Genomic DNA, 68026 nt, shown 5'->3' on the forward strand with positions numbered 1-68026 from the left:
TTTCTCTGTGTTGGTTAATTAAGGTAGACTATGTGTGTCAGATAGAAACTGTTTCTCTGTGTTGGTTAATTAAGGTAGACTATGTGTGTCAGATAGAAACTGTTTCTCTGTGTTGGTTAATTAAGGTAGACTTTGTGTGTCAGATAGAAACTGTTTCTCTGTGTTGGTTAATTAAGGTAGACTTTGTGTGTCAGATAGAAACTGTTTCTCTGTGTTGGTTAATTAAGGTAGACTTTGTGTGTCAGATAGAAACTGTTTCTCTGTGTTGGTTAATTAAGGGTAACTTTGGTAGAAACTGTTTCTCTGTGTTGGTTAATTAAGGTAGAAACTGTTTCTCTGTGTTGGTTAATTAAGGTAGACTTTGTGTGTTAGATAGAAACGGTTTCTCTGTGTTGGTTAATTAAGGTAGACTATGTGTGTCAGGTAGAAACTGTTTCTCTGTGTTGGTTAATTAAGGTAGACTATGTGTGTCAGATAGAAACTGTTTCTCTGTGTTGGTTAATTAAGGTAGAAACTGTTTCTCTGTGTTGGTTAATTAAGGTAGACTTTTCTCTGTGTTAGATAGAAACCGTTTCTCTGTGTTGGTTAATTAAGGTAGACTATGTGTGTCAGATAGAAACTGTTTCTCTGTGTTGGTTAATTAAGGTAGACTATGTGTGTCAGATAGAAACTGTTTCTCTGTGTTGGTTAATTAAGGTAGACTATGTGTGTTAGATAGAAACGGTTTCTCTGTGTTGGTTAATTAAGGTAGAAACTGTTTCTCTGTGTTGGTTAATCAAGGTAGAAACTGTTTCTCTGTGTTGGTTAATTAAGGTAGACTATGTGTGTCAGATAGAAACGGTTTCTCTGTGTTGGTTAATTAAGGTAGACTATGGTTACTTTCTCTGGTGTCAGATAGAAACGGTTTCTCTGTGTTGGTTAATTAAGGTATACTATGTGTGTCAGATAGAAACTGTTTCTCTGTGTTGGTTAATTAAGGTAGACTTTCTCTGTGTTGTTAATTAAGGTATAACAGGTAGAAACTGTTTCTCTGTGTTGGTTAATTTAGGTAGAAACTGTTTCTCTGTGTTGGTTAATTAAGGTAGAAACTGTTTCTCTGTGTTGATTAATTAAGGTAGACTTTGTGTGTCAGATAGAAACTGTTTCTCTGTGTTGGTTAATTAAGGTAGACTTTGTGTGTCAGATAGAAACTGTTTCTCTGTGTTGGTTAATTAAGGTAGAAACTGTTTCTCTGTGTTGGTTAATTAAGGTAGACTTTGTGTGTTAGATAGAAACGGTTTCTCTGTGTTGGTTAATTAAGGTAGACTATGGGTGTCAGATAGAAACGGTTTCTCTGTGTTGGTTAATTAAGGTATACTATGTGTGTCAGATAGAAACTGTTTCTCTGTGTTGGTTAATTAAGGTAGACTATGTGTGTCAGGTAGAAACTGTTTCTCTGTGTTGGTTAATTTAGGTAGAAACTGTTTCTCTGTGTTGGTTAATTAAGGTAGAAACTGTTTCTCTGTGTTGGTTAATTAAGGTAGACTTTGTGTGTCAGATAGAAACCGTTTCTCTGTGTTGGTTAATTAAGGTAGAAACTGTTTCTCTGTGTTGGTTAATTAAGGTAGAAACTGTTTCTCTGTGTTGGTTAATTAAGGTAGAAACTGTTTCTCTGTGTTGGTTAATTAAGGTAGAAACTGTTTCTCTGTGTTGGTTAATCAAGGTAACATCTCTTAAACTCTGAACACTCTGATAGTTGAGAACCACAGCAGTTAATCCATTGTGACTGTCACAGAGACGACCATCCCTGTTACACTGTCCCAGGAAATACAAGTGGAGGGACTTACTCATTGGTGGTGGATGAGATGAGTCTCTCCCCTGTCACAATGTAACGTGTTGCTTTTATTACAGCACCTTCAGCACCTTCAATCATGTGCAAATATGGTACAATCCAGGTGAGCAAAGCTCTTAGAGACTTACCCAGAAAGACTCACAGCTCTTAGAGACTTACCCAGAAAGACTCACAGCTCTTAGAGACTTACCCAGAAAGACTCACAGCTCTTAGAGACTTACCCAGAAAGACTCACAGCTCTTAGAGACTTACCCAGAAAGACTCACAGCTCTTAGAGACTTACCCAGAAAGACTCACAGCTCTTAGAGACTTACCCAGAAAGACTCACAGCTCTTAGAGACTTACTTACCAGAAAGACTCACAGCTCTTAGAGACTTACCCAGAAAGACTCACAGCTCTTAGAGACTTACCCAGAAAGACTCTAATCTCTGCCGAATGTGATTCTAACATGTATTGAGGCTGGGTTTCTGTACAGCACTTTGTGACATCAGCTGATGTAAGAAGGGCTTTTTAAATCAACTTGATTGATTGATTATATATACATTTGATTATTGACTCAGAGGTGGGAAAACCTATGTAAATGAGATATTTCTGTATTTAGTTTCCAATAAATTTGATAAAGACATGTTCTCACTTAGTCATTATGGGTTACTGTGTGTAGATGGGTGGGCAGAAAAAATCAATGGAATCCATTTTGAATTCAGGCTGTAACCCAACAAAATGTGGAATAAGTGAAGGGGTGTGACTACTTTCTGAAGGCACTGCATCTGGCAAAACACTCACAATATAAATCCAATCAATTCTAATTGTAGAAGTGGTACCCCACCTAGCCCTGCACCCCCTGCCGTTACGCCCCTGTAGATAATAATATACGGGGGAAACAGAATAATAGTCATGCAGAATGATGCTGGAGCCTTTACCTGTTTCCAGGGTCTGGAGACGTCATGCTCCTGGTGACGTGACACATCTTTAAGGGGATGTACCTCCTGTCCCCCTGTAGGGACATGGTGGGGGTGATGGGGATGTCACAGTGGGGGCTACCCAGCCTCGGGGACTCGGGTGGGGGCGTCTCCCAGCCTATCTCTGACACAGGAGAACCCTTCTTCACATAGGGGCTGGCTTCTCTCATGTACTTCACTGGGAATATGAGAGAGGAGAATTATGGGTAAGCTTTTTCACAACCTGTCTTGAGGCTGGCTTCTCTCATGTACTTCACTGGACCAACAAGACAAAGGAATCATTTACTATGTTTTCATTGGTAGAGAGGTCATGCCTTTACTGCTGTTATGTTTGGTGAGGATAGTGCTAAGAGTCCTTGCCAACGTAACTTCAGTAGAGCTAGCTAGTGTCCTATAGAGGAGATTGACATGCAGACTCATAAAGTGACCCTGCTGTAACCCCACAATCTGTACCAGGCCGGTAGAGGTCCAAATATATTATACAGTTCTATTAGTGGTCCAAATATATTATACAGTTCTATTAGTGGTCTATTAGTGGTCCAGTTCTATTAGTGGTCCAGTTCTATTAGTGGTCCAGTTCTATTAGTAGTCCAGTTCTATTAGTGGTCCAGTTCTATTAGTAGTCCAGTTCTATTAGTGGTCCAGTTCTATTAGTGGTCCAGTTCTATTAGTGGTCCAGTTCTATTAGTGGTCCAGTTCTATTAGTGGTCCAGTTCTATTAGTGGTCCAGTTCTATTAGTAGTCCAGTTCTATTAGTGGTCCAGTTCTATTAGTGGTCCAGTTCTATTAGTAGTCCAGTTCTATTAGTGGTCCAGTTCTATTAGTGGTCCAGTTCTATTAGTGGTCCAGTTCTATTAGTGGTCCAGTTCTATTAGTGGTCCAGGTCTATTAGTGGTCCAGTTCTATTAGTGGTCCAGTTCTATTAGTGGTCCAGTTCTATTAGTGGTCCAGTTCTATTAGTGGTCCAGGTCTGTTAGTGGTCCAGTTCTATTAGTGGTCCAGTTCTATTAGTGGTCCAGTTCTATTAGTGGTCCAGTTCTATTAGTGGTCCAGGTCTGTTAGAAGTGTTAATCCATTCTACAACGTGTTCTGAACTCACATCTATGAGTCACAACACACATCATACCTTGTACCCAGTTTAACACTTTCTGTGAACTCAAAGATATTGCACCTCCATGGGAAAACGTTGGTTGGCATTGTTTGAGAGGATTAGATGGATCGCTCCAAACTATGGATGTGAACCTGGCCAACAGCTCAGAGATGAGAGTCATTGGAAGTATTCCACACCACACAAGAGGCCTAATCCGACCAAAGACCACAACTCTGGGACATGGGATTCATTAGTCATTTGGTGGCTACACAGTTTCATAGACACAATCTGTGAATCACGTTAAATCCACAGCATTGATCACGAGTCACAGTAGACATGAATAACATAGCTATTATTACCCTGCTATAAACAAAATGTATCAGACTGTATGGAGTTAGTTTAAATTACAGGGCCGTGTGAACAACACTGATGTCAACCATTTACTCCCTGCAGAAGGCAGGGATCTGCTTCCACCAACTGCATTACATCAATCTCTAAAGAGAAGTGGCAATATATTACAGAAATATATTAGCTTTTAACTGTTTATATTCCTAAACTATGGAGCTCTAAACGTATCAGCTGATGAACAGTTCTGGCATTCACTGTATTACATCCATCCAAGGGGAAGGTTTCAGAGGATAACATGACAAAGATGTACTGAAAAGGTGTACAAACATGACACAGGAGGTTGGTGAAACCTTAATTGGGGAGGACTGGGCTCGTGGTAATGACTGGAGTGGAATCAGTGGAATGGAATCAAATACATCAGACACATGGTTTCCATGGTTTCCATCCGTTTGATGCCATTCCATCAACTCCATTCCGGCTATTATTATGAGCTGTCCTCCCCTCAGAAACCTCCCCTGAAACACGAGTACAGGCCCTGTTCTTTAAGGAACGAAGAAAAGAAACCTCCCCTGAAACACGAGTACAGGCCCTGTTCTTTAAGGAACGACGTAAAGAAACCTCCCCTGGAACACGAGTACAGGCCCTGTTCTTTAAGGAACCAAGTAAAGAAACCTCCCCTGAAACATGAGTACAGGCCCTGTTCTTTAAGGAACCAAGTAAAGAAACCTCCCCTGGAACACGAGTACAGGCCCTGTTCTTTAAGGAAAGAAGTAAAGAAACCTCCACTGAAACACGAGTAACAGGCCCTGTTCTTTAAGGAACGAAGTAAAGAAACCTCCCCTGAAACATGAGTACAGGCCCTGTTCTTTAAGGAACGAAATAAAGAAACCTCCACTGAAACACGAGGAACAGGCCCTGTTCTTTAAGGAACGAAGTAAAGAAACCTCCCCTGAAACACGAGTACAGACCCTGTTCTTTAAGGAATGAAGTAAAGAAACCTCCACTGAAACACGAGTAACAGGCCCTGTTCTTTAAGGAACGAAGTAAAGAAACCTCCCCTGAAACACGAGTACAGACCCTGTTCTTTAAGGAACGAAGGAGAATAAGTAAAGAAAGGTATCAACGTCTAACAGAAGCGTAAGACTATCATTATGCAGAGAAGCTGACAGATCTGGCAAACAGATAGGGCCAGAAGCTAAACCTCTGCAAGGGCAGGTATGGAAGAAGTCTTAAAGGAATTCCTTGCTGAAGCCCTTTCATCTAATCCTCACGCTTATGTTGTAGTTGTGGTGTCATTAGTTCAGGCGCCAGCGGGATGCTTTCAGAGTGAGGTCATACACAGAACTCAGAGTATTCCTCTCTCGTTTACCTCTCTCTCTGTCACTAATCGCTCCTACCTACTGGTTCTGCTCTCTCCTGTCTACTGGTTCTGCTCTCTCCTATCTACTGGTTCTGCTCTCTCCTGTCTACTGGTTCTGCTCTCTCCTGTCTACTGGTTCTGCTCTCTCCTACCTACTGGTTCTGCTCTCTCCTTCCTACTGGTTCTGCTCTCTCCTGTCTACTGGTTCTGCACTCTACTGGTTCTGCTCTATCCTGTCTACTGGTTCTGCTCTCTCCTGTCTACTGGTTCTGCTCTCTCCTATCTACTGGTTCTGCTCTCTCCTGTCTACTGGTTCTGCTCTCTCCTATCTACTGGTTTAGCTCTCTCCTTCCTACTGGTTCTCTCTCCTATCTACTGGTCCTGCTCTCTCCTGTCTACTGGTTCTGCTCTCTCCTATCTACTGGTTCTGCTCTCTCCTATCTACTGGTCCTGCTCTCTCCTATCTACTGGTTCTGCGCTCTCCTATCTATGGGTTCTGCTCTCTCCTATCTACTGGTCCTGCTCTCCTGTCTACTGGTTCTGCTCTCTCCTATCTACTGGTTCTGCTCTCTCCTATCTACTGGTTCTGCTCTCTCCTTCTTACTGGTTCTGCTGTCTCCTATCTACTGGTTCTGCTCTCTCCTATCTACTGGTCCTGCTCTCTCCTTCCTACTGGTTCTGATCTCTCCTATCTACTGGTTCTGCTCTCTCCTTCCTACTGGTTCTGCTCTCTCCTATCTACTGGTTCTGCTCTCTCCTTCCTACTGGTTTAGCTCTCTCCTATCTACTGGTTCTGCTCTATTCTTCCTACTGGTTCTGCTCTCTCCTATCTACTGGTTCTGCTCTCTCCTTCCTACTGGTTCTGCTCTCTCCTTCCTACTGGTTCTGCTCTCTCCTATCTACTGGTTCTGCTCTCTCCTATCTGCTGGTTCTGCACTCTCCTTCCTACTGGTTCTGCTCTCTTCTGTCTACTGGTTCTGCTCTCTCCAATCTACTGGTTCTGCTCTCTCCTTCCTACTGGTTCTGCTCTCTCCTTCCTACTGGTTCTTCTCTCTCATATCTATTGGTTTAGCTCTCTCCTATCTACTGGTTCTGCTCTCTCCTATCTATGGGTTCTCTCTCCTTCCTACTGGTTCTGCTCTCTCCTATCTACTGGTTTAGCTCTCTCCTTCCTACTGGTTCTGCTCTCTCCTTCCTACTGGTTCTGCTCTCTCCTATCTACTGGTACTGCTCTCTCCTTCCTATTGGTTCTGCTCTCTCATCTATTGGTTTAGCTCTCTCCTATCTACTGGTTCTGCTCTCTCCTATCTACTGGTTCTGCTCTCTCCTATCTACGGGTTCTGCTCTCTCCTTCCTACTGGTTCTGCTCTCTCCTTCCTACTGGTTCTGCTCTCTCCTATCTACTGGTTCTGCTCTCTCCTATCTACGGGTTCTGCTCTCTCCTTCCTACTGGTTCTGCTCTCTCCTTCCTACTGGTTCTGCTCTCTCCTATCTACTGGTTCTGCTCTCTCCTTCCTACTGGTTCTGCTCTCTCCTTCCTACTGGTTCTGCTCTCGCCTATCTACTGGTTCTGCTCTCTCCTATCTACTGGTTCTGCGCTCTCCTATCTATGGGTTCTCTCTCCTATCTACTGGTTCTGCTCTCCTATCTACTGGTTTAGCTCTCTCCTTCCTACTGGTTCTGCTCTCTCCTATCTACTGGTTCTGCTCTCTCCTATCTACTGGTCCTGCTCTCTTCCTACTGGTTCTGCTCTCTCCTATCTACTGGTTCTGCTCTCTCCTTCCTACTGGTTCTGCTCTCTCCTATCTACTGGTTCTGCTCTCTCCTTCCTACTGGTTCTGCTCTCTCCTATCTACTGGTTCTGCTCTCTCCTATCTACTGGTCCTGCTCTCTCCTTCCTACTGGTTCTGCTCCTCCTTCTACTGGTTCTGCTCTCTCTCCTCTCTCCTATCTACTGGTTCTGCTCTCTCCTATCTACTGGTTCTGCTCTCCTCTACTGGTTCTGCTATCTACTGGTTCTGCTCTCTCCTTCCTACTGGTTCTGCTCTCTCTCTTCAGCTCCTATCTACTGGTTCTGCTCTCTCCTATCTACTGGTTCTGCTCTCTCCTATCTACTGGTTCTGCTCTCTCCTTCCTACTGGTTCTGCTCTCTCCTTCCTACTGGTTCTCCTATCTACTGGTTCTGCTCTCTCCTATCTACTGGTTCTGCTCTCTCCTTCCTATCTGCTCTACTGGTTCTGCTCTCTCCTATCCTACTGGTCTCCTATCTGGTTCTGCGCTCTCCCTCTACTGGTTCTCTCTCCTATCTACTGGTTCTGCTCTCTCCTATCTACTGGTTTAGCTCTCCTTCCTACTGGTTCTGCTGTCTCCTATCTACTGGTTCTGCTCTCTCCTATCTACTGGTCCTGCTCTCTCCTTCCTACTGGTTCTGCTCTCTCCTATCTACTGGTTCTGCTCTCTCCTTCCTACTGGTTTAGCTCTCTCCTATCTACTGGTTCTGCTCTCTCCTTCCTACTGGTTCTGCTCTCTCTCTATCTACTGGTTCTGCTCTCTCCTATCTACTGGTCCTGCTCTCTCCTGTCTACTGGTTCTGCTCTCTCCTATCTACTGGTTCTGCTCTCTCCTCCTATCTACTGGTTCTGCTCTGTCTACTCTGCTTCTCCTATCTGGTTCTGCTCTCTCCTATCTACTGGTTCTGCTCTCTCCTATCTACTGGTTCTGCTCTCTCCTTCTACTGGTTCTGCTCTCTGCTATCTACTGGTTCTGCTCTCCTATCTACTGGTTCTGCTCTCTCCTATCTACTGGTTCTCTCTCCTTCCTTCTTACTGGTTCTGCTCTCTCCTATCTACTGGTTCTGCTCTCTCCTATCTACTGGTTCTGCTCTCCTTCTACTGGTTCTGCTCTCTCCTATCTACTGGTTCTGCTCTCTCCTTCCTACTGGTTCTGCTCTCTCCTATCTACTCCTCCTCTACTGGTTCTGCTCTCTCCTATCTACTGGTTCTGCTCTCTCTCCTATCTACTGGTTCTGCTCTCTCCTATCCTGGTTCTGCTCTCCCTTCTGGTTCTCTCTCTCTATCTACTGGTTCTGCTCTCTCCTATCTACTGGTTCTGCTCTCTCCTTCCTACTGGTTCTGCTCTCTCTATCTACTGGTTCTGCTCTCTCCTATCCTACTGGTTCTGCTCTCTCCTATCTACTGGTTCTGCTCTCTCCTATCTACTGGTTCTGCTCTCTCCTTCCTACTGGTTCTGCTCTCTCCTATCTACTGGTTCTGCTCTCTCCTATCTACTGGTTCTGCTCTCTCCTTCTACTGGTTCTGCTCTCTCCTATCTACTGGTTCTGCTCTCTCCTATCTACTGGTTCTGCTCTCTCCTTCTTACTGGTTCTGCTCTCCTATCTACTGGTTCTGCTCTCTCCTATCTACTGGTTCTGCTCTCTCCTTCCTACTGGTTCTGCTCTCTCCTATCTACTGGTTCTGCTCTCTCTCCTTCCTACTGGTTCTGCTCTCTCCTATCTACTGGTTCTGCTCTCTCTCCTATCTACTGGTTCTGCTCTCTACTGGTTCTTCCTATCTACTGGTTCCTGCTCTCTCCTATCTACTGGTTCTGCTCTCTCCTTCCTACTGGTTCTGCTCTCTCCTCCTATCTACTGGTTCTGCTCTCTCCTTCTACTGGTTCTGCTCTCTCCTTCCTACTGGTTCTGCTCTCTCCTATCTACTGGTTCTGCTCTCTCCTTCTACTGGTTCTGCTCTCTCTCTGTCTACTGGTTCTGCTCTCTCTACTGGTTCTGCTCTACTGGTTCTGCTCTCTCCTATCTACTGGTTCTGCTCTCTCCTTCCTACTGGTTCTGCTCTCTCCTATCTACTGGTTCTGCTCTCTCCTATCTACTGGTTCTGCTCTCTCCTATCTACTGGTCCTGCTCTCTCCTATCTACTGGTTCTGCTCTCCTATCTACTGGTTCTATCTACTGCTCTCTCCTATCTACTGGTTCTGCTCTCTCCTTCCTACTGGTTCTGCTCTCTCCCTATCTACTGGTTCTGCTCTCTCCTATCTACTGGTCCTGCTCTCTCCTTCTACTGGTTCTGCTCTCTCCTATCTACTGGTTCTGCTCTCTCCTATCTACTGGTTCTGCTCTCTCCTGGTTCTGCTCTCTCCTTCTTACTGGTTCTGCTCTCTCCTATCTACTGGTTCTGCTCTCTCCTATCTACTGGTTCTGCTCTCTCCTTCTACTGGTTCTGCTCTTCCTATCTACTGGTTCTGCTCTCTCCTATCTACTGGTTCTGCTCTCTCCTGTCTACTGGTTCTGCTCTCTCTATCTACTGGTTCTGCTCTCTCCTTCTACTGGTTCTGCTCTCTCCTCCTACTCTGCTTCTTACTGGTTCTGCTCTCTCCTATCTACTGGTTCTGCTCTCTCCTATCTATAGGTTCTCTCTCTCCTATCTACTGGTTCTGCTCCTCCTTCCTACTGGTTCTGCTCTCCTATCTACTGGTTCTGCTCTCTCCTATCTACTGGTTCTGCTCTCTCCTATCTACTGGTTTAGCTCTCTCCTATCTACTGGTTCTGCTCTCTCCTATCTACTGGTTCTGCTCTCTCCTATCTACTGGTTTAGCTCTCTCCTTCCTACTGGTTCTCTCTCTCCTTCCTACTGGTTCTGCTCTCTCCTTCTACTGGTTCTGCTCTCTCCTTCTACTGGTTCTGCTCTCTCCCCTACTGGTTCTGCTCTCTCCTTCCTACTGGTTCTGCTCTCTCCTATCTACTGGTTCTGCTCTCTCCTATCTACTGGTCCTGCTCTCTCCTTCCTACTGGTTCTGCTCTCTCCTTCTACTGGTTCTGCTCTCTCCTATCTACTGGTTCTGCTCTCTCCTTCTTACTGGTTCTGCTCTCTCCTATCTACTGGTTCTGCTCTCTCCTATCTACTGGTTCTGCTCTCTCCTATCTACTGGTTCTGCTCTCTCCCTTCCTACTGGTTCTGCTCTCTATCTATTGGTTCTCCTATCTACTGGTTCTCTCTCCTATCTACTGGTTCTGCTCTCTCCTATCTACTGGTTCTGCTCTCTCCTATCTACTGGTTTGCTCTCTCCTTCCTACTGGTTCTGCTCTCTCCTATCTACTGGTTCTGCTCTCTCCTATCTACTGGTTCTGCTCTCTCCTTCCTGCTCTCTCCTTCCTACTGGTTCTGCTCTCTCCTATCTACTGGTTCTGCTCTCTCCTTCTACTGGTTCTGCTCTCTCCTTCCTACTGGTTCTGCTCTCTCCTATCTACTGGTTCTGCTCTCTCCTATCTACTGGTTCTGCTCTCTCCTTCCTACTGGTTCTGCTCTCTCCTATCTACTGGTTCTGCTCTCTCCTCCTATCTACTGGTTCTGCTCTCCTATCTATGCTTCTACTCTCTCCTGTCTACTGGTTCTGCTCTCTCCTTCCTACTGGTTCTGCTCTCTCCTATCTACTGGTTCTGCTCTCTCCTATCTTCTTACTGGTTCTGCTCTCTCCTTCTACTGGTTCTGCTCTCTCCTATCTACTGGTTCTGCTCTCTCCTATCTACTGGTTCTGCTCTCTGCTCTCTCCTTCCTACTGGTTCTGCTCTCTCCTATCTACTGGTTCTGCTCTCTCCTGGTTCTGCTCTCTACTGGTTCTGCTCTCTCCTGGTCTGCACTGGTTCTGCTCTCTCCTATCTACTGGTTCTGCTCTCTCCTTCCTACTGGTTCTGCTCTCTCCTATCTACTGGTTCTGCTCTCTCCTCTACTGGTTCTGTTCTCTCCTATCTACTGGTTCTGCTCTCTCCTATCTACTGGTTCTGCTCTCTCCTTCCTACTGGTTCTGCTCTCTCCTTCTACTGGTTCTGCTCTCTCCTATCTACTGGTTCTGCTCTCTCCTATCTACTGGTTCTGCTCTCTCTCCTATCTACTGGTTCTGCTCTCTCCTTCCTACTGGTTCTGCTCTCTCCTACTACTGGTTCTGCTGTCTCCTATCTACTGGTTCTGCTCTCTCCTATCTACTGGTTCTGCTCTCTCCTCCTCTGGTTCTGCTCTCTCCTTCTACTGGTTCTGCTCTCTCCTTCCTACTGGTTCTGCTCTCTCCCTCTACTGGTTCTGCTCTCTCCTATCTACTGGTCCTGCTCTCTCCTTCTACTGGTTCTGCTCTCTCCTATCTACTGGTTCTGCTCTCTCCTTCCTACTGGTTCTGCTGTCTCCTATCTACTGGTTCTGCTCTCTCCTATCTACTGGTTCTGCTCTCTCCTTCCTACTGGTTCTGCTCTCTCCTATCTACTGGTTCTGCTCTCTCCTATCTACTGGTTCTGCTCTCTCTATCTACTGGTTCTGCTCTCTCCTTCCTACTGGTTCTGCTCTCTCCTATCTACTGGTTCTGCTCTCTCCTTCTACTGGTTTGCTCTCTCCTATCTACTGGTTCTGCTCTCTCTCCTTCCTACTGGTTCTGCTCTCTCCTTCCTACTGGTTCTGCTCTCTCCTATCTACTGGTTCTGCTCTCTCCTTCCTACTGGTTCTGCTCTCTCCTATCTACTGGTTCTGCTCTCTCCTATCTACTGGTTCTGCTCTCTCCTATCTACTGGTTCTGCTCTCTCCTATCTACTGGTTCTGCTCTCTCCTATCTACTGGTTCTGCTCTCTCCTTCTTACTGGTTCTATCTACTGGTTCTGCTCTCTCCTATGTACTGGTTCTGCTCTCTCCTATCTACTGGTTCTGCTCTCTCCTTCCTACTGGTTCTGCTCTCTCCTTCCTACTGGTTCTGCTCTCGCCTATCTACTGGTTCTGCTCTCTCCTATCTACTGGTTCTCGCTCTCCTATCTATGGGTTCTCTCTCCTATCTACTGGTTCTGCTCTCTCCTATCTACTGGTTTAGCTCTCTCCTTCCTACTGGTTCTGCTGTCTCCTATCTATCTACTGGTTCTGCTCTCTCCTATCTACTGGTTCTGCTCTCTCCTATCTACTGGTTCTGCTCTCTCCTTCCTACTGGTTCTGCTCTCTCCTATCTACTGGTTCTGCTCTCTCCTTCCTACTGGTTTAGCTCTCTCCTATCTACTGGTTCTGCTCTCTCCTTCCTACTGGTTCTGCTCTCTCCTATCTACTGGTTCTGCTCTCTCCTATCTACTGGTTCTGCTCTCCTTCTTACTGGTTCTGCTCTCTCCTATCTACTGGTTCTGCTCTCTCCTATCTACTGGTTCTGCTCTCTCTTCCTATGTTCTGCACTCTCCTTCCTACTGGTTCTGCTCTCTCCTTCTACTGGTTCTGCTCTCTCCTTCCTACTGGTTCTGCTCTCTCCTTCCTACTGGTTCTGCGCTCTCCTATCTACTGGTTCTGCTCTTCCTATCTACTGGTTCTGCTCTCTCCTTCTACTGGTTCTGCTCTCTCCTATCTACTGGTTCTCTCTCTCCTATCTACTGGTTCTGCTCTCTCCTTCCCTACTGGTTCTGCTGGTTCCTATCTACTGGTTCTGCTCTCCTTCTACTGGTTCTGCTGCTCTTCTGCTCTACTGGTTCTGCTCTCTCCTATCTACTGGTTCTGCTCTCTCCTTCCTACTGGTTCTGCTCTCTCCTTCCTACTGGTTCTGCTCTCTCCTTCCTACTGGTTCTGCTCTCTCCTATCTACTGGTTCTGCTAGCTCTCTCCTTCCTACTGGTTCTGCTCTCCCTTCCTACTGGTTCTCTCCTATCTACTGGTTCTGCTCTCTCCTATCTACTGGTTCTACTGGGTTCTGCTCTCTCCTATCTACTGGTTCTGCTCTCTCCTATCTACTGGTTCTGCTCTCTCCTTCCTACTGGTTCTGCTCTCTCCTATCTACTGGTTCTGCTCTCTCCTTCCTACTGGTTTAGCTCTCTCTCCTATCTACTGGTTCTGCTCTCTCCTATCTACTGGTTCTGCTCTCCTTCCTACTGGTTCTGCTCTCTCCTATCTACTGGTTCTGCTCTCTCCTATCTACTGGTTCTGCTCTCTCCTTCCTACTGGTTTCTGCCTATCTACTGGTTTAGCTCCTTCCTACTGGTTCTGCTCTCTCCTTCCTGGTTCTACTGGTTCTGCTCTCTCCTTCCTACTGGTTCTGCTCTCTCCTTCCTACTGGTTCTGCTCTCTCCTATCTACTGGTTCTGCTCTCTCCTATCTACTGGTTCTGCTCTCTCCTATCTACTGGTTCTGCTCTCTCTTCCTATCTCTGGTTCTGCTCTCTCCTTCTACTGGTTCTGCTCTCTCCTATCTGCTCTATCTACTGGTTCTGCTCTCCTATTACTGGTTCTGCTCTCCCTATCTACTGGTTCTGCTCTCTCCTTCCTACTGGTTCTGCTCTCTCCTATCTACTGGTTCTGGTTCTGCTCTCTCCTATCTACTGGTTCTGCTCTCTCCTATCTACTGGTTCTGCTCTCTCCTATCTACTGGTTCTGCTCTCTCCTTCTACTGGTTCTGCTGTCTCCTATCTACTGGTTCTGGTTCTCTCCTATCTACTGCTCTCTCCTTCCTACTGGTTCTGCTGCTCCTATCCTACTGGTTCTGCTCTCTCCTATCTACTGGTTCTGCTCTCTCCTCTACTGGTTCTGCTTCCTACTACTGGTTCTGCTCTCTCCTATCTACTGGTTCTGCTCTTCCTTCCTACTGGTTCTGCTCTCTGCTGTCTCCTATCTACTGGTTCTGCTCTCTCCTATCTACTGGTTCTGCTCTCCTTCCTACTGGTTCTCTCTCCTTCCTACTGGTTCTGCTCTCTCCTTCCCTACTGGTTCTGTTCCTATCTACTGGTTCTGCTCTCTCCTATCTACTGGTTCTAGCTCTCTCTTCCTACTGGTTCTGCTGTCTCCTATCTACTGGTTCTGCTCTCTCCTATCTACTGGTTCTGCTCTCTCCTTCCTATCTACTGGTTCTGCTCTCTCCTATCTACTGGTTCTGCTTCTCTCCTTCCTACTGGTTCTGTCTCCCATATCTACTGGTTCTCTCTCCTATCTACTGGTTCTGCTCTCTCCTTCCTACTGGTTCTGCTCTCTCCTATCTACTGGTTCTGCTCTCTCCTATCTACTGGTTCTGCTCTCTCCTTCCTACTGGTTCTGCTCTCTCCTTCTACTGGTTCTCTCCTATCTTACTGCTCTCTCTATCTACTGGTTCTGCTCTCTCCTTCCTACTGGTTCTGCTCTCTCCTATCTACTGGTTCTGCTCTCTCCTATCTACTGGTTCTGCTCTCTCCTTCCTATCTGGTTCTCTCTCCTATCTATGCTGTCTCTACTGGTTCTGCTCTCCTACTGGTTCTGCTCTCTCTCCTATCTACTGGTTCTGCTCTCTCCTATCTACTGGTTCTGCTCTCTCCTTCTACTGGTTCTGCTCTCTCCTATCTACTGGTTCTGCCTTCCTACTCTCCTACTTTCTGCCTTCCTATCTACTGGTTCTGCTCTCTCCCTTCTACTGGTTCTGCTCTCTCCTATCTACTGGTTCTGCTCTCTCCTTCCTACTGGTTCTGCTCTCTCCTTCCTACTGGTTCTGCTCTCCTCCTTCCTACTGGTTCTGCTATCTACTGGTTCTGCGCTCCTATCTCCTTCCTACTGGTTCTGCTCTCTCATATCTACTGGTTTAGCTCTCTCCTTCCTATCTACTGGTTCTGCTCTCTCCTTCCTACTGGTTCTGCTTCTGCTCTCTCCTTCTATCTATCTACTGGTTCTGCTCTCTCCTTCCTACTGGTTCTGCTCTCTCCTATCTACTGGTTCTGCTCTCTCCTATCTACTGGTTCTGCTCTCTCTCCTATCTACTGGTTCTGCTCTCTCCTATCTACTGGTTCTGCTGCTCTCCTTCCTGCTCTACTGGTTCTGCTCTCTCCTCTCTGGTTCTGCTCTCTCCTACTGATCTTCCTACTGGTTCTGCTCTCTCCTATCCTACTGGTTCTGCTCTCTCCTATCTACTGGTTCTGCTCTCTCCTATCTACTGGTTCTGCTCTCTCCTTCCTACTGGTTCTGCTCTCTCTCTGTCTACTGGTTCTGCTCTCTCCTATCTACTGGTTCTGCTCTCTCCTATCTACTGGTTCTGCTCTCTCCTATCTACTGGTTCTGCTCTCTCCTATCTATCTGGTTCTGCTCTCTCCTTCCTACTGGTTCTGCTCTCTCCTATCTACTGGTTCTGCTCTCTCCTATCTACTGGTTCTGCTCTCTCCTTCTACTGGTTCCTGCTCTCTCCTTCCTACTGGTTCTGCTCTCTCCTATCTACTGGTTCTGCTCTCTCCTATCTACTGGTTTGCTCTCTCCTATCTACTGGTTCTGCTCTCTCCTTCTACTGGTTCTGCTCTCTCCTATCTACTGGTTCTGCTCTCTCCTTCTACTGGTTCTGCTCTCTCCTATCTACTGGCTCTCTCCTTCCTCTGCTTCTCTCCTTCTACTGGTTCTGCTCTCTCCTATCTACTGGTTTTGCTCTCTCCTTCCTACTGGTTCTGCTCTCTCCTATCTACTGGTTCTGCTCTCTCCTTCCTACTGGTTCTGCTCTCTCCTTCCTACTGGTTCTGCTCTCTCCTATCTACTGGTTCTGCTCTCTCCTATCTACTGGTTCTGCTCTCTCCTATCTACTGGTTCTGCTCTCTCCTATCTACTGGTTCTGCTCTCTCCTTCCTACTGGTTCTGCTCTCTCCTTCCTACTGGTTCTGCTCTCTTCCTACTGGTTCTGCTCTCCTATCTACTACTGGTTCTGCTTCTCTTTCCTATCTACTGGTTCTGCTCTCTCCTTCTACTGGTTCTGCTCTCTCCTTCCTACTGGTTCTGCTCTCTCCTTCCTACTATCTACTGGTTCTGCTCTCTCCTCTCTACTGGTTCTGCTCTCTCCTTCTACTGGTTCTGCTCTCTCCTATCTACTGGTTCTGCTCTCTCCTATCTACTGGTTCTGCTCTCTCCTTCCTACTGGTTCTGCTCTCTCCTATCTACTGGTTCTGCTCTCTCCTATCTACTGGTTCTCTGCTTCCTATCTACTGGTTCTGCTCTCTCCTTCCTACTGGTTTCTGCTCTCTCCTTCCTACTGGTTCTGCTCTCGCTCTACTGGTTCTGCTTCTCCTATCTGTGGTTCTGCTCTCTCCTTCCTACTGGTTCTGCTCTCTCCTATCTACTGGTTCTGCTCTCTCCTATCTACTGGTTTGCTCTCTCCTTCCTACTGGTTCTGCTGTTTGCTCTCTCCTTCTACTGGTTCTGCTGTCTCCTATCTACTGGTTCTGCTCCTATCTACTGGTTCTGCTCTCTCCTATCTACTGGTTCTGCTCTTCCTACTGGTTCTGCTCTCCATCTCTATATCTACTGGTTCTGCTCTCTCCTTCCTACTGGTTTGCTCTCTCCTATCTACTGGTTCTGCTCTCTCCTTCCTACTGGTTCTGCTCTCTCCTATCTACTGGTTCTGCTCTCTCCTATCTACTGGTTCTGCTCTCTCCTTCCTACTGGTTCTGCTCTCTCCTATCTACTGGTTCTGCTCTCTCCTATCTGCTGGTTCTGCTCTCTCCTACTGGTTCTGCTCTCCTACTGGGTTCTGCTCCATATCTACTGGTTCTGCTCTCTCCTATCCTACTGGTTCTGCTCTCTCTTCCTACTCTTCCTTCTACTGGTTCTGCTCTCTCCTATCTACTGGTTCTGCTCTCTCCTTCTATTGGTTCTGTTTACTGGTTCTGCTCTCTCCTTCCTACTGGTTCTGCTCTCTCCTATCTACTGGTTCTGCTCTCTCCTTCCTACTGGTTCTGCTCTCTCCTATCTACTGGTTCTGCTCTCTCCTATCTACTGGTTCTGCTCTCTCCTGTCCTACTGGTTCTGCTCTCTCCTATCTACTGGTTCTGCTGTCTCTCCTATCTACTGGTTCTGCTCTCTCCTATCTGCTGGTTCTGCCTCCTTCCTACTGGTTCTGCTCTCGCCTATCTACTGGTTCTGCTTCTCCTATCTGTTCTCTCTCCTATCTACTGGTTCTGCTCTCTCTCCTATCTACTGGTTTAGCTTCTCTCTCCTTCCTACTGGTTCTGCTCTCTCCTATCTACTGGTTTGCTCTCTCCTTCCTACTGGTTCTGCTGTCTCTCCTATCTACTGGTTCTGCTCTCTCCTTCCTACTGGTCCTGCTCTCTCCTTCCTACTGGTTCTGCTCTCTCCTCTCTACTGGTTCTCTCTCCTATCTACTGGTTCTGCTCTCTCCTTCCTACTGGTTCTGCTCTCTCCTTCCTACTGGTTCTGCCCTCTCCTTCCTACTGGTTCTGCTCTCTCCTATCTGGTTCTGCTCTCTACTGGTTCTTCCCTATCTGGTTCTGCTCTCTCCTATCTACTGGTTCTGCTCTCTCTCTTCTATCTACTGGTTCTGCTCTCTCCTCTACTCTACTGGTTCTGCTCTCTCCTTCCTACTGGTTCTGCTCTCTCCTATCTGCTCTCTCCTTCCTACTGGTTCTGCTCTCTCCTATCTACTGGTCCTGCTCTCTCCTTCCTACTGGTTCTGCTCTCTCCTATCTACTGGTTCTGCTCTCTTCCTATGCTCTCTCTCCTTCCTATGGTTTCTGCTCTCTCCTTCCTACTGGTTCTGCTCCTCCTTCCTACTGGTTCTGCTCTCTCTATCTACTGGTCCTGCTATCTACTGGTTCTGCTCTCTCCTATCTACTGGTTCTGCTCTCTGGTTCTGCTCTCTCCTCTACTGGTTCTGCTCTCTCCTATCTACTTTCTGCTCTCTCCTATCTACTGGTTCTGCTGTCTCCCTTCCTACTGGTTCTGCTCTCTCCTATCTACTGGTTCTGCTCTCTCCTATCTACTGGTTCTGCTCTCCTCCTTCTGCTCTCTCCTTCCTACTGGTTCTGCTCTCTCCTTCCTACTGGTTCTGCTCTCTCTACTGGTTCTGCTCTCTCCTATCTGGTTCTGGTTCTGCTCTCTCTCTGGTCCTGCTCTCTCCTATCTACTGGTTCTGCTCTCTATGGGTTCTCTTCTTACTGGTTCTGCTCTCTCCTATCTACTGGTTTAGCTCTCTCCTTCCTACTGGGTTCTGCTGCTCTCCTATCTACTGGTTCTGCTCTCTCCTATCTACTGGTCCTGCTCTCTCCTTCTACTGGTTCTGCTCTCTCCTCCTCCTACTGGTTCTGCTCTCTCCTATCTACTGGTTCTGCTCTCTCCTATCTACTGGTTCTGCCTGTCTACTGGTTCTGCTCTCTATCTACTGGTTCTGCTCTCTCCTATCTACTGGTTCTGCTCTCTCCTATCTACTGGTTCTGCTCTCTCTCTATCTACTGGTTCTGCTCTCTCCTATCTACTGGTTCTCTCCTCTACTGGTTCTGCTTCTCTACTGGTTCTGCTGGTTCTGCTCTCTCTCTACTGGTTCTCCCTACTGGTTCTGCTCTCCAATCTACTGGTTCTGCTCTCCTACTGGTTCTGCTCTCTCCTTCCTACTGGTTCTTCTCTCTCATATCTATTGGTTTAGCTCTCTCCTATCTACTGGTTCTGCTCTCTCCTTCCTACTGGTTCTTCTCTCTCACTGGTTTAGCTCTCTCCTATCTACTGGTTCTGCTCTCTCCTATCTACTGGTTCTGCTCTCTCCTATCTACTGGTCCTGCTCTCTCCTGTCTACTGGTTCTGCTCTCTCCTATCTACTGGTTCTGCTCTCTCCTTCTACTACTGGTTCTGCTGTCTCCTATCTACTGGTTCTGCTCTCTCCTATGTACTGGTTCTGCTCTCTCCTATCTACTGGTTCTGCTCTCTCCTTCCTACTGGTTCTGCTCTCTCCTTCCTACTGGTTCTGCTCTCGCCTATCTACTGGTTCTGCTCTCTCCTATCTACTGGTTCTGCGCTCTCCTATCTATGGGTTCTCTCTCCTATCTACTGGTTCTGCTCTCTCCTATCTACTGGTTCTCCTTCCTACTGGTTCTGCTGTCTCCTATCTACTGGTTCTGCTCTCTCTATCTACTGGTCCTGCTCTCTCCTTCCTACTGGTTCTGCTCTCTCCTATCTACTGGTTCTGCTCTCTCCTTCCTACTGGTTTAGGGTTCTGCTCTCTGGTTCTCCTTCCTATCTACTGGTTCTGCTCTCTCCTATCTACTGGTACTGGTTCTGCTCTCTCCTATCTACTGGTTCTGCTCTCTCCTTCCTACTGGTTCTGCTCTCTCTCTGGTTCTGCTGTCTCCTATCTACTGGTTCTGCTCTCTCCTATCTACTGGTTCTGCTCTCTCCTATCTACTGGTTCTGCTCTCTCCTTCCTACTGGTTCTGGTTCTGCTCTCCTATCTACTGGTTCTGCTCTCTCCTATCTACGGGTTCTGCTCTCTCCTCCTACTGGTTCTGCTCTCTCCTTCCTACTGGTTCTGTCTCTCCTATCTACTGGTACTGCTCTCTCCTTCCTATTGGTTCTGCACTGGTTCTGCTCTCTTCTGTCTACTGGTTCTGCTCTCTCCTATCTACTGGTCCTGCCTCTCCTATCTGGTTCTGCGCTCTCCTATCTATGGGTTCTCTCTATCTACTGGTTCTGCTCTCTCCTATCTACTGGTTTAGCTCTCTCCTTCCTACTGGTTCTGCTGTCTCCTATCTACTGGTTCTGCTCTCTCCTATCTACTGGTCCTGCTCTCTCCTTCCTACTGGTTCTGCTCTCTCCTATCTACTGGTTCTGCTCTCTCCTTCCTACTGGTTCTGCTCTCTCCTATCTACTGGTTCTGCTCTCTCCTTCCTACTGGTTCTGCTCTCTCCTTCCTACTGGTTCTGCTCTCTCCTATCTACTGGTTCTGCTCTCTCCTATCTACTGGTTCTGCTCTCTCCTATCTACTGGTTCCTCTCTCTATCTGCTGGTTCTGCACTCTCCTTCCTACTGGTTCTGCACTCTCCAATCTACTGGTTCTGCTCTCTCCTTCCTACTGGTTCTGCTCTCTCCTTCCTACTGGTTCTTCTCTCTCTATCTATTGGTTTAGCTGCTCTCTCTCCTTCCTACTGGTTCTGCTCTACTGGTTCTGCTCTCCTATCTACTGGTCCTGCTCTCTCCTGTCTACTGGTTCTGCTCTCTCCTATCTACTGGTTCTGCTCTCTCCTATCTACTGGTTCTGCTCTCCTTCTTACTGGTTCTGCTGTCTCTATCTACTGGTTCTGCTCTCTCCTATGTACTGGTTCTGCTCTCTCCTATCTACTGGTTCTGCTCTCTCCTTCCTACTGGTTCTGCTCTCTCCTTCCTACTGGTTCTGCTCTCGCCTATCTACTGGTTCTGCTCTCTCCTATCTACTGGTTCTGCGCTCTCTCTATGGGTTCTCTCCTCCTATCTACTGGTTCTGCTCTCCTATCTACTGGTTTTGGCTCTCTCCTTCCTACTGGTTCTGCTCTCTCCTTCCTACTGGTTCTTCTCTCTCTATTGGTTTAGCTCTCTCCTATCTGGTTCTGCTCTCTCCTTCCTACTGGTTCTGCTCTCTCCTATCTACTGGTTCTGCTCTCTCCTATCTACTGGTCCTGCTCTCTCCTGTCTACTGGTTCTGCTCTCTCCTATCTACTGGTTCTGCTCTCTCCTATCTACTGGTTCTGCTCACTCCTTCTTACTGGTTCTGCTGTCTCCTATCTACTGGTTCTGCTCTCTCCTATGTACTGGTTCTGCTCTCTCCTATCTACTGGTTCTGCTCTCTCCTTCCTACTGGTTCTGCTCTCTCCTTCCTACTGGTTCTGCTCTCGCCTATCTACTGGTTCTGCTCTCTCCTATCTACTGGTTCTGCGCTCTCCTATCTATGGGTTCTCTCTCCTATCTACTGGTTCTGCTCTCTCCTATCTACTGGTTTAGCTCTCTCCTTCCTACTGGTCCTGCTCTCTCCTTCCTACTGGTTCTGCTCTCTCCTATCTACTGGTTCTGCTCTCTCCTTCCTACTGGTTCTTCTCTCTCATATCTATTGGTTTAGCTCTCTCCTATCTACTGGTTCTGCTCTCTCCTATCTACTAGTTCTCTCTCCTATCTACTAGTTTGCTCTCTCCTTCCTACTGGTTCTGCTCTCTCTTCCTACTGGTTCTGCTCTCTCCTATCTACTGGTACTGCTCTCTCCTTCCTATTGGTTCTGCTCTCTCATCTATTGGTTTAGCTCTCTCCTATCTACTGGTTCTGCTCTCTCCTATCTACTGGTTCTGCTCTCTCTCCTATCTCACGGTTCTGCTCTCTCCTTCCTACTGGTTCTGCTCTCTCCTTCCTACTGGTTCTGCTCTCTCCTATCTACTGGTACTGCTCTCTCCTTCCTATTGGTTCTGCACTCTCCTTCCTACTGGTTCTGCTCTCTTCTGTCTACTGGTTCTGCTCTCTCCTATCTACTGGTCCTGCTCTCTCCTATCTACTGGTTCTGCGCTCTCCTATCTATGGGTTCTCTCTCCTATCTACTGGTTCTGCTCTCTCCTATCTACTGGTTTAGCTCTCTCCTTCCTACTGGTTCTGCTGTCTCCTATCTACTGGTTCTGCTCTCTCCTATCTACTGGTCCTGCTCTCTCCTTCCTACTGGTTCTGCTCTCTCCTATCTACTGGTTCTGCTCTCTCCTTCCTACTGGTTTAGCTCTCTCCTATCTACTGGTTCTGCTCTCTCCTTCCTACTGGTTCTGCTCTCTCCTATCTACTGGTTCTGCTCTCTCCTATCTACTGGTCCTGCTCTCTCCTGTCTACTGGTTCTGCTCTCTCCTTCTTACTGGTTCTGCTGTCTCCTATCTACTGGTTCTGCTCTCTCCTATGTACTGGTTCTGCTCTCTCCTATCTACTGGTTCTGCTCTCTCCTTCCTACTGGTTCTGCTCTCTCCTTCCTACTGGTTCTTCTCTCTCATATCTATTGGTTTAGCTCTCTCCTATCTACTGGTTCTGCTCTCTCCTTCCTACTGGTTCTGCTCTCTCCTATCTACTGGTTCTGCTCTCTCCTATCTACTGGTCCTGCTCTCTCCTGTCTACTGGTTCTGCTCTCTCCTATCTACTGGTTCTGCTCTCTCCTATCTACTGGTTCTGCTCACTCCTTCTTACTGGTTCTGCTGTCTCCTATCTACTGGTTCTGCTCTCTCCTATGTACTGGTTCTGCTCTCTCCTATCTACTGGTTCTGCTCTCTCCTTCCTACTGGTTCTGCTCTCTCCTTCCTACTGGTTCTGCTCTCGCCTATCTACTGGTTCTGCTCTCTCCTATCTACTGGTTCTGCGCTCTCCTATCTATGGGTTCTCTCTCCTATCTACTGGTTCTGCTCTCTCCTATCTACTGGTTTAGCTCTCTCCTTCCTACTGGTTCTGCTGTCTCCTATCTACTGGTTCTGCTCTCTCCTATCTACTGGTCCTGCTCTCTCCTTCCTACTGGTTCTGCTCTCTCCTATCTACTGGTTCTGCTCTCTCCTTCCTACTGGTTTAGCTCTCTCCTATCTACTGGTTCTGCTCTCTCCTTCCTACTGGTTCTGCTCTCTCCTATCTACTGGTTCTGCTCTCTCCTATCTACTGGTCCTGCTCTCTCCTGTCTACTGGTTCTGCTCTCTCCTTCTTACTGGTTCTGCTGTCTCCTATCTACTGGTTCTGCTCTCTCCTATGTACTGGTTCTGCTCTCTCCTATCTACTGGTTCTGCTCTCTCCTTCCTACTGGTTCTGCTCTCTCCTTCCTACTGGTTCTGCTCTCGCCTATCTACTGGTTCTGCTCTCTCCTATCTACTGGTTCTGCGCTCTCCTATCTATGGGTTCTCTCTCCTATCTACTGGTTCTGCTCTCTCCTATCTACTGGTTTAGCTCTCTCCTTCCTACTGGTTCTGCTGTCTCCTATCTACTGGTTCTGCTCTCTCCTATCTACTGGTCCTGCTCTCTCCTTCCTACTGGTTCTGCTCTCTCCTATCTACTGGTTCTGCTCTCTCCTTCCTACTGGTTTAGCTCTCTCCTATCTACTGGTTCTGCTCTCTCCTTCCTACTGGTTCTGCTCTCTCCTATCTACTGGTTCTGCTCTCTCCTATCTACTGGTCCTGCTCTCTCCTGTCTACTGGTTCTGCTCTCTCCTATCTACTGGTTCTGCTCTCTCCTATCTACTGGTTCTGCTCACTCCTTCTTACTGGTTCTGCTGTCTCCTATCTACTGGTTCTGCTCTCTCCTATGTACTGGTTCTGCTCTCTCCTATCTACTGGTTCTGCTCTCTCCTTCCTACTGGTTCTGCTCTCTCCTTCCTACTGGTTCTGCTCTCGCCTATCTACTGGTTCTGCTCTCTCCTATCTACTGGTTCTGCGCTCTCCTATCTATGGGTTCTCTCTCCTATCTACTGGTTCTGCTCTCTCCTATCTACTGGTTTAGCTCTCTCCTTCCTACTGGTTCTGCTGTCTCCTATCTACTGGTTCTGCTCTCTCCTATCTACTGGTCCTGCTCTCTCCTTCCTACTGGTTCTGCTCTCTCCTATCTACTGGTTCTGCTCTCTCCTTCCTACTGGTTTAGCTCTCTCCTATCTACTGGTTCTGCTCTCTCCTTCCTACTGGTTCTGCTCTCTCCTATCTACTGGTTCTGCTCTCTCCTTCCTACTGGTTCTGCTCTCTCCTTCCTACTGGTTCTGCTCTCTCCTATCTACTGGTTCTGCTCTCTCCTATCTGCTGGTTCTGCACTCTCCTTCCTACTGGTTCTGCTCTCTTCTGTCTACTGGTTCTGCTCTCTCCAATCTACTGGTTCTGCTCTCTCCTTCCTACTGGTTCTGCTCTCTCCTTCCTACTGGTTCTCTCTCCTATCTACTGGTTCTGCTCTCTCCTATCTGCTGGTTCTGCACTCTCCTTCCTACTGGTTCTGCTCTCTTCTGTCTACTGGTTCTGCTCTCTCCAATCTACTGGTTCTGCTCTCTCCTTCCTACTGGTTCTGCTCTCTCCTTCCTACTGGTTCTGCTCTCTCCTTCCTACTGGTTCTGCTCTCACCGTCCTACTGCTTATGCTCTCTCCTTCCTACTGGTTCAGCTCTCTCCTATCTACTGGTTCTGCTCTCTCCTATCTACTGGTACTGCTCTCTCCTTCCTATTGGTTCTGCTTTCTCATATATATTGGTTTAGCTCTCTCCTATCTACTGGTTCTGCCCTCTCCTTCCTACTGGTTCTGCTCTCTCCTATCTACTGGTTCTGCTCTCACCTTCCTACTGGTTCTCTCACCTATCTACTGGTTCTGCTCTCTCCTATCTACTGGTTCTGCTCTCACCTTCCTATTGGTTCTGCTCTCTCCTATCTACTGGTTTAGCTCTCTCCCATCTACTGGTTCTCTCTCCTTCCTACTGTTTCTGCTCTCTCCTTCCTACGGGTTCTGCTCTCTCCTTCCTACGGGTTCTGCTCTCTCCTTCCTACTGGTTCTGCTCTCTCCTTCCTACTGGTTCTGCTCTCTCCTATCTACTGGTACTGCTCTCTCCTTCCTACTGGTTCTGCTGTCTCCTATCTACTGGTTTAGCTCTCTCCTATCTACTGGTTCTCTCTCCTTCCTACTGGTTCTGCTCTCTCCTTCCTATGGTTTCTGCTCTCTCCTTCCTACTGGTTCTGCTCTCTCCTTCCTACTGGTTCTGCTGTCTCCTATCTACTGGTTTAGCGCTCTCCTATCTACTGGTTCTGCTCTCTCCTATCTACTGGTTCTGCTCTCTCCTATCTACTGGTTCTGCTCTCTCCTTCTTACTGGTTCTGCTGTCTCCTATCTACTGGTTCTGCTCTCTCCTACCTACTGGTTCTGCTCTCTCCTTCCTACTGGTTCTGCTCTCTCCTATCTACTGGTTCTGCTCTCTCCTATCTACTGGTTCTGCTCTCTCCTATCTACTGGTTCTGCTCTCTCCTTCCTACTGGTTCTGCTCTCTCCTTCCTACTGGTTCTGCTCTCGCCTATCTACTGGTTCTGCTCTCTCCTATCTGCTGGTTCTGCACTCTCCTTCCTACTGGTTCTGCTCTCTCCTATCTACTGGTCCTGCTCTCTCCTATCTACTGGTTCTGCGCTCTCCTATCTATGGGTTCTCTCTCCTATCTACTGGTTCTGCTCTCTCCTATCTACTGGTTTAGCTCTCTCCTTCCTACTGGTTCTGCTGTCTCCTATCTACTGGTTCTGCTCTCTCCTATCTACTGGTTCTGCTCTCTCCTATCTACTGGTCCTGCTCTCTCCTTCCTACTGGTTCTGCTCTCTCCTTCCTACTGGTTTAGCTCTCTCCTATCTACTGGTTCTGCTCTCTCCTTCCTACTGGTTCTGCTCTCTCCTATCTACTGGTTCTGCTCTCTCCTTCCTACTGGTTCTGCTCTCTCCTATCTACTGGTTCTGCTCTCGCCTATCTGCTGGTTCTGCACTCTCCTTCCTACTGGTTCTGCTCTCTTCTGTCTACTGGTTCTGCTCTCTCCTTCCTACTGGTTCTGCTCTCTCCTTCCTACTGGTTCTTCTCTCTCATATCTATTGGTTTAGCTCTCTCCTATCTACTGGTTCTGCTCTCTCCTTCCTACTGGTTCTGCTCTCTCCTATCTACTGGTTCTGCTCTCACCTTCCTACTGGTTCTGCTCTCTCCTTCCTACTGGTTCTCTCTCCTATCTACTGGTTCTGCTCTCTCCTATCTATGGGTTCTCTCTCCTATCTACTAGTTCTGCTCTCTCCTATCTACTGGTTTAGCTCTCTCCTTCCTACTGGTTCTGCTCTCTCCTTCCTACTGGTTCTGCTCTCTCCTATCTACTGATACTGCTCTCTCCTTCCTATTGGTTCTGCTCTCTCCTATCTACTGGTTCTGCTCTCTCCTATCTACTGGTTCTGCTCTCTCCTATCTACAGGTTCTGCTCTCTCCTTCCTACTGGTTCTGCTCTCTCCTTCCTACTGGTTCTGCTCTCTCCTATCTACTGGTACTGCTCTCTCCTTCCTATTGGTTCTGCTCTCTCATCTATTGGTTTAGCTCTCTCCTATCTACTGGTTCTGCTCTCTCCTATCTACTGGTTCTGCTCTCACCGTCCTACTGCTTATGCTCTCTCCTTCCTACTGGTTCAGCTCTCTCCTATCTACTGGTTCTGCTCTCTCCTATCTACTGGTACTGCTCTCTCCTTCCTATTGGTTCTGCTCTCTTCTGTCTACTGGTTCTGCTCTATCCTTCCTACTGGTTCTGCTCTCTCCTTCCTACTGGTTCTTCTCTCTCATATCTATTGGTTTAGCTCTCTCCTATCTACTGGTTCTGCTCTCTCCTATCTATGGGTTCTCTCTCCTATCTACTAGTTCTGCTCTCTCCTATCTACTGGTTTAGCTCTCTCCTTCCTACTGGTTCTGCTCTCTCCTTCCTACTGGTTCTGCTCTCTCCTATCTACTGGTACTGCTCTCTCCTTCCTATTGGTTCTGCTCTCTCATCTATTGGTTTAGCTCTCTCCTATCTACTGGTTCTGCTCTCTCCTATCTACTGGTTCTGCTCTCTCCTATCTACGGGTTCTGCTCTCTCCTTCCTACTGGTTCTGCTCTCTCCTTCCTACTGGTTCTGCTCTCTCCTATCTACTGGTACTGCTCTCTCCTTCCTATTGGTTCTGGACTCTCCTTCCTACTGGTTCTGCTCTCTTCTGTCTACTGGTTCTGCTCTCTCCTATCTACTGGTCCTGCTCTCTCCTATCTACTGGTTCTGCGCTCTCCTATCTATGGGTTCTCTCTCCTATCTACTGGTTCTGCTCTCTCCTATCTACTGGTTTAGCTCTCTCCTTCCTACTGGTTCTGCTGTCTCCTATCTACTGGTTCTGCTCTCTCCTATCTACTGGTCCTGCTCTCTCCTTCCTACTGGTTCTGCTCTCTCCTATCTACTGGTTCTGATCTCTCCTTCCTACTGGTTCTGCTCTCTCCTATCTACTGGTTCTGCTCTCTCCTTCCTACTGGTTCTGCTCTCTCCTTCCTACTGGTTCTGCTCTCTCCTATCTACTGGTTCTGCTCTCTCCTATCTACTGGTTCTGCTCTCTCCTATCTACTGGTTCTGCTCTCTCCTATCTGCTGGTTCTGCACTCTCCTTCCTACTGGTTCTGCTCTCTCCAATCTACTGGTTCTGCTCTCTCCTTCCTACTGGTTCTGCTCTCTCCTTCCTACTGGTTCTTCTCTCTCATATCTATTGGTTTAGCTCTCTCCTATCTACTGGTTCTGCTCTCTCCTTCCTACTGGTTCTGCTCTCTCCTATCTACTGGTTCTGCTCTCTCCTATCTACTGGTCCTGCTCTCTCCTGTCTACTGGTTCTGCTCTCTCCTATCTACTGGTTCTGCTCTCTCCTTCCTACTGGTTCTGCTGTCTCCTATCTACTGGTTTAGCGCTCTCCTATCTACTGGTTTAGCTCTCTCCTATCTACTGGTTCTCTCTCCTTCCTACTGGTTCTGCTCTCTCCTTCCTATGGTTTCTGCTCTCTCCTTCCTACTGGTTCTGCTCTCTCCTTCCTACTGGTTCTGCTGTCTCCTATCTACTGGTTTAGCGCTCTCCTATCTACTGGTTCTGCTCTCTCCTATCTACTGGTTCTGCTCTCTCCTATCTACTGGTTCTGCTCTCTCCTTCTTACTGGTTCTGCTGTCTCCTATCTACTGGTTCTGCTCTCTCCTACCTACTGGTTCTGCTCTCTCCTTCCTACTGGTTCTGCTCTCTCCTATCTACTGGTTCTGCTCTCTCCTATCTACTGGTTCTGCTCTCTCCTATCTACTGGTTCTGCTCTCTCCTTCCTACTGGTTCTGCTCTCTCCTTCCTACTGGTTCTGCTCTCGCCTATCTACTGGTTCTGCTCTCTCCTATCTGCTGGTTCTGCACTCTCCTTCCTACTGTTCTGCTCTCTCCTATCTACTGGTCCTGCTCTCTCCTATCTACTGGTTCTGCGCTCTCCTATCTATGGGTTCTCTCTCCTATCTACTGGTTCTGCTCTCTCCTATCTACTGGTTTAGCTCTCTCCTTCCTACTGGTTCTGCTGTCTCCTATCTACTGGTTCTGCTCTCTCCTATCTACTGGTTCTGCTCTCTCCTATCTACTGGTCCTGCTCTCTCCTTCCTACTGGTTCTGCTCTCTCCTTCCTACTGGTTTAGCTCTCTCCTATCTACTGGTTCTGCTCTCTCCTTCCTACTGGTTCTGCTCTCTCCTATCTACTGGTTCTGCTCTCTCCTTCCTACTGGTTCTGCTCTCTCCTATCTACTGGTTCTGCTCTCGCCTATCTGCTGGTTCTGCACTCTCCTTCCTACTGGTTCTGCTCTCTTCTGTCTACTGGTTCTGCTCTCTCCTTCCTACTGGTTCTGCTCTCTCCTTCCTACTGGTTCTTCTCTCTCATATCTATTGGTTTAGCTCTCTCCTATCTACTGGTTCTGCTCTCTCCTTCCTACTGGTTCTGCTCTCTCCTATCTACTGGTTCTGCTCTCACCTTCCTACTGGTTCTGCTCTCTCCTTCCTACTGGTTCTCTCTCCTATCTACTGGTTCTGCTCTCTCCTATCTATGGGTTCTCTCTCCTATCTACTAGTTCTGCTCTCTCCTATCTACTGGTTTAGCTCTCTCCTTCCTACTGGTTCTGCTCTCTCCTTCCTACTGGTTCTGCTCTCTCCTATCTACTGATACTGCTCTCTCCTTCCTATTGGTTCTGCTCTCTCCTATCTACTGGTTCTGCTCTCTCCTATCTACTGGTTCTGCTCTCTCCTATCTACAGGTTCTGCTCTCTCCTTCCTACTGGTTCTGCTCTCTCCTTCCTACTGGTTCTGCTCTCTCCTTCCTACTGGTTCTGCTCTCTCCTATCTACTGGTTCTGCTCTCTCCTATCTACTGGTTCTGCTCTCTCCTATCTACTGGTTCTGCTCTCTCCTTCCTACTGGTTCTGCTCTCTCCTTCCTACTGGTTCTGCTCTCGCCTATCTACTGGTTCTGCTCTCTCCTATCTGCTGGTTCTGCACTCTCCTTCCTACTGTTCTGCTCTCTCCTATCTACTGGTCCTGCTCTCTCCTATCTACTGGTTCTGCGCTCTCCTATCTATGGGTTCTCTCTCCTATCTACTGGTTCTGCTCTCTCCTATCTACTGGTTTAGCTCTCTCCTTCCTACTGGTTCTGCTGTCTCCTATCTACTGGTTCTGCTCTCTCCTATCTACTGGTTCTGCTCTCTCCTATCTACTGGTCCTGCTCTCTCCTTCCTACTGGTTCTGCTCTCTCCTTCCTACTGGTTTAGCTCTCTCCTATCTACTGGTTCTGCTCTCTCCTTCCTACTGGTTCTGCTCTCTCCTATCTACTGGTTCTGCTCTCTCCTTCCTACTGGTTCTGCTCTCTCCTATCTACTGGTTCTGCTCTCGCCTATCTGCTGGTTCTGCACTCTCCTTCCTACTGGTTCTGCTCTCTTCTGTCTACTGGTTCTGCTCTCTCCTTCCTACTGGTTCTGCTCTCTCCTTCCTACTGGTTCTTCTCTCTCATATCTATTGGTTTAGCTCTCTCCTATCTACTGGTTCTGCTCTCTCCTTCCTACTGGTTCTGCTCTCTCCTATCTACTGGTTCTGCTCTCACCTTCCTACTGGTTCTGCTCTCTCCTTCCTACTGGTTCTCTCTCCTATCTACTGGTTCTGCTCTCTCCTATCTATGGGTTCTCTCTCCTATCTACTAGTTCTGCTCTCTCCTATCTACTGGTTTAGCTCTCTCCTTCCTACTGGTTCTGCTCTCTCCTTCCTACTGGTTCTGCTCTCTCCTATCTACTGATACTGCTCTCTCCTTCCTATTGGTTCTGCTCTCTCCTATCTACTGGTTCTGCTCTCTCCTATCTACTGGTTCTGCTCTCTCCTATCTACAGGTTCTGCTCTCTCCTTCCTACTGGTTCTGCTCTCTCCTTCCTACTGGTTCTGCTCTCTCCTATCTACTGGTACTGCTCTCTCCTTCCTATTGGTTCTGCTCTCTCATCTATTGGTTTAGCTCTCTCCTATCTACTGGTTCTGCTCTCTCCTATCTACTGGTTCTGCTCTCACCGTCCTACTGCTTATGCTCTCTCCTTCCTACTGGTTCAGCTCTCTCCTATCTACTGGTTCTGCTCTCTCCTATCTACTGGTACTGCTCTCTCCTTCCTATTGGTTCTGCTCTCTTCTGTCTACTGGTTCTGCTCTATCCTTCCTACTGGTTCTGCTCTCTCCTTCCTACTGGTTCTTCTCTCTCATATCTATTGGTTTAGCTCTCTCCTATCTACTGGTTCTGCTCTCTCCTATCTATGGGTTCTCTCTCCTATCTACTAGTTCTGCTCTCTCCTATCTACTGGTTTAGCTCTCTCCTTCCTACTGGTTCTGCTCTCTCCTTCCTACTGGTTCTGCTCTCTCCTATCTACTGGTACTGCTCTCTCCTTCCTATTGGTTCTGCTCTCTCATCTATTGGTTTAGCTCTCTCCTATCTACTGGTTCTGCTCTCTCCTATCTACTGGTTCTGCTCTCTCCTATCTACGGGTTCTGCTCTCTCCTTCCTACTGGTTCTGCTCTCTCCTTCCTACTGGTTCTGCTCTCTCCTATCTACTGGTACTGCTCTCTCCTTCCTATTGGTTCTGCACTCTCCTTCCTACTGGTTCTGCTCTCTTCTGTCTACTGGTTCTGCTCTCTCCTATCTACTGGTCCTGCTCTCTCCTATCTACTGGTTCTGCGCTCTCCTATCTATGGGTTCTCTCTCCTATCTACTGGTTCTGCTCTCTCCTATCTACTGGTTTAGCTCTCTCCTTCCTACTGGTTCTGCTGTCTCCTATCTACTGGTTCTGCTCTCTCCTATCTACTGGTCCTGCTCTCTCCTTCCTACTGGTTCTGCTCTCTCCTATCTACTGGTTCTGCTCTCTCCTTCCTACTGGTTCTGCTCTCTCCTATCTACTGGTTCTGCTCTCTCCTTCCTACTGGTTCTGCTCTCTCCTTCCTACTGGTTCTGCTCTCTCCTATCTACTGGTTCTGCTCTCTCCTATCTACTGGTTCTGCTCTCTCCTATCTACTGGTTCTGCTCTCTCCTATCTGCTGGTTCTGCACTCTCCTTCCTACTGGTTCTGCTCTCTCCAATCTACTGGTTCTGCTCTCTCCTTCCTACTGGTTCTGCTCTCTCCTTCCTACTGGTTCTTCTCTCTCATATCTATTGGTTTAGCTCTCTCCTATCTACTGGTTCTGCTCCCTCCTTCCTACTGGTTCTGCTCTCTCCTATCTACTGGTTCTGCTCTCTCCTATCTACTGGTCCTGCTCTCTCCTGTCTACTGGTTCTGCTCTCTCCTATCTACTGGTTCTGCTCTCTCCTATCTACTGGTTCTGCTCACTCCTTCTTACTGGTTCTGCTGTCTCCTATCTACTGGTTCTGCTCTCTCCTATGTACTGGTTCTGCTCTCTCCTTCCTACTGGTTCTGCTCTCTCCTTCCTACTGGTTCTGCTCTCGCCTATCTACTGGTTCTGCTCTCTCCTATCTGCTGGTTCTGCACTCTCTTTCCTACTGGTTCTGCTCTCTCCTATCTACTTGTCCTGCTCTCTCCTATCTACTGGTTCTGCGCTCTCCTATCTATGGGTTCTCTCTCCTATCTACTGGTTCTGCTCTCTCCTATCTACTGGTTTAGCTCTCTCCTTCCTACTGGTTCTGCTGTCTCCTATCTACTGGTTCTGCTCTCTCCTATCTACTGGTCCTGCTCTCTCCTTCCTACTGGTTCTGCTCTCTCCTATCTACTGGTTCTGCTCTCTCCTTCCTACTGGTTTAGCTCTCTCCTATCTACTGGTTCTGCTCTCTCCTTCCTACTGGTTCTGCTGTCTCCTATCTACTGGTTCTGCTCTCTCCTATCTACTGGTCCTGCTCTCTCCTTCCTACTGGTTCTGCTCTCTCCTATCTACTGGTTCTGCTCTCTCCTTCCTACTGGTTCTGCTCTCTCCTATCTACTGGTTCTGCTCTCTCCTTCCTACTGGTTCTGCTCTCTCCTTCCTACTGGTTCTGCTCTCTCCTTCCTACTGGTTCTGCACTCTCCTTCCTACTGGTTCTGCTCTCTTCTGTCTACTGGTTCTGATCTCTCCAATCTACTGGTTCTGCTCTCTCCTTCCTACTGGTTCTGCTCTCTCCTTCCTACTGGTTCTCTCTCCTATCTACTGGTTCTGCTCTCTCCTATCTGCTGGTTCTGCACTCTCCTTCCTACTGGTTCTGCTCTCTTCTGTCTACTGGTTCTGCTCTCTCCAATCTACTGGTTCTGCTCTCTCCTTCCTACTGGTTCTGCTCTCTCCTTCCTACTGGTTCTGCTCTCACCGTCCTACTGCTTATGCTCTCTCCTTCCTACTGGTTCAGCTCTCTCCTATCTACTGGTTCTGCTCTCTCCTATCTACTGGTACTGCTCTCTCCTTCCTATTGGTTCTGCTTTCTCATATATATTGGTTTAGCTCTCTCCTATCTACTGGTTCTGCCCTCTCCTTCCTACTGGTTCTGCTCTCTCCTATCTACTGGTTCTGCTCTCACCTTCCTACTGGTTCTCTCACCTATCTACTGGTTCTGCTCTCTCCTATCTACTGGTTCTGCTCTCACCTTCCTATTGGTTCTGCTCTCTCCTATCTACTGGTTTAGCTCTCTCCCATCTACTGGTTCTCTCTCCTTCCTACTGTTTCTGCTCTCTCCTTCCTACGGGTTCTGCTCTCTCCTTCCTACGGGTTCTGCTCGCTCCTTCCTACTGGTTCTGCTCTCTCCTATCTACTGGTACTGCTCTCTCCTTCCTACTGGTTCTGCTGTCTCCTATCTACTGGTTTAGCGCTCTCCTATCTACTGGTTTAGCTCTCTCCTATCTACTGGTTCTCTCTCCTTCCTACTGGTTCTGCTCTCTCCTTCCTATGGTTTCTGCTCTCTCCTTCCTACTGGTTCTGCTCTCTCCTTCCTACTGGTTCTGCTGTCTCCTATCTACTGGTTTAGCGCTCTCCTATCTACTGGTTCTGCTCTCTCCTATCTACTGGTTCTGCTCTCTCCTATCTACTGGTTCTGCTCTCTCCTTCCTACTGGTTCTGCTGTCTCCTATCTACTGGTTCTGCTCTCTCCTATCTACTGGTCCTGCTCTCTCCTTCCTACTGGTTCTGCTCTCTCCTATCTACTGGTTCTGCTCTCTCCTTCCTACTGGTTTAGCTCTCTCCTATCTACTGGTTCTGCTCTCTCCTTCCTACTGGTTCTGCTCTCTCCTATCTACTGGTTCTGCTCTCTCCTTCCTACTGGTTCTGCTCTCTCCTTCCTACTGGTTCTGCTCTCTCCTATCTACTGGTTCTGCTCTCGCCTATCTGCTGGTTCTGCACTCTCCTTCCTACTGGTTCTGCTCTCTTCTGTCTACTGGTTCTGCTCTCTCCTTCCTACTGGTTCTGCTCTCTCCTTCCTACTGGTTCTTCTCTCTCATATCTATTGGTTTAGCTCTCTCCTATCTACTGGTTCTGCTCTCTCCTTCCTACTGGTTCTGCTCTCTCCTATCTACTGGTTCTGCTCTCACCTTCCTACTGGTTCTGCTCTCTCCTTCCTACTGGTTCTCTCTCCTATCTACTGGTTCTGCTCTCTCCTATCTATGGGTTCTCTCTCCTATCTACTAGTTCTGCTCTCTCCTATCTACTGGTTTAGCTCTCTCCTTCCTACTGGTTCTGCTCTCTCCTTCCTACTGGTTCTGCTCTCTCCTATCTACTGATACTGCTCTCTCCTTCCTATTGGTTCTGCTCTCTCCTATCTACTGGTTCTGCTCTCTCCTATCTACTGGTTCTGCTCTCTCCTATCTACGGGTTCTGCTCTCTCCTTCCTACTGGTTCTGCTCTCTCCTTCCTACTGGTTCTGCTCTCTCCTATCTACTGGTACTGCTCTCTCCTTCCTATTGGTTCTGCTCTCTCATCTATTGGTTTAGCTCTCTCCTATCTACTGGTTCTGCTCTCTCCTATCTACTGGTTCTGCTCTCACCGTCCTACTGCTTATGCTCTCTCCTTCCTACTGGTTCAGCTCTCTCTATCTACTGGTTCTGCTCTCTCCTATCTACTGGTACTGCTCTCTCCTTCCTATTGGTTCTGCTCTCTTCTGTCTACTGGTTCTGCTCTCTCCTTCCTACTGGTTCTGCTCTCTCCTTCCTACTGGTTCTTCTCTCTCATATCTATTGGTTTAGCTCTCTCCTATCTACTGGTTCTGCTCTCTCCTTCCTACTGGTTCTGCTCTCTCCTATCTACTGGTTCTGCTCTCACCTTCCTACTGGTTCTGCTCTCTCCTTCCTACTGGTTCTCTCTCCTATCTACTGGTTCTGCTCTCTCCTATCTATGGGTTCTCTCTCCTATCTACTAGTTCTGCTCTCTCCTATCTACTGGTTTAGCTCTCTCCTTCCTACTGGTTCTGCTCTCTCCTTCCTACTGGTTCTGCTCTCTCTATCTACTGATACTGCTCTCTCCTTCCTATTGGTTCTGCTCTCTCCTATCTACTGGTTCTGCTCTCTCCTATCTACTGGTTCTGCTCTCTCCTATCTACGGGTTCTGCTCTCTCCTTCCTACTGGTTCTGCTCTCTCCTTCCTACTGGTTCTGCTCTCTCCTATCTACTGGTACTGCTCTCTCCTTCCTATTGGTTCTGCTCTCTCATCTATTGGTTTAGCTCTCTCCTATCTACTGGTTCTGCTCTCTCCTATCTACTGGTTCTGCTCTCACCGTCCTACTGCTTATGCTCTCTCCTTCCTACTGGTTCAGCTCTCTCCTATCTACTGGTTCTGCTCTCTCCTATCTACTGGTACTGCTCTCTCCTTCCTATTGGTTCTGCTCTCTTCTGTCTACTGGTTCTGCTCTCTCCTTCCTACTGGTTCTGCTCTCTCCTTCCTACTGGTTCTTCTCTCTCATATCTATTGGTTTAGCTCTCTCCTATCTACTGGTTCTGCTCTCTCCTTCCTACTGGTTCTGCTCTCTCCTATCTACTGGTTCTGCTCTCACCTTCCTACTGGTTCTGCTCTCTCCTTCCTACTGGTTCTCTCTCCTATCTACTGGTTCTGCTCTCTCCTATCTATGGGTTCTCTCTCCTATCTACTAGTTCTGCTCTCTCCTATCTACTGGTTTAGCTCTCTCCTTCCTACTGGTTCTGCTCTCTCCTTCCTACTGGTTCTGCTCTCTCCTATCTACTGATACTGCTCTCTCCTTCCTATTGGTTCTGCTCTCTCCTATCTACTGGTTCTGCTCTCTCCTATCTACTGGTTCTGCTCTCTCCTATCTACGGGTTCTGCTCTCTCCTTCCTACTGGTTCTGCTCTCTCCTTCCTACTGGTTCTGCTCTCTCCTATCTACTGGTACTGCTCTCTCCTTCCTATTGGTTCTGCTCTCTCATCTATTGGTTTAGCTCTCTCCTATCTACTGGTTCTGCTCTCTCCTATCTACTGGTTCTGCTCTCACCGTCCTACTGCTTATGCTCTCTCCTTCCTACTGGTTCAGCTCTCTCCTATCTACTGGTTCTGCTCTCTCCTATCTACTGGTACTGCTCTCTCCTTCCTATTGGTTCTGCTCTCTCATATATATTGGTTTAGCTCTCTCCTATCTACTGGTTCTGCCCTCTCCTTCCTACTGGTTCTGCTCTCTCCTATCTACTGGTACTGCTCTCTCCTTCCTATTGGTTCTGCTCTCTCATCTATTGGTTTAGCTCTCTCCTATCTACTGGTTCTGCTCTCTCCTATCTACTGGTTCTGCTCTCACCGTCCTACTGCTTATGCTCTCTCCTTCCTACTGGTTCAGCTCTCTCCTATCTACTGGTTCTGCTCTCTCCTATCTACTGGTACTGCTCTCTCCTTCTTATTGGTTCTGCTCTCTCATATATATTGGTTTAGCTCTCTCCTATCTACTGGTTCTGCCCTCTCCTTCCTACTGGTTCTGCTCTCTCCTATCTACTGGTTCTGCTCTCACCTTCCTACTGGTTCTCTCACCTATCTACTGGTTCTGCTCTCTCCTATCTACTGGTTCTGCTCTCACCTTCCTATTGGTTCTGCTCTCTCCTATCTACTGGTTTAGCTCTCTCCCATCTACTGGTTCTCTCTCCTTCCTACTGGTTCTGCTCTCTCCTTCCTACGGGTTCTGCTCTCTCCTTCCTACTGGTTCTGCTCTCTCCTTCCTACTGGTTCTGCTCTCTCCTATTCATTGATTCTGCTCTCTCATATCTACTGGTTCTGCTCTCTCCTTCCTACTGGTTCTGCTCTCTCCTTCCTACTGGTTCTGCTCTCTCCTATCTACTGGTTCTGTTCTCTCCTTCCTACTGGTTCTGCTCTCTGCTCTCTCCTATCTACTGGTTCTGCTCTCTCCTGTCTACTGGTTCTGCTCTCTCCCATCTACTGGTTCTGCTCTCTCCTTCCTACGGGTTCTGCTCTCTCCTTCCTACGGGTTCTGCTCTCTCCTTCCTACTGGTTCTGCTCTCTCCTTCCTACTGGTTCTGCTCTCTCCTATCTACTGGTACTGCTCTCTTCTTCCTACTGGTTCTGCTGTCTCCTATCTACTGGTTTAGCGCTCTCCTATCTACTGGTTTAGCTCTCTCCTATCTACTGGTTCTCTCTCCTTCCTACTGGTTCTGCTCTCTCCTTCCTATGGTTTCTGCTCTCTTCTTCCTACTGGTTCTGCTCTCTCCTTCCTACTGGTTCTGCTGTCTCCTATCTACTGGTTTAGCGCTCTCCTATCTACTGGTTCTGCTCTCTCCTATCTACTGGTTCTACTCTCTCCTATCTACTGGTTCTGCTCTCTCCTATCTACTGGTTCTGCTCTCTCCTTCCTACTGGTTCTGCTCTCTCCTATTTACTGATTCTGCTCTCTCATATCTACTGGTTTAGCTCTCTCCTATCTACTGGTTCTGCTCTCTCCTTCCTACTGGTTCTGCTCTCTGCTTCCTACTGGTTCTCTCTCCTATTTACTGGTTCTGCTCTCTCCTATCTACTGGTTCTGCTCTCTCCTTCCTACTGGTTCTCTCTCCTATCTACTGGTTTAGCTCTCTCCTATCTACTGGTTCTGCTCTCTCCTATCTACTGGTACTGCTCTCTCCTTCCTATTGGTTCTGCTCTCTCATCTATTGGTTTAGCTCTCTCCTATCTACTGGTTCTGCTCTCTCCTATCTACTGGTTCTGCTCTCACCGTCCTACTGCTTATGCTCTCTCCTTCCTACTGGTTCAGCTCTCTCCTATCTACTGGTTCTGCTCTCTCCTATCTACTGGTACTGCTCTCTCCTTCCTATTGGTTCTGCTCTCTCATATATATTGGTTTAGCTCTCTCCTATCTACTGGTTCTGCCCTCTCCTTCCTACTGGTTCTGCTCTCTCCTATCTACTGGTTCTGCTCTCACCTTCCTACTGGTTCTCTCACCTATCTACTGGTTCTGCTCTCTCCTATCTACTGGTTCTGCTCTCACCTTCCTATTGGTTCTGCTCTCTCTTATCTACTGGTTTAGCTCTCTCCCATCTACTGGTTCTCTCTCCTTCCTACTGGTTCTGCTCTCTCCTTCCTACGGGTTCTGCTCTCTCCTTCCTACTGGTTCTGCTCTCTCCTTCCTACTGGTTCTGCTCTCTCCTATCTACTGGTACTGCTCTCTCCTTCCTACTGGTTCTGCTGTCTCCTATCTACTGGTTTAGCGCTCTCCTATCTACTGGTTTAGCTCTCTCCTATCTACTGGTTCTCTCTCCTTCCTACTGGTTCTGCTCTCTCCTTCCTATGGTTTCTGCTCTCTCCTTCCTACTGGTTCTGCTCTCTCCTTCCTACTGGTTCTGCTGTCTCCTATCTACTGGTTCTGCTCTCTCCTATCTACTGGTTCTGCTCTCTCCTATCTACTGGTTCTGCTCTCTCCTTCCTACTGGTTCTGCTCTCTCCTATTTACTGATTCTGCTCTCTCATATCTACTGGTTTAGCTCTCTCCTATCTACTGGTTCTGCTCTCTCCTTCCTACTGGTTCTGCTCTCTGCTTCCTACTGGTTCTCTCTCCTATTTACTGGTTCTGCTCTCTCCTATCTACTGGTTCTGCTTTCTCATATCTACTGGTTCTGCTCTCTCCTTCCTACTGGTCCTCTCTCCTATCTACTGGTTTAGCTCTCTCCTATCTACTGGTTCTGCTCTCTCATATCTACTGGTGCTGCTCTCTCCTTCCTACTGGTTCTGCTCTCTCCTATTCATTGATTCTGCTCTCTCATATCTACTGGTTCTGCTCTCTCCTTCCTACTGGTTCTGCTCTCTCCTTCCTACTGGTTCTGCTCTCTCCTATCTACTGGTTCTGTTCTCTCCTTCCTACTGGTTCTGCTCTCTGCTCTCTCCTATCTACTGGTTCTGCTCTCTCCTGTCTACTGGTTCTGCTCTCTCCCATCTACTGGTTCTGCTCTCTCCTTCCTACGGGTTCTGCTCTCTCCTTCCTACGGGTTCTGCTCTCTCCTTCCTACTGGTTCTGCTCTCTCCTTCCTACTGGTTCTGCTCTCTCCTATCTACTGGTACTGCTCTCTCCTTCCTACTGGTTCTGCTGTCTCCTATCTACTGGTTTAGCGCTCTCCTATCTACTGGTTTAGCGCTCTCCTATCTACTGGTTTAGCTCTCTCCTATCTACTGGTTCTCTCTCCTTCCTACTGGTTCTGCTCTCTCCTTCCTATGGTTTCTGCTCTCTCCTTCCTACTGGTTCTGCTCTCTCCTTCCTACTGGTTCTGCTGTCTCCTATCTACTGGTTTAGCGCTCTCCTATCTACTGGTTCTGCTCTCTCCTATCTACTGGTTCTGCTCTCTCCTATCTACTGGTTCTGCTCTCTCCTATCTACTGGTTCTGCTCTCTCCTTCCTACTGGTTCTGCTCTCTCCTATTTACTGATTCTGCTCTCTCATATCTACTGGTTTAGCTCTCTCCTATCTACTGGTTCTGCTCTCTCCTTCCTACTGGTTCTGCTCTCTGCTTCCTACTGGTTCTCTCTCCTATTTACTGGTTCTGCTCTCTCCTATCTACTGGTTCTGCGTTCTCATATCTACTGGTTCTGCTCTCTCCTTCCTACTGGTTCTCTCTCCTATCTACTGGTTTTCTCTCCTATCTACTGGTTTAGCTCTCTCCTATCTACTGGTTCTGCTCTCTCATATCTACTGGTGCTGCTCTCTCCTTCCTACTGGTTCTGCTCTCTCCTATTCATTGATTCTGCTCTCTCATATCTACTGGTTCTGCTCTCTCCTTCCTACTGGTTCTGCTCTCTCCTTCCTACTGGTTCTGCTCTCTCCTATCTACTGGTTCTGTTCTCTCCTTCCTACTGGTTCTGCTCTCTCCTTCCTACTGGTTCTCTCTCCTATCTACTGGTTTAGCTCTTGTCTCTACTGTCACTAACATTACAGTGGAGGCTGCTTCTCCACTACTACTTAAAGCTGAAGATAACAGTGTGTGTACCTGTGTGTTCTCAACTCTGTTCCAAAATAAAATGTTCCATTTTAGTAGAGGGGAAAATAAAAGTAGGCGGGGGTTCATTATGTTTATTGCTATGCCTAGGAGTCTGTACTTCCTGCCTAGGAGTCTGTACTTCCTGCCTAGGAGTCTGTACTTCCTGTGGGGATTGTTCGTCACGCCCTGGCCATAGAGAAGCTTTTTATTCTCTATTTTGGTTAGGCCAGGGTGTGACTAGGGTGGGCATTCTATGTTATTTTTTCTATGTTTTTGTATGTCGTTGTTTTTGGCCGGGTATTGGTTCTCAATCAGGGACAGCTGTCTGTCGTTGTCTCTGATTGAGAACCATACTTAGGCAGCCTGTTCCCACCTGTGTTTGTGGGTAGTTGTTTTCTGTTTTGTGTATTTGCACCTTGCAGAACTGTTCGTTTGTTGTTTTTGTTCAAGTGTTTGGTATTTATTAATCATATTATCAATAGTTACCACGCTGCACCTTGGTCCTCTTCTCCTCCCGACCACATTCCTTACATCGTTTTTGCTACAAAAGACATGAGCTCAAACTGAATCTGAAAAATGTACTTACAAGATTTCCTTTTTTGATATTGAATGTATTCTCAAAATATAGCAGGAGAGAATAATGACTGCAATAAAAATAGAAATAACATCTAAAAATGTATCATGGTTTGGTCGTGTTCTTACTCATCGACCACATTGTCCTGTTAATGCACGTGGTTTGGGCAGTACGTCTCTACTCCATCCTGCTTGTTCGTAGAAAAACGGTCCGAATGAGCTTTCTGAATGAATCAACGTCACCATAGAAACCCAGCTGGTAGAAACCCCAAGTCAACCTAATGGTTGGGTGCAAGTCATTTCTTCTTCAGTTATTATCCATACAATGGAAGCCATTATAGAAGCCGGCATGTCTCTGAATTCTGAAATAACATTAAAATCTATCTGCCCTATTGTCAGGTGTAATAATAACCAAGTCTTTGTGTTGTCAGCCTGTTAACTAGACACAGCCATTAGAGCTAGTTACATGTATTAACGTGGGAACAGAATAGAGAGCTTTGTTAGCTGCTCTTATGGAGCCGAGAAAAGAAAATGGCTAATTTGACGTGAGTAACTTCTGGATGAATAAAACAACCAGGAACAAAAGGGGACTTTTTTTTATGGGACTTTAATTACAGAATAGAATGGAACTCTTTTTTTACCTCCTCTGAATGGGCAGGTAGATACTGCTACAGAACAAAACACCTTGTACAGAATACACAGAGGTCTACAAGGTATCTTTTCCCCCTCTGAATGGGCAGGTAGATACTGCTACAGAACAAAACACCTTGTACAGAATACACAGAGGTCTACAAGGTATCTTTTCCCCCTCTGAATGGGCAGGTAGATACTGCTACAGAACAAAACACCTTGTACAGAATACACAGAGGTCTACAAGGTATCTTTTCCCCCTCTGAATGGGCAGGTAGATACTGCTACAGAACAAAACACCTTGTACAGAATACACAGAGGTCTACAAGGTATCTTTTCCCCCTCTGAATGGGCAGGTAGATACTGCTACAGAACAAAACACCTTGTACAGAATACACAGAGGTCTACAAGGTATCTTTTCCCCCTCTGAATGGGCAGGTAGATACTGCTACAGAACAAAACACCTTGTACAGAATACACAGAGGTCTACAAGGTATCTTTTCCCCCTCTGAATGGGCAGGTAGATACTGCTACAGAACAAAACACCTTGTACAGAATACACAGAGGTCTACAAGGTATCTTTTCCCCTCTGAATGGGCAGGTAGATACTGCTACAGAACAAAACACCTTGTACAGAATACACAGAGGTCTACAAGGTATCTTTTCCCCCTCTGAATGGGCAGGTAGATACTGCTACAGAACAAAACACCTTGTACAGAATACACAGAGGTCTACAAGGTATCTTTTCCCCCTCTGAATGGGCAGGTAGATACTGCTACAGAACAAAACACCTTGTACAGAATACACAGAGGTCTACAAGGTATCTTTTCCCCCTCTGAATGGGCAGGTAGATACTGCTACAGAACAAAACACCTTGTACAGAATACACAGAGGTCTACAAGGTATCTTTTCCCCCTCTGAATGGGCAGGTAGATACTGCTACAGAACAAAACACCTTGTACAGAATACACAGAGGTCTACAAGGTATCTTTTCCCCCTCTGAATGGGCAGGTAGATACTGCTACAGAACAAAACACATTGTACAGAATACACAGAGGTCTACAAGGTATCTTTTCCCCCTCTGAATGGGCAGGTAGATACTGCTACAGAACAAAACACCTTGTACAGAATACACAGAGGTCTACAAGGTATCTTTTCCCCCTCTGCTGCCTGAAAAGGTCTGATGTTATCAAAGCAAGAACAGGTACTTGAACGCCCGGTTAAATGGGACTACAGTTTATATCAACTTTAGCAGAAATATTTGTAACGACCGTTTGGTGGAAGAAGGTGAGGACCAGGATGCAGCGTAGTAAAGTGTTCATGTTTTTAATACCGTAATGAACACTGTACAAAACAAATAAAATGACAAAAACGAACAGTCCTGTGTGGTGCTGAAAAAACACTGAACAGAAAATAATCACCCACAACTCAAGGGTGAAAACAGGCTGCCTAAGTACGGTTCTCAATCGGGGACAACGATTGACAGCTGCCTCTGATTGAGAACCATACCAGGCCAAACACAGAAAATACCAACGCATAAAAAAACAAACATAGACAACCTACACAACTCACGCCCTGATCATACTAAAACAAAGACATAACAAAATAACTAAGGTCAGAACGTGACGATATTAGATAATATCACAGTGAGATTGACTGTGTTCATAGCATGACTTCTATGTTAAGAACAACAAGGTGAGGAGTCTGTACTGGAGCTTTATGGGGAGACAAGTTAAAGGACAATATTCAAACAATGAATTCAGTCAAAGTAAACCAACAGTAAATTCACAGAGTGGATAATAGGAGTGTTGAGAAAACTGATTTATAAATTGTACCAGGGTCAGGAGTAGATCAACTGTACTAGGGCCAGGAGTAGATCAACTGTACTAGGGCCAGGAGTAGATCAACTATACTAGGGCCAGGAGTAGATCAACTGTACTAGGGCCAGGAGTAGATCAACTGTACTAGGGTCAGGAGTAGATCAACTGTACTAGGGCCAGGAGTAGATCAACTGTACTAGGGCCAGGAGTAGATCAACTGTACTAGGGCCAGGAGTAGATCAACTGTACTAGGGCCAGGAGTAGATCAACTGTACTAGGGCCAGGAGTAGATCAACTGTACTAGGGCCAGGAGTAGATCAACTGTACTAGGGCCAGGAGTAGATCAACTGTACTAGGGCCAGGAGTAGATCAACTGTACTAGGGCCAGGAGTAGATCAACTGTACTAGGGCCAGGAGTAGATCAACTGTACTAGGGCCAGGAGTAGATCAACTGTACTAGGGCCAGGAGTAGATCAACTGTACTAGGGCCAGGAGTAGATCAACTGTACTAGGGCCAGGAGTAGATGGTTCACTCTGTCATCACAGCTTGTGTGTTTGATTTATAAACTGTACTAGGGCCAGGAGTAGATGGTTCACTCTGTCATCACAGCTTGTGTGTGTGATTTATAAACTGTACTAGGGCCAGGAGTAGATGGTTCACTCTGTCATCACAGTTTGTGTATGTGTGTGTGTGTGTGTGTGTGTGTGTGTGTGTGTGTGTGTGTGTGTGTGTGTGTGTGTGTGTGTGTGTGTGTGTGGCCTCACTACTACTAACAGCTGGTGTAGTCATGAAAGCTTCTCTGATGACACAACAACCAGTCAACATGCAGAGAGCGTTGTAGTCCTGACTGCCTGCTGATCACACACACACACACACACACACACACACACACACACACACACACACACACACACACACACACACACACACACACACACCACACACAGGTGAATGTGATGACAGCCAGGCAGTAGACAGTAGAGGCTCAATGAGAGGTCACTTCAGCACTAGAGACTAGAGACTACCACACTGTGCATTACACAGGATATAACATCATTGTGTGTGTGTGTGTGTGTGTGTGTGTGTGTGTAATACAAACATTGTACCTTTTCTAGAAAATGATATTGACATTGTGATGTAACAACTGTTTGTCCGCCTTTAAGTGAAGGACTTCCCTACTGGGAAGAGGTGTAGTGAAGTTTCAGCTGAGAGAGAAGCTGAAACACGGGAGTCCTCTGGTGTTGTGAAGTTTCAACTGAGAGAGAAGCTGAAACACAGGAGTCCTCTGGTGTAGTGAGGCTTCAACTGAGAGAGAAGCTGAAACACGGGAGTCCTCTGGTGTTGTGAAGTTTCAACTGAGAGAGAAGCTGAAACACAGGAGTCCTCTGGTGTAGTGAGGCTTCAACTGAGAGAGAAGCTGAAACACGGGAGTCCTCTGGTGTTGTGAAGTTTCAACTGAGAGAGAAGCTGAAACACAGGAGTCCTCTGGTGTAGTGAGGCTTCAACTGAGAGAGAAGCTGAAACACGGGAGTCCTCTGGTGTAGTGAGGCTTCAACTGAGAGAGAAGCTGAAACACGGGAGTCCTCTGGTGTAGTGGGGCTTCAACTGAGAGAGAAGCTGAAACACGGGAGTCCTCTGGTGTAGTGAGGCTTCAACTGAGAGAGAAGCTGAAACACAGGAGTTCTCTGGTGTAGTGAGGCTTCAACTGAGAGAGAAGCTGAAACACGGGAGTCCTCTGGTGTAGTGGGGCTTCAACTGAGAGAGAAGCTGAAACATGGGAGTCCTCTGGTGTAGTGAGGCTTCAACTGAGAGAGAAGCTGAAACACGGGAGTCCTCTGGTGTAGTGAGGCTTCAACTGAGAGAGAAGCTGAAACACGGGAGTCCTCTGGTGTAGTGGGGCTTCAACTGAGAGAGAAGCTGAAACATGGGAGTCCTCTGGTGTAGTGAGGCTTCAACTGAGAGAGAAGCTGAAACACGGAGTCCTCTGGTGTAGTGAGGCTTCAACTGAGAGAGAAGCTGAAACACGGGAGTCCTCTGGTGTAGTGAAGTTTCAACTGAGAGAGAAGCTGAAACACGGGAGTCCTCTGGTGTAGTGAGGCTTCAACTGAGAGAGAAGCTGAAACATGGGAGTCCTCTGGTGTAGTGAGGCTTCAACTGAGAGAGAAGCTGAAACACGGGAGTCCTCTGGTGTAGTGAGGCTTCAACTGAGAGAGAAGCTGAAACACGGGAGTCCTCTGGTGTAGTGAGGCTTCAACTGAGAGAGAAGCTGAAACACGGGAGTCCTCTGGTGTTGTGAAGTTTCAACTGAGAGAGAAGCTGAAACATGGGAGTCCTCTGGTGTAGTGAGGCTTCAACTGAGAGAGAAGCTGAAACACGGGAGTCCTCTGAGTATTACAGTAAAGCACAAATCAGCTGTTTCCTCATCTTCACTCCAATTCCTCTGACCAGAACTCAGCTTCTCAAGTACAATACTGTATCTCATACACGGTGTACTCAAAGGCATACATTGTAATTATGTTGTAGTCATTGCTGTACATTATCCCCATGTTTCAGTCATAATTCACACACATAGAACATGCTACAGTATGTACATATTGTTATTAGCTCTTCAGAACAGTCTTTACACACACACACATGCCGTTGAATGTCTGGAGTGAGAGAACTCTCAGGAGGACAATGCATTCCAACCAGAGGAGGCTGGTGGGGGGAGCTGTAGGAGGACAGGCTCATTGTAATGTCTGGAGTGAGAGAACTCTCAGGAGGACAATGCATTCCAACCAGAGGAGGCTGGTGGGGGGAGCTGTAGGAGGACAGGCTCATTGTAATGTCTGGAGTGAGAGAACTCTCAGGAGGACAATGCATTCCAACCAGAGGAGGCTGGTGGGGGGAGCTGTAGGAGGACAGGCTCATTGTAATGTCTGGAGTGAGAGAACTCTCAGGAGGACAATGCATTCCAACCAGAGGAGGCTGGTGGGGGGAGCTGTAGGAGGACAGGCTCATTGTAATGGCTGGAATGAAATACATGGAATGTAGTCAAACATGTGTTTTCCATATGTTTGATAACGTTCCAATAGTTCCAGTCCAGCGATGACAATGAGGCCGCCCTCCTATAGCTCCTCCCACTAGCCACCTCTGACTTCAACCCCGTACTGTCTTTGAGCTTATCATTACAGCAGACCTCTGCTCTACCCTGCTGGGACCCTACTTCCTTCTGCTGGAACTGTAATAACCCTGCTCTCTCTGTGTGTGTGTGTGTGTGTGTGTGTGTGTGTGTGTGTGTGTGTGTGTGTGTGTGTGTGTGTAACTGTAATAACCCTGTTCTCTCAGGGGAAGGTCACACTGTTTATACAGGCTTTATGTTGCCTGGTTACTGGTTACATAGTGAGGTAGAGGTTGTTTATGTTGCCTGGTTACATAGTGAGGTAGAGGTGTTTATGTTGTCTGGTTACATAGTGAGGTAGAGATTGTTTATGTTGCCTGGTAACTGGTTACATAGTGAGGTAGATGTTGTTTATGTTGTCTGGTTACATAGTGAGGTATAGGTTGTTTATGTTGCCTGGTAACTGGTTACATAGTGAGGTAGATGTTGTTTATGTTGTCTGGTTACATAGTGAGGTAGAGGTTGTTTATGTTGTCTGGTTACTGGTTACATAGTGAGGTAGAGGTTGTTTATGTTGCCTGGTTACTGGTTACATAGTGAGGTAGAGGTTGTTTATGTTGTCTGGTTACATAGTGAGGTAGAGGTTGTTTATGTTGTCTGGTTACAGAGTGAGGTAGAGGTTGTTTGTGTTGTCTGGTTACAGAGTGAGGTAGAGTGTTTATGTTGCCTGGTTACATAGTGAGGTAGAGGTTGTTTATGTTGTCTGGTTACATAGTGAGGTAGAGGTTGTTTATGTTGTCTGGTTACATAGTGAGGTAGAGGTTGTTTATGTTGTCTGGTTACATAGTGAGGTAGAGGTTGTTTATGTTGTCTGGTTACATAGTGAGGTAGAGGTTGTTTATGTTGCCTGGTTACATAGTGAGGTAGAGGTTGTTTATGTTGTCTGGTTACATAGTGAGGTAGAGGTTGTTTATGTTGTCTGGTTACATAGTGAGGTAGAGGTTGTTTATGTTGCCTGGTTACAGAGTGAGGTAGAGGTTGTTTATGTTGCCTGGTTACATAGTGAGGTAGAGGTTGTTTATGTTGTCTGGTTACATAGTGAGGTAGAGGTTGTTTATGTTGTCTGGTTACATAGTGAGGTAGAGGTTGTTTATGTTGTCTGGTTACAGAGTGAGGTAGAGGTTGTTTATGTTGCCTGGTTACATAGTGAGGTAGAGGTTGTTTATGTTCTGTGGTTACAGAGTGAGGTAGAGGTTGTTTATGTTGCCTGGTTACATAGTGAGGTAGATGTTGTTTATGTTGTCTGGTTACAGAGTGAGGTAGAGGTTGTTTATGTTGCCTGGTTACATAGTGAGGTAGAGGTTGTTTATGTTGTCTGGTTACATAGTGAGGTAGAGGTTGTTTATGTTGTCTGGTTACATAGTGAGGTAGAGGTTGTTTATGTTGCCTGGTTACATAGTGAGGTAGAGGTTGTTTATGTTGTCTGGTTATAGAGTGAGGTAGAGGTTGTTTATGTTGCCTGGTTACATAGTGAGGTAGAGGTTGTTTATGTTGTCTGGTTACAGAGTGAGGTAGAGGTTGTTTATGTTGTCTGGTTACATAGTGAGGTAGAGGTTGTTTATGTTGCCTGGTTACATAGTGAGGTAGAGGTTGTTTATGTTGTCTGGTTACAGAGTGAGGTAGAGGTTGTTTATGTTGCCTGGTTACATAGTGAGGTAGAGGTTGTTTATGTTGTCTGGTTACATAGTGAGGTAGAGGTTGTTTATGTTGTCTGGTTACTGGTTACATAGTGAGGTAGAGGTTGTTTATGTTGTCTGGTTACATAGTGAGGTAGAGGTTGTTTATGTTGTCTGGTTACAGAGTGAGGTAGAGGTTGTTTATGTTGTCTGGTTATAGAGTGAGGTAGAGGTTGTTTATGTTGCCTGGTAACTGGTTACATAGTGAGGTAGAGGTGGTTTATGTTGTCTGGTTACAGAGTGAGGTAGAGGTTGTTTATGTTGCCTGGTTACTGGTTACATAGTGAGGTAGAGGTTGCTTATGTTGTCTGGTTATAGAGTGAGGTAGAGGTTGTTTATGTTGTCTGGTTACATAGTGAGGTAGAGGTTGTTTATGTTGTCTGGTTATATAGTGAGGTAGAGGTTGTTTATGTTGCCTGGTTACTGGTTATAGAGTGAGGTAGAGGTTGTTTATGTTGCCTGGTTACTGGTTACATAATGAGGTAGAGGTTGTTTATGTTGTCTGGTTATAGAGTGAGGTAGAGGTTGTTTATGTTGCCTGGTTACTGGTTATAGGGTGAGGTAGAGGTTGTTTATGTTGCCTGGTTACATAGTGAGGTAGAGGTTGTTTATGTTGTCTGGTTACAGAGTGAGGTAGAGGTTGTTTGTGTTGTCTGGTTACAGAGTGAGGTAGAGGTGTTTATGTTGCCTGGTTACATAGTGAGGTAGAGGTTGTTTATGTTGTCTGGTTACATAGTGAGGTAGAGGTTGTTTATGTTGTCTGGTTACATAGTGAGGTAGAGGTTGTTTATGTTGTCTGGTTACATAGTGAGGTAGAGGTTGTTTATGTTGTCTGGTTACATAGTGAGGTAGAGGTTGTTTATGTTGCCTGGTTACATAGTGAGGTAGAGGTTGTTTATGTTGTCTGGTTACATAGTGAGGTAGAGGTTGTTTATGTTGTCTGGTTACATAGTGAGGTAGAGGTTGTTTATGTTGCCTGGTTACAGAGTGAGGTAGAGGTTGTTTATGTTGCCTGGTTACATAGTGAGGTAGAGGTTGTTTATGTTGTCTGGTTACATAGTGAGGTAGAGGTTGTTTATGTTGTCTGGTTACATAGTGAGGTAGAGGTTGTTTATGTTGTCTGGTTACAGAGTGAGGTAGAGGTTGTTTATGTTGCCTGGTTACATAGTGAGGTAGAGGTTGTTTATGTTCTGTGGTTACAGAGTGAGGTAGAGGTTGTTTATGTTGCCTGGTTACATAGTGAGGTAGATGTTGTTTATGTTGTCTGGTTACAGAGTGAGGTAGAGGTTGTTTATGTTGCCTGGTTACATAGTGAGGTAGAGGTTGTTTATGTTGTCTGGTTACATAGTGAGGTAGAGGTTGTTTATGTTGTCTGGTTACATAGTGAGGTAGAGGTTGTTTATGTTGCCTGGTTACATAGTGAGGTAGAGGTTGTTTATGTTGTCTGGTTATAGAGTGAGGTAGAGGTTGTTTATGTTGCCTGGTTACATAGTGAGGTAGAGGTTGTTTATGTTGTCTGGTTACAGAGTGAGGTAGAGGTTGTTTATGTTGTCTGGTTACATAGTGAGGTAGAGGTTGTTTATGTTGCCTGGTTACATAGTGAGGTAGAGGTTGTTTATGTTGTCTGGTTACAGAGTGAGGTAGAGGTTGTTTATGTTGCCTGGTTACATAGTGAGGTAGAGGTTGTTTATGTTGTCTGGTTACATAGTGAGGTAGAGGTTGTTTATGTTGTCTGGTTACTGGTTACATAGTGAGGTAGAGGTTGTTTATGTTGTCTGGTTACATAGTGAGGTAGAGGTTGTTTATGTTGTCTGGTTACAGAGTGAGGTAGAGGTTGTTTATGTTGTCTGGTTATAGAGTGAGGTAGAGGTTGTTTATGTTGCCTGGTAACTGGTTACATAGTGAGGTAGAGGTGGTTTATGTTGTCTGGTTACAGAGTGAGGTAGAGGTTGTTTATGTTGCCTGGTTACTGGTTACATAGTGAGGTAGAGGTTGCTTATGTTGTCTGGTTATAGAGTGAGGTAGAGGTTGTTTATGTTGTCTGGTTACATAGTGAGGTAGAGGTTGTTTATGTTGTCTGGTTATATAGTGAGGTAGAGGTTGTTTATGTTGCCTGGTTACTGGTTATAGAGTGAGGTAGAGGTTGTTTATGTTGCCTGGTTACTGGTTACATAATGAGGTAGAGGTTGTTTATGTTGTCTGGTTATAGAGTGAGGTAGAGGTTGTTTATGTTGCCTGGTTACTGGTTATAGGGTGAGTTAGAGGTTGTTTATGTTGCCTGGTTACATAGTGAGGTAGAGGTTGTTTGTGTTGTCTGGTTATAGAGTGAGGTAGAGATTGTTTATGTTGTCTGGTTACATAGTGAGGTAGAGGTTGTTTATGTTGTCTGGTTACATAGTGAGGTAGAGGTTGTTTATGTTGCCTGGTTACATAGTGAGGTAGAGGTTGTTTATGTTGTCTGGTTACATAGTGAGGTAGAGATTGTTTATGTTGTCTGGTTACAGAGTGAGGTAGAGGTTGTTTATGTTGTCTGGTTACATAGTGAGGTAGAGGTTGTTTATGTTGCCTGGTTACATAGTGAGGTAGAGGTTGTTTATGTTGTCTGGTTACATAGTGAGGTAGAGATTGTTTATGTTGTCTGGTTACAGAGTGAGGTAGAGGTTGTTTATGTTGTCTGGTTACATAGTGAGGTAGAGGTTGTTTATGTTGTCTGGTTACATAGTGAGGTAGAGGTTGTTTATGTTGTCTGGTTATAGAGTGAGGTAGAGGTTGTTTATGTTGCCTGGTTACAGAGTGAGGTAGAGGTTGTTTATGTTGTCTGGTTACATAGTGAGGTAGAGGTTGTTTATGTTGCCTGGTTACATAGTGAGGTAGAGGTTGTTTATGTTGTCTGGTTACATAGTGAGGTAGAGGTTGTTTATGTTGTCTGGTTATAGAGTGAGGTAGAGATTGTTTATGTTGCCTGGTTACATAGTGAGGTAGAGGTTGTTTATGTTGTCTGGTTACATAGTGAGGTAGAGGTTGTTTATGTTGCCTGGTTACAGAGTGAGGTAGAGGTTGTTTATGTTGCCTGGTAACTGGTTACAGAGTGAGGTAGAGGTTGTTTATGTTGTCTGGTTACATAGTGAGGTAGAGGTTGTTTATGTTGTCTGGTTACATAGTGAGGTAGAGGTTGTTTATGTTGCCTGGTTACATAGTGAGGTAGAGGTTGTTTATGTTGTCTGGTTACATAGTGAGGTAGAGGTTGTTTATGTTGCCTGGTAACTGGTTACAGAGTGAGGTAGAGGTTGTTTATGTTGTCTGGTTACATAGTGAGGTAAAGGTCGATTCTTGGATGCAGAGAAATGTGAAATTTTTTATTATTTGTGTGTGTGTGCCAGCCAGCCAGCCAGCCTGTGTTGTTTTGGGCAAAACTTGATATTATACTCCCAGTCCTGTGATGCACGATTCCCAAGGTTGGATGATAAAGATTTCCTCAGAAATTCAAAGTATTTGATTTCGCAACATGGAGAGGGAGTCACCTAAATATTTATCAACAAGGGACATAATATTATTTCCTTATTCTGTAAACTGTTGACGTTGCTGATAGGCCTATTGAAAACATTTATTTTAGCAGGTGAAAATGTTTTGTTTTATAGCAATATATAATGCTCCATGGCTAATTTGAGTTTTTCTAGATTTAGAACGTAAAACAACATTTATAAAGCAATCATTAACCCTTAAAGGTCTTGTACAGAAAATAGTTACATTGTTTATGTCTATGTTGCAGAACAGTGATTACACATTATTTTCTCAGAATATTGACACACACAAAAAAAAGATTTTAAGGTGGTTAGCCATCAAGTGACAGAGTTGACAAGCCACTTACGGAGTTGACAACAGATACTCAAAACAGATATATTTTTGCCTCTAAAAGTAGAAGTTAAATACAAAGGTTTGTAAAGTATGGATAATAATTCATTTAAAAAATCCCCAATAAAAACAACCATTCTATTAGATTTTTCAGCACTCTGACAGAGTTGATGTTTTACTTCATTCAAAATTCATATTCTTTCATAATCAGCTATGAAAAGCCAACTGACATTTACTGCTGAGGTGCTGACCTGTTGCCCCCTCGACAACAACTGTGAATATTATTATTTGACCCTGCTGGTCATTTATGAACATTTGAACATCTTGGCCATGTTCTGTTATAATCTCCACCCGGCACAGCCAGAAGAGGACTGGCCACCCCTCATAGCCTGGTTCCTCTCTAGGTTTATAATCTCCACCCGGCACAGCCAGAAGAGGACTGGCCACCCCTCAGAGCCTGGTTCCTCTCTAGGTTTATAATCTCCACCCGGCACAGCCAGAAGAGGACTGGCCACCCCTCATAGTCTGGTTCCTCTCTAGGTTTATAATCTCCACCCGGCACAGCCAGAAGAGGACTGGCCACCCCTCATAGCCTGGTTCCTCTCTAGGTTTATAATCTCCACCCGGCACAGCCAGAAGAGGACTGGCCACCCCTCATAGCCTGGTTCCTCTCTAGGTTTATAATCTCCACCCGGCACAGCCAGAAGAGGACTGGCCACCCCACATAGCCTGGTTCCTCTCTAGGTTTATAATCTCCACCCGGCACAGCCAGAAGAGGACTGGCCACCCCACATAGCCTGGTTCCTCTCTAGGTTTCTTCTAGGTTCTGGCCTTTGTAGGGGGTTTTTCCCAGCCACCATGCTTCTACACCTGCATTGCTTGCTGTTTGGGGTTTTAGGCTGGGTTTCTGTACAGCACTTTGAGATATCAGCTGATGTACGAAGGGCTATATAAATACATTTGATTTGATCTATCAATCAGGCAGAGAGAGTTGATAGTTGGTTGTTACCATTGTAATTCCAATATTGTTTGTTTAAATATATTTATGCAATAAGACACCTCAGGGGTTTGTGATATATGGCCTATATACCACGGCTATGGGCTGTGTCCAGGCACTCCACTGTCATGCTTAACAACAGCCATTAGCCGTGGTATATTGGCCATATACCACACCCCCTCCTGCATTATTGCTTAATTTGAGAACTTTCCAGACCATGAGTGGTCTTGTTGCACTACATGTAATGAGAACATGAATAAGAGGTCATTATGGTAGAGCTCACCCTGCTCATTCCTGATTTGACTTGACCAAATCTCCAGACACATCTTTTAGGAATCACAGTTTAGAGATAAATCATCTTTAAAGTCACGGAAGGCTATTGCAAGAAACAACATAAGAATTTCAGTTAATCTTCATTATTGCCCAAAGAAATTTAACACTATTTTGGAGTTTCAAATGGGCATCCTTTTGCCCCGGCATTGAACCAACATGGAAATTAATAATATTGAAAGTATTTAGAAAATCGAAGAAGAAAAAAAAGAATCATGTTTGTTTGTGGACCCAGTTGACAGAGGTTGATCACTCATATGTTTGAGAGCAGAAATATTAATGTGCGTAATTCCTCTGGCAGCCTGCATTTAGATTTGAGGATGCCCCCGGGCCCCCACACTTCACCAAGAAAGAATGTATCGAACGACAGTTGGTCCCGTTCCGTTCTTACCTTCTAGCGTCACCTCTCTCCCGGCTCGTTTGAGCCCCTGCACCGCCTCGTCATGCGTAGCGTCCCGCAGGTTCACACCGTTCACCGACAGAATCGCGTCACCGACATACAAGGCTTGGGTTTGATCCGCAGCCAGACCTTTGAAGATCTTACTAATAAGTATCGGCATTTTATTCTCTTTTCCTCCCTTTATGCTGATGCCGAGTCCTCCTACTTCTTGCTTTATTACTTTCACACATCTTTTTCTGTTTGCGATCGCCTCTGGGACTTGCTCCTGTAAATCCGTGAAAGCTGTCCTCACCGCAGTTTTCGGACTGTTTGTGTGATCCGGGTGAGTTGCGTTGCACCCGTAAGATCCATTGGTGATGCCGTTTAGGGTCACATTCTCTCCCAGGTCCTCGCAACTCAACGTTAGAGCTTCTTCGTTCAAGTTGGCCAAAACATTGTGCCATCGGTCCCTCACTAAAACCTCCAAAAATCCACTTTTTTGTACTCCGTTCCTCGAAATTACTGTAGCTACCGCCATCTTTGAAGCATTCTTAAAATGCCATGTGATTAAAACTCAAATAGGACTTTACCCCCGAACTTCTCAGCATGGCTTTCCAATAGTTCAGCAACTTCAGCTAACGGCTCTTTTTTTTGGCAACATAACCCAGTCCCTGCTCCAACAGCCCATATCCTCTTTGGGTGGAGCAAACTCGAAGGGCAATCCCACTAAGCAAATCACATTTCTATCCACACAGAACACTGCCGAGAGCTGTGCTTAAGTTCAAATGACATGTGTAGCCCACACTAACGTAAATGTAGAGCGTCATACCTTATTACAGCCGTATTATATACATTATTACCACCCTTTGACAAACATTACCAGGCATGCAGGGTTTTATTCAGAGGGCGACCCGTGTAAAGGAATGTCCCAGTGTTGGGCGAGTTAGATCTTTAGAGGTGTCCGCTAGTAGACTTGTGCCTGTCCCGCTCTCTCTCTTGTGCGGCCCATGCAGCGTGCCAGGTGCGCAAGGTTTGCTCGGCTTCCCGCAGCGGATTTGTTGGAGGGGTTAAACACAAAACTTACATAAAAAAAAGAGAAGTCGTATTTCCTAACATCTCACGGACTAAATGCACTTTCAATGGTCAACACACGTGTACAATAGCCTATAATAACCTAATAATCTACAAATATGCATTATTATAGGCAAATTGGGAATGAGCATATTCTATGAGTTATTTGTAATGGATCATAGACTAGACGTGGTGGTTACATTTTTCCAGCGAAAAACGATGAGAACTTTACAGAAATATGTCAACGCCATCTGAAACACGATGAGAGAACGTTACAGAAGTACTGTATGTTAGCGCCATCTGCTGGTGGAGAGAGAACCGGCGTAACCCTGCTGTCTGTCACAATATACAGTCTGTACTCCTGCTGTCTGTCACAATATACAGTCTATAGTCCTGCTGTCTGTCACACTATACAGTCTATAGTCCTGCTGTCTGTCACACTATACAGTCTATAGTCCTGCTGTCTGTCACAATATACAGTCTATAGTCCTGCTGTCTGTCACAATATACAGTCTATAGTCCTGCTGTCTGTCACAATATACAGTCTATACTCCTGCTGTCTGTCACAATATACAGTCTATACTCCTGCTCTCTGTCACAATATACAGTCTATGCTCCTGCTGTCTGTCACAATATACAGTCTATAGTCCTGCTGTCTGTCACAATATACAGTCTATAATCCTGCTACCTGTCACAATATACAGTCTATACTCCTGCTCTCTGTCACAATATACAGTCTATACAATATACAGTCTATACTCCTGCTCTCTGTCACAATATGCAGTCTATAGTCCTGCTACCTGTCACAATATACAGTCTTTAGTCCTGCTGTCTGTCACAATATACAGTCTATAATCCTGCTGTCTGTCACAATATACAGTCTATAGTCCTGCTGTCTGTCGCAATATACAGTCTATAGTCCTGCTGTGTGTCACAATATACAGTCTATACTCCTGCTCTCTGTCACAATATACAGTCTATGCTCCTGCTGTCTGTCACAATATACAGTCTATACTCCTGCTCTCTGTCACAATATGCAGTCTATAGTCCTGCTACCTGTCACAATATACAGTCTATAGTCCTGCTGTGTGTCACAATATACAGTCTATAATCCTGCTGTCTGTCACAATATACAGTCTATAGTCCTGCTGTCTGTCACAATATACAGTCTATAGTCCTGCTGTGTGTCACAATATACAGTCTATAGTCCTGCTACCTGTCACAATATACAGTCTATACTCCTGCTCTCTGTCACAATATGCAGTCTATAGTCCTGCTACCTGTCACAATATACAGTCTATAGTCCTGCTGTCTGTCACAATATACAGTCTATAATCCTGCTGTCTGTCACAATATACAGTCTATAGACCTGCTACCTGTCACAATCAACAGTCTATAGTCCTGCTGTCTGTCACAATATACAGTCTATGCTCCTGCTGTCTGTCACAATATACAGTCTATAGTCCTGCTGTCTGTCACAATATACAGTCTATAGTCCTGCTGTCTGTCACAAAGTACAGTCTATAGTCCTGCTACCTGTCACAATCAACAGTCTATAGTCCTGCTGTCTGTCACAATATACAGTCTATAGTCCTGCTGTCTGTCACAATATAGAGTCTATAGTCCTGCTGTCTGTCACAATATACAGTCTATAGTCCTGCTGTCTGTCACAATATACAGTCTATAGTCCTGCTGTCTGTCACAAAATACAGTCTATAGTCCTGCTACCTGTCACAATCAACAGTCTATAGTCCTGCTGTCTGTCACAATATACAGTCTATAGTCCTGCTGTCTGTCACAATATAGAGTCTATAGTCCTGCTGTCTGTCACAATATACAGTCTATAGTCCTGCTACCTGTCACAATATACAGTCTATACTACTGCTGTCTGTCACAATATACAGTCTATAGTCCTGCTGTCTGTCACAATATACAGTCTATAGTCCTGCTACCTGTCACAATATACAGTCTATAGTCCTGCTGTCTGTCACACTATACAGTCTATAGTCCTGCTGTCTGTCACAATATACAGTCTATACTCCTGCTGTCTGTCACAATATACAGTCTATACTCCTGCTCTCTGTCACAATATACAGTCTATGCTCCTGCTCTCTGTCACAATATACAGTCTATAGTCCTGCTGTCTGTCACAATATACAGTCTATAATCCTGCTACCTGTCACAATATACAGTCTATACTCCTGCTCTCTGTCACAATATACAGTCTATGCTCCTGCTGTCTGTCACAATATACAGTCTATACTCCTGCTCTCTGTCACAATATGCAGTCTATAGTCCTGCTACCTGTCACAATATACAGTCTATAGTCCTGCTGTCTGTCACAATATACAGTCTATAATCCTGCTGTCTGTCACAATATACAGTCTATAGTCCTGCTGTGTGTCACAATATACAGTCTATAGTCCTGCTGTCTGTCACAACATACAGTCTATACTCCTGCTGTCTGTCACAATATACAGTCTATAGTCCTGCTGTGTGTCACAATATACAGTCTATAGTCCTGCTACATGTCACAATATACAGTCTATACTCCTGCTCTCTGTCACAATATGCAGTCTATAGTCCTGCTACCTGTCACAATATACAGTCTATAGTCCTGCTGTCTGTCACAATATACAGTCTATAATCCTGCTGTCTGTCACAATATACAGTCTATAGACCTGCTACCTGTCACAATCAACAGTCTATAGTCCTGCTGTCTGTCACAATATACAGTCTATGCTCCTGCTGTCTGTCACAATATACAGTCTATAGTCCTGCTGTCTGTCACAATATACAGTCTATAGTCCTGCTGTCTGTCACAATATAGAGTCTATAGTCCTGCTGTCTGTCACAATATACAGTCTATAGTCCTGCTGCCTGTCACAATATACAGTCTATAGTCCTGCTGTCTGTCACAATATACAGTCTATAGTCCTGCTGTCTGTCACAATATACAGTCTATACTCCTGCTGTCTGTCACAATATACAGTCTATAGTCCTGCTGTCTGTCACACTATACAGTCTATAGTCCTGCTGTCTGTCACAATATACAGTCTATAGTCCTGCTGCCTGTCACAATATACAGTCTATAGTCCTGCTGTCTGTCACAATATACAGTCTATAGTCCTGCTGTCTGTCACAATATACAGTCTATACTCCTGCTGTCTGTCACAATATAGAGTCTATAGTCCTGCTGTCTGTCACAATATACAGTCTATAGTCCTGCTGTCTGTCACAATATAGAGTCTATAGTCCTGCTGTCTGTCACAATATGCATTCTATACTCCTGCTGTCTGTCACAATATAGAGTCTATAGTCCTGCTGTCTGTCACAATATAGAGTCTATAGTCCTGCTGTCTGTCACAATATGCAGTATATAAGTTTCCTGAGCAAAAATGTATAAATATTTATTTTTAGTAAAAAAAAATATGTAGGACATAAAACGGTAAAAACTCCAGCAAATCAGATCCAAGTGATTTTAATTTCTGAAATCTGTTCTAAAGCATTCCCAATAGAGAGATATATGTGATTGTACACAAGTGTAAGCAAGGTTTGAAATGTTTTAGTCAAATATTGTATCTGTTTGGGCTTCTTGTGGTCGATTTGGAGTCTACAAATGATTTCTAATTATGTTCTGGCACCCTGGCCATCCACTCTAGTTGATGATTGGTTGAATCTAGTTGATGATTGGCTGAATTTAGTTGATGATTGGCTGAATCTAGTTGATGATTGGCTGAATCTAGTTGATGATTGGCTGAAACTAGTTGATGATTGGCTGAATCTAGTTGATGATTGGTTGAATGTAGTTGATGATTGGTTGAATCTAGTTGATGATTGGCTGAATCTAGTTGATGATTGGCTGAATCTAGTTGATGATTGGCTGAATCTAGTTGATGATTGGCTGAATTTAGTTGATGATTGGCTGAAACTAGTTGATGATTGGCTGAATTTAGTTGATGATTGGCTGAATCTAGTTGATGATTGGTTGAATGTAGTTGATGATTGGCTGAATCTAGTTGATGATTGGCTGAATTTAGTTGATGATTGGCTGAAACTAGTTGATGATTGGCTGAATCTAGTTGATGATTGGCTGAAACTAGTTGATGATTGGCTGAATTTAGTTGATGATTGGCTGAATCTAGTTGATGATTGGCTGAATCTAGTTGATGATTGGTTGAATGTAGTTGATGATTGGCTGAATCTAGTTGATGATTGGCTGAATTTAGTTGATGATTGGCTGAAACTAGTTGATGATTGGCTGAAACTAGTTGATGATTGGCTGAATCTAGTTGATGATTGGCTGAATCTAGTTGATGATTGGCTGAATCTAGTTGATGATTGGCTGAATCTAGTTGATGATTGGCTGAAACTAGTTGATGATTGGCTGAATCTAGTTGATGATTGGCTGAATCTAGTTGATGATTGGCTGAATCTAGTTGATGATTGGCTGAATCTAGTTGATGATTGGCTGAATTTAGTTGATGATTGGCTGAAACTAGTTGATGATTGGCTGAAACTAGTTGATGATTGGCTGAATCTAGTTGATGATCCCTGGTTTATAGCTAATCTTTTCTCTGCGTCTTTCAATATTTATAGGCCTGTTTCTGAAAACCAATCTTCATTTTTTTCTTTGCATAATATGAAAACAGTTGCTCCTCCGCCTCTGGTGTGTTGGAGAGAGAGAGAGTTCTTTCTGTCCTGGGAACAGAGAACAGAAACATTAATATACACATCTGATCTGGAAACACATGTATATTAATATACACATCTGATCTGGAAACACATGTATATTTAATATACACATCTGATCTGGAAACCCATGTATATTTAATATACACATCTGATCTGGAAACACATGTATATTAATATACACATCTGATCTGGAAACACATCTATATTAATATACACATCTGATCTGGAAACACATTTATATTAATATACACATCTGATCTGGAAACACATGTATATTAATATACACATCTGATCTGGAAACACATTTATATTAATATACACATCTGATCTGGAAACACATTTATATTAATATACACATCTGATCTGGAAACACATTTATATTAATATACACATCTGATCTGGAAACACATTTATATTAATATACACATCTGATCTGGAAACACATGTATATTAATATACACATCTGATCTGGAAACACATGTATATTAATATACACATCTGATCTGCTCAGGAAAAAAATGTCATCATTTTGAGATCAGACTAAATAAATCTATCCCAGAGTAAAGTCTACCTAGGCCTTTCTATGGGGGAAGCTGAAACTACACCACAGTCTCTATTTAGTGCACTAGTTTTGACCAGGGCCTATAGGGCTCTGGTCAGAAGTAGTGCACTAGTTTTGACCAGGGCCTATAGGGTTCTGGTCAGAAGTAGTGCACTAGTTTTGACCAGGGCCTATAGGGTTCTGGTCAGAAGTAGTGCATTATAGGGAATAGGGTGCTATTTCCTGTTTCCGAAAGCTCCGTATCCAGTAGCGACCCTTCATTCAGGGCTGGTGGGGCAGAGCCTCACCTATTTTGAGCCCAACCTGTTTAGCTAAACCAGAGAGCATTAACAAGAGAGGAGAGAGAGGAAGAGAGAGCATTAACAAGAGAGGAGAGAGAGGAAGAGAGCGAGGAAGAGAGAGCATTAACAAGAGAGGAGAGAGAGAGGAGAAAGAGAGAAGAGAGAGCATTAACAAGAGAGGAGAAGAGAGGAGGAGAGAGAGAGCATTAACAAGAGAGGAGAGAGAGGAAGAGAGCGAGGAAGAGAGAGCATTAACAAGAGAGGAGAGAGAGAAACAAGAGAGCGAGGAAGAGAGAGAGAGCATTAACAAGAGAGGAGAGAGAGAAAGAGAGAGCATTAACAAGAGAGGAGAGAGGAAGAGAGAGCATTAACAAGAGAGGAGAGAGAAGGAGAGAGAGCATTAACAAGAGAGGAGAGAGGAAGAGGAACAAGAGAGCATTAACAAGAGAGAAGAGGAAGAGAGCATTAACAAGAGAGGAGAAGAGAGAGGAAGAGAGAGCTTTAACAAGAGAGGAGAGAGAGAGAGAGAGAGAGAGCATTAACAAGAGAGAGAGAGAGGAAGAGAGAGCATTAACAAGAGAGGAGAGAGAGGAAGAAGAGAGGAGGAAGAGAGCGAGAGCATTAACAAGAGAGAGAGAGAGAGAGCGAGGAAGAGAGAGCTTTAACAAGAGAGGAGAGAGAGGAAGAGAGCGAGGAAGAGAGAGCATTAACAAGAGAGGAGAGAGAAGGAAGAGAGAGCTTTAACAAGAGAGGAGAGAGAGGAAGAGAGAGTTTTAACAAGAGAGAGAGAGAAGAGGAAGAGAGAGCATTAACAAGAGGAGAGAGAGGAAGAGAGAGCATTAACAAGAGAGGAGAGAGAGGAAGAGAGCATTAACAAGAGGAAGAGAGAGCATTAACAAGAGAGGAGAGAGGGAAGAGAGCGAGGAAGAGAGAGCATTAACAAGAGAGGAGAGAGAGAAAGAGAGAGCATTAACAAGAGAGGAGGAGGAGGAAGAGAGAGCATTAACAAGAGAGGAGAGGAAGAGAGAGCAAGAGAGAGCATTAACAAGAGAGGAGAGAGAGGAAGAGAGAGCATTAACAAGAGAGGAGAGAGAGGAAGAGAGAGCTTTAACAAGAGAGGAGAGAGAGGAAGAGAGCGAGGAAGAGAGAGCATTAACAAGAGAGGAGAAAGAGGAAGAGAGAGTTTTAACAAGAGAGGAGAGAGAGGAAGAGAGTGCATTAACAAGAGAGGAGAGAGAGGAAGAGAGAGAGGAAGAGAGGGCATTAAGAAGAGAGGAGAAAGAGGAAGAGAGAGTTTTAACAAGAGAGGAGAGAGAGGAAGAGAGAGGAGAGAGAGGAAGAGAGAGCATTAACAAGGGAGGAGAGAGAGGAAGAGAGAGCGTTAACAAGAGATGAGAGAGAGGAAGAGAGAGCATTAACAAGAGAGGAGAGAGAGGAAGAGAGCGAGGAAGAGAGCGAGGAAGAGAGAGCATTAACAAGAGAGGAGAGAGAGGAAGAGAGAGCATTAACAAGAGATGAGAGAGAGGAAGAGAGAGCATTAACAAGAGAGGAGAGAGAGGAAGAGAGAGTGTTAACAAGAGAGGAGAGAGAGGAAGAGAGAGCATTAACAAGAGAGGAGAGAGAGGAAGAGAGAGCATTAACAAGAGAGGAGAGAGAGGAAGAGAGCGAGGAAGAGAGAGCATTAACAAGAGAGGAGAGAGAGGAAGAGAGCGAGGAAGAGAGAGCATTAACAAGAGAGGAGAGAGAGGAAGAGAGCGAGGAAGAGAGCATTAACAAGAGAGGAGAGAGAGGAAGAGAGCGAGGAAGAGAGAGCATTAACAAGAGAGGAAGAGAGAGGAAGAGAGCGAGCGAAAGAACTGATTTTCCAAGAATAAGCATTTTAGTCTAATGAGGCATATTGTTACTTTTATGTGCAAATTAGATATGAAACAAGACTAATGTTATTTGTGTGAATTACCTTCAAAGTAAACAAACAATAGCAGTGAATTTCATGAATAATCATATTACTTTATTTTTGTATAATTTAAATAGTCATCACCATGTCATTAGCTAATTAATTAACAACAGACGAACACATTTATAGTGAGGTCTAAACATAGAAGTATTTTCTTCTGCGGTTCTATTTAATGATCAGAGTCAATTCCTGGTAATAACGTGAAGGATATCTGTGATGCTCGTCCTCTTATCTCTGTCCCCTAAACTACAGTTAGGCCTGATTATGAATAACCAGACAATGTTTATGGAACTGTTTATGAGGCAGGGTCAGGGGCAGGGACAGGGTCAGGGACAGGGTCAGGGTCAGGGTCAGGGACAGGGTCAGGGACAGGGTCAGGGTCAGGGGCAGGGTCAGGGACAGGGACAGGGTCAGGGACAGGGACAGGGTCAGGGACAGGGACAGGGACAGGGACAGGGTCAGGGTCAGGGTCAGGGACAGGGACAGGGACAGGGTCAGGGACAGGGTCAGGGGCAGGGTCAGGGGCAGGGTCAGGGACAGGGTCAGGGACAGGGTCAGGGACAGGGACAGGGTCAGGGACAGGGTCAGGGACAGGGTCAGGGACAGGGACAGGGTCAGGGTCAGGGACAGGGACAGGGTCAGGGACAGGGACAGGGACAGGGTCAGGGACAGGGTCAGGGACAGGGACAGGGACAGGGTCAGGGTCAGGGACAGGGACAGGGTCAGGGACAGGGTCAGGGATAGGGTCAGGGACAGGGACAGGGTCAGGGATAGGGACAGGGTCAGGGACAGGGACAGGGACAGGGACAGGGACAGGGTCAGGGTCAGGGAGAGGGTCAGGGTCAGGTATAGGGTCAGGGTCGGGGTCAGGGATAGGGTCAGGGTCAGGGATAGGGTCAGGGTCAGGAACAGGGTCAGGGACAGGGTCAGGGTCAGGGATAGGGTCAGGGTTAGGGTCAGGGACAGGGATAGGGTTAGGGTCAGGCATAGTGGTCATGTGGGTGGGTACTGGGTCAGGGTCAGGCAGAGTGGTCATGTGGGTGGGTACAGGGTCAGGGTCAGGCAGAGTGGTCATGCGGGTGGGTACTGGGTCAGGGTCAGGCAGAGTGGTCATGTGGGTAGGTACAGGGTCAGGGTCAGGCAGAGTGGTCATGTGGGTAGGTACAGGGTCAGGGTCAGGCAGAGTGGTCATGTGGGTGGCCCTGACCCTGTCCCTGGTCAGGCAGAGTGGTCATGTGGGTAGGTACATGGTCAGGGTCAGGCAGAGTGGTCATGTGGGTAGGTACAGGGTCAGGGTCAGGCAGAGTGGTCATGTGGGTGGGTACAGGGTCAGGCAGAGTGATCATGTGGGTGGGTACAGGGTCAGGCAGAGTGGTCATGTGGGTGGGTACAGGGTCAGGGTCAGGCAGAGTTGTCATGTGGGTGGGTACAGGGTCAGGGTCAGGCAGAGTGGTCATGTGGGTGGGTACAGGGTCAGGGTCAGGCAGAGTGGTCATGTGGGTGGGTACAGGGTCAGGCAGAGTGGTCATGTGGGCGGGTACAGGGTCAGGGTCAGGCAGAGTGGTCATGCGGGTGGGTACAGGGTCAGGGTCAGGCAGAGTGGTCATGCGGGTGGGTACAGGGTCAGGACAGGCAGAGTGGTCATGTGGGCGGGTACAGGGTCAGGGTCAGGCAGAGTGGTCATGCGGGTGGGTACAGGGTCAGGGTCAGGCAGAGTGGTCATGCGGGTGGGTACAGGGTCAGGACAGGCAGAGTGGTCATAGGGTGGGTACAGGGTCCGGCAGAGTGGTCATGTGGGCGGGTACAGGGTCAGGCAGAGTGGTCATCGGGTGGGTACAGGGTCAGGCAGAGTGGTCATGCGGGCGGGTCCAGGGTCAGGCAGAGTGGTCATGCGGGCGGGTCCAGGGTCAGGCAGAGTGGTCATGCGGGTGGGTACAGGGTCAGGGTCAGGACAGGGTCAGGACAGGGTCAGGGTCAGGACAGGCAACGGTCAACAACCAGGAGGACAAGAAAAATAGAGACTGTGAAACCACAGACGCTGACAGGATGACCGCTGGTCAACTTGACAAATGAGACCAACTGGCACAGACAGACAACACAGGTATAAATACCCAGGGGATAAGTGGGGAAGATGAGCGACACCTGGAGGGGGGTGGAAACGAGCACAAGTGAAACAGATCGGGGCGTGACATTCCTTTTTAACACTCACTCCCTCACTCACTCAATTACTTCCTAACTCACTCTCTCACTCCCTCACTCACTCACTCACTCAATTACTTCCTAACTCACTCACTCCCTCACTCCCTCACTCACTCAATTACTTCCTAACTCACTCACTCCCTCACTCACTCAATTACTTCCTAACTCACTCACTCCCTTACTCACTCCCTCACTCACTCAATTACTTCCTAACTCACTCACTCCCTCACTCACTCAATTACTTCCTAACTCCCTCACTCCCTCACTCCTTCACTCACTCCCTCACTCACTCACTCACTCACTCACTCACTCACTCACTCCCTCACTCCCTCACTCCCTCCCTCACTCCCTCACTCACTCACTCACTCACTCCCTCACTCCCTCACTCCCTCCCTCACTCCCTCACTCACTCACTCACTCACTCACTCATTCACTCACTCACTCCCTCACTCCCTCCCTCGCTCACTCCCTCACTCACTCCCTGGTACAGGCATGAGTGAAGTTTTCATTTGAGGTTATTATGCCAACTTTTTGTTTGTTTATTTATTTTTGTTGTAAATACTTGTACAGTAAATACTTGTACAGTAAATACTTGTACAGTAAATACTTGTACAGTGGCCGGCAATATTAGTTCTTCACCTTCCAAATAAAAAGCCTCACTTGGGCAACAAAACCCCCATCAACTTTGTCAGCATCCTCACTGTTAAAATCCTACCCCCTAGTTCAACCTCATAATATTAGTTAAAGAACACCTTTCTCTTTATAATGTGGACAGACTAGATCCAGGAGAGTCTGGCTGGCCCACAGTGTTGCAGCAGTATTATCCAGTGGGTATACAGTGATTAAATCAACACTTCCAATGTCATTTATAACTGTAGATTGGGATAAATCTGGCCTGAGTATTTCTTGTCTGACTCCACTGTGGAACTCCAAAGGAAAGAGGACCCAAACAAGCATAGCACTTAGTCCACATCCCAAACGGCTCCTTATTCCTTTTATAGTGCACTACATTTGTAGTGCATTGTATATGGCATAGGGCGCCATTGGGAATTGGTCAAAAGTAGTGTACTATGTAGGGAATAGGATGCCATGTAAAAAAAAAAAACAACATTTTTTTATAAAAACGTGCTTATTATTTTTATGTAATGAAATGTAGGACGTGGTTCCTGTGGTAAGTCAGTGTAGTGAAACAGCAGGGAAGAAACAAGCTGCTCATAATAAAGAGCTATGTTGAAGAGTTGGTACTGTTCTCACGTGTGTGTGGGGTGTGTGTGTGTGTGTGTGTGTGTGTGTGTGTGTGTGTGTCTGTGTGTGTGTGTGTGTGTGTGTGTGTGTGTGTGTGTGTGTGTCTGTGTGTGTGTGCTGAGGAGACTGTACTTAAGGACATGTGGTCTCATTTAAAACATATTCCCATCCAGGGTTTGACAGTACTCATAGTTTAGTTTTTAAGAGGTGTAGGGTTACAGAATGAATTGCATTAACACCTAAATCAATGTATTCATTTCATATGGAATTCATGGTTTTTTTCATAGTTGGTGGGGGTTCTATAGGCTACTGTTCTATAGGCTACTGTTCTATAGGCTACTGTTCTATAGGCTACTGCTACTGTTCTATAGGCTACTGTTCTATAGGCTACTGTTCTATAGGCTACTGTTCTATAGGCTACTGCTACTGTTCTATAGGCTACTGTTCTATAGGCTACTGTTCTATAGGCTACTTTTCTATAGGCTACTTTTCTATAGGCTACTGTTCTATAGGCTACTGCTACTGTTCTATAGGCTACTGTTCTATAGGCTACTGTTTCAGGACTCCAGGCTTTCAGACCCACGTTTCCACCTCCCCATTGTGTGCTGCAGCAGGACTCCCAGACCCATCTGGGTCGGTACCTCCACAAACACCATGTATCTATAAGTGCAGGACTACATACAGACAGAGATCCATAGTATTACTGAGGCAAGGCAATGTTAACCAGGAGCCTCCTGGGTCAAATAGGCACGAGGATATATGGCAAACATATAGCTGTACACAATTTAGTGTGTGTGTGTGTCTGCACATACAAGTGTGTGTGTGTGTGTGTCTGCACATACAAGTGTGTGTGTGTCTGCACACGTGTGTGTGTGTGTGTGTGTGTCTGCACACGTGTGTGTGTGTGTGTGTGTGTGTGTGTGTGTGTGTGTGTGTGTGTGTGTGTGTGTTTACAACATGTCTAGCTGAATACTGTAGATGCTGAAATTCAATATATGGCCTCGGATATGTGTTACATGGTGTGGTAACATAATGTAGTGTTTATCTTTCCCCTGCTATAGTTTACATGGTGTGGTAACATAATGTAGTGTTTACCTTCCCCCTGCTATAGTTTACATGGTGTGGTAACATAATGTAGTGTTTATCATGGTGTGGTAACATAATGTAGTGTTTACCCCCCCTGCTATAGTTTACATGGTGTGGTAACATAATGTAGTGTTTACCTTCCCCTGCTATAGTTTACATGGTGTGGTAACATAATGTAGTGTTTACCTTCCTCCTGCTATAGTTTACATGGTGTGGTAACATAATGTAGTGTTTACCTTCCTCCTGCTATAGTTTACATGGTGTGGTAACATAATGTAGTGTTTATCGTTCCCCTGCTATAGTTTACATGGTGTGGTAACATAATGTAGTGTTTATCGTTCCCCTGCTATAGTTTACATGGTGTGGTAACATAATGTAGTGTTTATCGTTCCCCTGCTATAGTTTACATGGTGTGGTAACATAATGTAGTGTTTATCGTTCCCCTGCTATAGTTTACATGGTGTGGTAACATAATGTAGTGTTTACCTTCCCCCTGCTATAGTTTACATGGTGTGGTAACATAATGTAGTGTTTATCTTCCCCTGCTATAGTTTACATGGTGTGGTAACATAATGTAGTGTTTACCTTCCCCTGCTATAGTTTACATGGTGTGGTAACATAATGTAGTGTTTACCTTCCCCTGCTATAGTTTACATGGGTGTGGTAACATAATGTAGTGTTTACCTTCCCCTGCTATAGTTTACATGGTGTGGTAACATAATGTAGTGTTTACCTTCCCCCTGCTATAGTTTACATGGTGTGGTAACATAATGTAGTGTTTACCTTCCCCTGCTATAGTTTACATGGTGTGGTAACATAATGTAGTGTTTACCTTCCCCCTGCTATAGTTTACATGGTGTGGTAACATAATGTAGTGTTTATCTTCCCCTGCTATAGTTTACATGGTGTGGTAACATAATGTAGTGTTTACCTTCCCCTGCTATAGTTTACATGGTGTGGTAACATAATGTAGTGTTTACCTTCCCCTGCTATAGTTTACATGGTGTGGTAACATAATGTAGTGTTTACCTTCCCCCTGCTATAGTTTACATGGTGTGGTAACATAATGTAGTGTTTACCATTCCCTGCTATAGTTTACATGGTGTGGTAACCCTTCCCCTGCTATAGTTTACATGGTGTGGTAACATAATGTAGTGTTTACCGTTTACCTTCCCCTGCTATAGTTTACATGGTGTGGTAACATAATGTAGTGTTTACCTTCCCCTGCTATAGTTTACATGGTGTGGTAACATAATGTAGTGTTTACCTTCCCCCTGCTATAGTTTACATGGTGTGGTAACATAATGTGTTTACCTTCCTGCTATAGTTTACATGGTCTGGTAACATAATGTAGTGTTTATCTTCCCCTGCTATAGTTTACATGGTGTGGTAACATAATGTAGTGTTTACCTTCCTGCTATAGTTTACATGGTGTGGTAACATAATGTAGTGTTTACCTTCCCCCTGCTATAGTTTACATGGTGTGGTAACATAATATAGTGTTTACCTTCCCCTGCTATAGTTTACATGGTGTGGTAACATAATGTAGTGTTTACCTTCCCCCTGCTATAGTTTACATGGTGTGGTAACATAATGTAGTGTTTACCTTTCCCCCTGCTATAGTTTACATGGTCTGGTAACATAATGTAGTGTTTATCGTCCCCCTGCTATAGTTTACATGGTGTGGTAACATAATGTAGTGTTTATCGTTCCTGCTATAGTTTACATGGTGTGGTAACATAATGTAGTGTTTACCTTCCCCTGCTATAGTTTACATGGTGTGGTAACATAATG

At 45.9% G+C, this 68026-nt stretch overlaps 1 pseudogene; it reads right to left on the bottom strand.

Moving 5' to 3' along the window:
* Nucleotides 1-2723: 2723 nt before the first annotated feature.
* On the bottom strand, nt 2724-54102 carry LOC135568576 (beta-1-syntrophin-like; annotated as a pseudogene).
* Nucleotides 54103-68026: the final 13924 nt, after the last annotated feature.

The sequence above is a fragment of the Oncorhynchus nerka genome, unplaced genomic scaffold, assembly GCF_034236695.1.
Source record: "Oncorhynchus nerka isolate Pitt River unplaced genomic scaffold, Oner_Uvic_2.0 unplaced_scaffold_1477, whole genome shotgun sequence".
Lineage (NCBI taxonomy): Eukaryota > Metazoa > Chordata > Actinopteri > Salmoniformes > Salmonidae > Oncorhynchus > Oncorhynchus nerka.